This window comes from Leucopleurus acutus, assembly GCF_964270905.1.
Source record: "Leucopleurus acutus genome assembly, chromosome: 1".
Classification (NCBI taxonomy): Eukaryota; Metazoa; Chordata; class Mammalia; order Artiodactyla; family Delphinidae; genus Leucopleurus; species Leucopleurus acutus.
The window spans coordinates 82,428,698-82,500,786 of record NC_139142.1 but is presented as its reverse complement, the minus strand read 5'-3'; positions in this window follow the sequence as shown (position 1 = coordinate 82,500,786).

Sequence of the window (72,089 nt, the reverse complement as noted above, 5' to 3'; positions counted from 1 at the left end):
GGGATTTACATAGGGGTCTATGACCGTTGCTTGAAGATACTGGAGAGAAATTTCCTGCCCTGGGAGGGTGATGGGGTGGTGGTGGAGATTTGAACTACATCACCTTTCTTTTTCCTCCCAACCATGAGAGATTACAACTCTGAGGCCACAGGCTGTGCAGAGATTTCTAAGACAAGGTCAGAAACAGCAAACATTCGAGTCAGGAGAAAAAAGGGAAACACCGTAGTTTGGGTTAATGACAATGGCAGGAGACCACAAAGAGAAAAGGATCTTGAGGTCTTACTTACTGGTTGCTTTATGCAGATTTCTTCTCCTGGCCCTTGGAGAAGAAAGGTTAATTCCTGCATGTCCAGTTCATCTTTTTTTTTTTTTCACCAAAAAAGGAAGGAAAATGCAATGAAGCACATTTTGAAAATAGTTCATTGTATCTGGCCTGATAAATCACTACGTTATCTGTTCATTAATTATATTCCGTCTTTTAAACTCTAGGAGGATTTCTGATCAGTGCCTGACATCTCTGTAAGCCCTTATCAAACACATAGCGCATACCTAAGAAGATGTGTTCTATCAAAACCCACTAGCGTGAAACCAAGGAGGAACAGATCTACTTGCAGGAAGGGTGTTGCAGCTCACTTAAATTTTTCTCAGTGCTTACCAGGCTAGTTAGGCTCCAAAGAGATTGAGATTCCGAGGACAGCTTCCATACTCAAATTAAGCGCCCACATTTATGTGTGGTAATGCTCAATATTTCTCAGGCTTTGAACTTGATTACTCAGTTGACTATGAGCACCAGAGAATCGAGAAGAAGACATTGAAGTTTCCAAGGTATATCTTTTATGCATAAAGTCTTTATCAGATGTGAACCCCAACTTGTACATCAACAATTGTCCCATTGGTTGAATGAAAAAAGGTGTATAAATATTACTTCCCCAAAATCTTAAGCTAGTAATTACAAACTGTCAAAATCATCACAGTAACATTTTATTAAGGATGATGCTATGTGGAATTCTATATGGACTGAGCTAATGAAGAGGATCCCTATCCTTGGGGTTATGTTAGCTCTCAGCTTAGAAGACTTACATAAAAATGTCCATCACCCCAGAGAGAACACCCTGGAGACAGCCACGTTATTATTACAAAGCTCAGAGAAACAGATATTTAGATCACGAGCAAGAAATGAAGGTGGTGAAACAGCGTCTGTTCATGAAAAAACCAAAAAAAAAACCCTAACCTCCACAGTTTATTGATAATAGAGTAAGAGGATCCTGGTTACTCAGGGCTCAGGAAACCATGGATGCATAGGCTTGGATCTTATTATCACATGGGCCTCTGGGTTAGATTGGGATTCACATGAAGCAGGTGATGGGAAGAAGGCAAAAATCAAATGACCCAGTAGACCTAATGGTGTGTCTTATTGTCATATTGTGAAAGTCCTACCAGTTTATTTCTGGTGAATGGGTAGAAGTTTAGAATCTAGTTATGGGGCTCAGTTATTACCCAGGAGGAAAAGATGTTCTTTAAAGCAGGAGCAACATAAATATCTTTGGGTTTATTGAGTCACAGTTTTCCTTGCTAAATGCTGGTTTTAGAACCTCCCACAGAGACATCTGCCCAGGTTGGTTAACCCTTGTGGGGAAGTGCAACTTCATGGGGTCCTTGTTATCACCCCCTTCCCCAGCTTCTAGCACTTTGGGATAGGAAGAGAAGTTACAATAATGACGACAATGATGACTGATGAATATAATAATAATAGCTTCAGTTTTGAGGGCTCACTATGTGTCAAGGGCTGTTAAAGAAAGAACAATTTGTAAAACTTAAGAGTTCTTAACGGTTAACTTTGCGCTCACATCTTATGACTGCAGTGGCTATTGATGGCTCATCTTTCCATTATGAGCTTTGATCATGTTGTTATTTCACACACAATGCTGATAACTTCATACATTTCCATGTTTAAGCTCAAGCAAAACTCCACCATTTGCTTGACCTGAACATTTCCTTGTCCATTTATGTAGTGAACACTTTTGTGAGGAAACAGGACCTGGCCAGTTACTTTATGGTCCTGGTCCCACCGCGTATACACTGCTCAGGCATTAAGGTCCCCAGGCAGTGCCAGCCTTCTGATGGGAAAAGGCAGAGAGACTTCACACTGCTTCCAAGGATGCCTGTGTGTGTGCGCGTGTGCGTGTGTGTGTGTGTGTGTGTGTGTGCGTGTGCTATGGTTGGAGAGCACTGGGCCAGGAACTGCCCAAGCATGGCCAGCTCTTTGTCATCTCATAGGTGTCTTCTCTGCACCCCAACAAGTGTGTCAGCCAGAACAGGCTATGCATAAAGCCTGGGCTTTCTCTTTGATTTTAGCATATAAGTGGGAAGATTCTAGAGTCCACTTTGATGGCTGAAGCATAATGGTTGACAACACTGGCTTTGGAATGAGATTCAGTTGAGTATATAAGCTCTCTAAGGTTCTTCCGTAATAGGGGGATAATGCTTTCTACTTCATGGGTTTGTGGTGTGGGTTAAAGGAGATTAAGTGTACTGTTCATTGCTTGTTTGATTATAGCTGGCTCTCCCAATTCTTGTAGGTCTCTGCTATTATATTGCCTCCTTACAAGGACTTCCTTCCTACTCCTTGTTAAATGTACTCTACTCCTCTCCCCATAACTTTCTGGCACCTTACTCTGCTTTAGTTGGTTTTATAGTATTTATCATTACTCAACATACATGTCTATGTTTGCTTTCTTTTTTTTTCTTTCACTCTTTCTGTCTCCCTCACTAGAACGTAAGTTTTATGAGGGCTGGGACTTTTTAGCTTTGTTCTCTCCTGGAGGAGTCATGGCACGTAGTAGGTGCTCAATAAACGTGTTGAATGAATAAATGGATGGAGGAGATGAATGAATGCAAACTGCTTTGTGCAGTGGCTGGCACATAATGAGTGCTTGACAGATTGAAATTTCTGCTATCAATTACATGTGGATTGGCACTGGGTAGAAAGCTCTTCTCTGGGGAGAGCTGTCATTCTACTTCTGGTTGAGCCAGACAGAATGTGGGTTGGTGATTGATGTATCATCATTGGTGATTGACGCATCATAATTTAGAGAATGTTATTAGGCTTGGGTGGTGTAGGGGTCAATAAACGGGATCTGGAGGAGATTCCTTAACTTTCCACACATGGAAACCGGGCAGTGCTTGCAGGTCACAGTGGGTTACTAGTAACATTCATTTGGGAGGTCACCACGGCCAAGGCAACCTTGGCCTGATCCCTGATACACATCATCTGCTCCCGCTTTCCCTTCTGTTACAGGAATAGGGAATGACCTTTTGCTTTGATGCTTCCCTTCTGGCCTAAACTTGCATAATGGATATTTATTTATTTTTAAACGTTGCCTACAAATGAGGTCACAAATACAGTCAATCCACTTGAACCTCTCTGTAGTGTTCCCTGGCTTCCATACTTAGGATAAGCTCAAGAAATCTTCAGGGTGCTATTTTAATTTATATCAAGGGACAATCTTTGCCCCTTCCACTTGGTTCCTGCAGACTCAATTCAAATATTTCTTCTTATGTTAGTCAGGGTGCTCATGAAGCAGACGCTAAGATAGTATTAAACGATGCAAGAACTTTCTTGGGGGAAATGCTTGTGTGAAAGGACCCGGGGAGGGAAAAGCTGGGGTTAGCAGTCAGCTCACGATGTGGGCCTGACTCAGTGAAGGGGATCGGGAGAGAAGGGTTGGTAGAAGCCGGCTGGACTGCCTGCAGTCTAAGGCAGCATCAGCAAAGCTACTGGGAAGTCCTTGTGCCCGAGTCAGCCAATGAAAGGATCTGCTGTCACCCAGGATGGAGTGAGCTATCATTGGCAGGGAGCAAGCCTTGGACTCATGGTGCAAACACAGCCATAGACTTAAAAGTGTAGCAGTTAGGGCCCTAGGTCGATTCCGTCCCCAGCAGAAGGAGGTCTGTGAGGCACATTCTCATGGTTACTGTGCTCCATGAGGCTAGACGGTGCCATAAGCATCCCCTCAGCTGGTAGCTTTGCAATGTGGTACCAGGCTGCCACGTGGGAGAGCTGGCATCAGGCCTCTCACTCAGGAAAATGCGAGTTAAGTGGATTAACACAGATATGATAATAATAGAGAGCAGAGCCCCTTCTTCTAGCAACTACCCCAGCCGCAGTGGTTCTCCAATATTCCCTGACTCAAGAATGCATCACTCAAAATTGGTCTACGCCCTCTTAGAGTCCCCTGCATCCCTCTTCCCTAGGACACAAGCTTGCGCTCAGTAGGGCTGGGTCAGTACTAGTTCAGATAGTTACGGCCTCAAAGAACCAGCACCATGACCCACTCGCAGAGGTCAGTCTTGGTGTACAGCTCTGCCCACTGGTCCAATCTCTTTCTACCATTACGTTTTCTCTTAAAGGGGATGGTAGCGCTTTCTTGTCCTGGGCCTTGGTTGGAGTCACCCAAGTCCACCCTGATGATTTTCCACTAAGGAGAATCTCAAGGAGCTGGACTTGCAGTCTCTTTCGCCTCGGAAGGACATTTGGGTTTATTCTGAAAATTTCCTCATCCTCTCCCTAGCACTTAACATTTCTAGATCAACAGTTTACTTGTGGGGGAAAATGAGGAACACACGCTTCACTATAGCCGTACTGCACTTGCTAGCTGAGAATGAGAGCAGTTGAAATAACATCTCAGGTAAATATTTTCTATAGTCTGTTGAGAGTCATCAGTAGCTGGAAGGGAAGTTACTTGGTGTTGGGGTCAGCATTCCATTTTTGGAAGCATTTTTGTGGGCTCAACTTTGTGGCCTCATACCTTTTCATTATTTCTCAACCTCTGGTTCAGGTGGCTTCTCAAAACCGGGAAGTCGTCCTCGTGCAGATTTGTGGAGCTGACTTCTGCTAAGTTCCTTTTGTTTTCCTAGAGTTTTTGTATAATGGGACTAGTTCTAACTAAACGAATCAAATGAATGGCTGACTTAGTTCTCTGGGGCCCACTTTTTCCACTGACTGTCTAATTTGTCCGTAGGAAGGCACAGCTGCTCCCAGGCAGCCCGTGTGCCCCAAAGTGAATGAGGAGAAGCCTCCTGCGAACTTGAGAGCACACACTGGAGATGGGTGGGACGGGGACTTTGTTTCTCTTTTGGCTTGTTGAGCTAAAAGAAAAGGAGCAACAGCTCCTTCTTGAGCTTGTGCTCCTCGCAGAATGGCTGTAAATGGAGATGAAGGGATAAGACTTGTGACTAATTTCTCCGGGGAGCCTAAATATCTCCACTCCTGACCCAGCGTGTCGCCTCCCCCGTCTTCCCACTGCAAGATTCATAGCAGCTCTATGACATATGTAAGGCCAGTTCAGGATGGGGATTAACTCAGTCCTCCCAGCGGTGGTATTCTTTCCATGATGGGGCTGACGCTCCGCCAGTGGAATCCCAGTGAGCCAAGGGGACAGGCGGTGTGTGTCAGGTTGATTCAGCTGAGGAAGTCGTGGCGTTGGGTTAGCCTTATAAGGCTGCAGTTCCGGTGGAAGTGAGGCTGTCTCAGCTTGAAAATTCAAAGCTCTGAGCATTCCCAGATGACATCTGTAGTTTTTCCAACACACATTTGGCCTCCGTGGAGCCTTGCAGCCCTTTGATTGTGCAATCACAACTTGGCAGCGTGTTTGTCCCGGGAAGTATGTACATTTTCAGCTCTGACATCTCAGAAATAATCACTGAAGCATTTTTATTAAGGTGGTTTATCGTAAAGTTGGACCACTCCCACCAACATTTCTTGTAACCAGAACTAGGAAAGTGAAGACTTGGGGGGAGGAAGCTATTAGTGGAAGGAGGGCTGGCTGTGGAATTGGATAGACCAAGGTTCAAGTTCTGATTTCCTTATTTTATTTTTTTTTTACTTGTTGAAGGACCTTAGATACTCAGGGGCTCAGCTTAATCTTCTGTAAAATGGAGAAAATAACATCGACCTTGCAGGGCTGTTGTGAGGATTAGATACAATGTAAGCTAAGAGTTAAGTAAATAAATGGACTCAGTAAGTTTTGTATAAATAAATATGTGATATGTGATGTGTGTGTGTGTGGTGATGGTCCTAGTGTAGAGAAGGGAGTCGTTATAAGCTGATTGTATATGTCAGGGAATCTTAGCTCAGTTTTTGGTCCTCAAGAAATCACACACACATACTCACACATGCTTGCAAGCACATACGCATACCATGTGCGCACATGCACACACACATTCCTTGGAGACCTCAACTTCACTCTTGATAAATAATTTGCTTCCGAGGCTGGTCCAAGACTACATGTCTGTGAGTTATTCCTCAAACCTCCATACTGTCTGGGAATGGGTTCCATGCTGATATCCACAGAGGCAATCCTAAGCTTTTCCTTTCAGCCATCAACTTGTAGCAGGTACAATTAAAAGATGACCAATTGCTGGCTTCCCTGGTGGCGCAGTGGTTGAGAATCTGCCTGCCGATGCAGGGGACACGGGTTCGAGCCCTGGTCTGGGAAGATCCCACATGCCCCGGAGCAACTAGGCCTGTGAGCCACAACTACTGAGCCTGTGCGTCTGGAGCCTGTGCTCCGCAACAAGAGAGGCCACGATAGTGAGAGGCCCGCGCAACACGATGAAGAGCGGCCCCCGCTTGCCGCAACTGGAGAAAGCCCTCACACAGAAACGAAGACCCAACACAGCCAAAAATAAATAAATAAATAAATAATAATTTAAAAAATGAAGATCTGCTAAAAAAAAAAAAATGACCAATTGCTTCTAACTCTTTTGCTAATATCTAAGATCTGAAGACAGAGATTCTGAATCCTAGTTTGAGACGTCTGGGAAATATTTTTCTCCAACTCTTGGAATACTTCCCTGTCATTGCAGCATTCATATTGTTTCCAAATAGAGTTTAAGATGAACCTTCTTTGGCGCAGTGAGAAAAGATACAGTCCCTTTCATTATGACGTCTCCATGCCAAATATTGGTCACCAGCTTCTTAGCATATTTAGTAAAAAGCTTGATGCCTCGTAATGATGGAACGGAGCCCTAAGCAATATACTGGAAAGAAAAAGATAACTCCTGCCTGGAAGAAACCTTTCAAATTTGACTTGTCATTTCTTTGAGCTATTAATATGTTAAACTTTAATTATTTAATTAGCGAATTGATTAAGCAAAATATTTATTAATAATCCACTATATTCTAGGCACTGTGGAAGTGCTGGGAATACAGTGATGGATGTGACAAAGAAAATTGTCTTTTATGGAGACTATAGTCCATGAGTTAAGAAACAAGGTGCAAAGGGCTGGAGGAAAGGAGTATAGGGCACTGTGAGAGCCTGAGGTAGGGCACTGTGTCTAGACTTTTGGAAAGAGAAAGTAAAGCATAGCGGGGGATCTAAGACTGATTTAGTGTGGATGGGTCCTGAGCACGAGGGAGAAAGTGGCCATGAGTAAAGCTGTAGAAAGGAGGCGGGGCCCGATCACCAAATCTCCCAGGACCTGAAGCCACTGTGGAGAGTTTGGAGTCTATTCTGAGGTACTGGGGAATGTATGAAGGATTTAGAGTGTTTGTAATGGGGAAGGAAGATCAGCATTTCATTTCAGAAAGATCAGTCTGGTGACAATGTAGAGTATGGTTTGGAAGGGTCTAAGTCTGGGAGCTGGGAGGATATTTGGGATTTGTTGCTGTGATCTGTGCAAGAGGTGATGGTGGCCTTGACTTTGGCAGTGGAAATAGAAAGGAGTAATGGACTGACAAGGTTATTTAGCAGATAGAACCAAGGGGACTTGGTAATTTACTGGATGGACAGACTGAAGAAAGGAAAGAAGATAAAGATGATGCCAACTTTTCTAACTTAAGCAACCAGGTATAGGATGGTACCACTTACTGAGATGGGAGGCATAAGAAGAGCAGGTTTAGGGGAAAGAGCGAATTGCATTTTGGACACATTGAGCCTGAAGCGTCTCTGAAATCAAGGAGAGATGTTACATCAATTTTTTTTTCTTTTTTTTTGGCCATGTGGCCTCTGCGATCTTAGTTCCCTGACCGGGGATCGAACCTGTGTCCCCTGCAGTGGAAGTGTGGAGTCCTAACCACTGGATCGCCAGGGAAGTCCCTCAAGGGGAGATGCTGAGTACTCAGTGGGCTATTCAAATCTGAAACTGTGAAGAAATGTCAAGCCTATAAATATAGATTTGGAAGTTTATCAACAAATAGGTGGTAATTCAAGCCAGGAGGATTCACCTAGTAAGAGGGAGTGGAGTGAGAAGCAGACCAAGGGCAGATCCTGAGGAATGTAACAGATCAGAGATGGGCAAGGGAAGAGAAACAGCCAAAGGAGACAAGAATCAGCACCCAGAGAAGTAGGAGAAGAATGGGGAAGTGGGTGCAGGAGGGTGGGGAAGGGAGGCTTTCCAGGAGGTAGTGGTCCCATGTGTCTAGTGCAAGTTAGAGGTCAAGGGAAAGAGACAGAGATTGAAAGTTTCCTTTAGGTTTTACAAAAGGGGTGTGGTGGTAGTGGTGGTTTACCTCGGCAATAAGTGGAGTAGTGGTGAGGGAAGCCAGATTTCAGTGGGCTGATGGGAGGTGAACAGGTGGACAAATACGTGAGAGTAGTGAGCTAGGGCAGTAGCAAGAAGGGCACAAGGGAGAGAGCAGATTTGCTTCTTTTCTCCTTATCTTTATTCTTCCTATTTATTTTTTCAAGTTAGGGGAGGCTTGAGAGTATCTAGATACTACCTAGAAGGAGCTGCTAGGGAGAAGTTGAGCTATGAGAGAGCTAACTGACAGAGGGGGGCCCTGAGAGGGAGAGGGGAAATCCCAGATCACCTGTAGAGGAATTAGCCCCATAAGGGGCACCTTTTCTACTGTAAAAAAGGAAAAGGAAGGATGTATAGAAGCTGGTATTGGTGGCTGAAAATATAATTTTTCCTGTCCTCACCTCCCCCTACCCCAGATCATGGCCCCTTACTTTCAGCTTTATCTTCATATTTATATATAAGTTTAAAGTACAAGGATTTATTTACCTGGGAATTTCCCCTTGGGTTTTAGGTCATCAGTTTGTGTCTTTAATGACTTAACTCTATGTTCTGGAGGTCTGGGCATCTGTTGGTTAACTTTGTCATGCAAGGGAGTATCTCGTCTCATTCACCTAGTACTCTAACTGGCTGTGCAACTCGGCCACAAACACTAGTCAGCACTTTACGTGGGTTGGTGCTTCATCCTTCATTCTTGAAAAATACTTCAAGAGCTATTTTCAACTCATGAAGGGAAGGGAGTCTAGGTTAGATTGCTGAGGCAGTTTGAAAGCGTGGCGAGTATAAGACTTGTCTTTTGGGGAATGATTTCCTTTAAAGTCATTTGGTTGGCTTGGCTCTAAGTGGCTTTATGTCTTAGGGTAGGACTATTCCAGGGGCAGTGGCACTGGAGCAAATAATTAGGTTCTATCCCCTATATAAATACTGCTTACGTGTGTGAAGTTGGGCAGCAGTGAGTGTGTTAAAGGCAACTCTGAATGGGGAAAAAGATGCCGGTGTGGCCTCTGGTCAGTGTCCTGAGGCTGTTGTGGAAGATAAATGCTAAACCCTCAGGTGTCTTTACATCATCAGCTCTTGATGATGCAGAGCCTCCTTCTCTCCATCCCCCTGTTGTGTAGTTTGGGCTTCACCTAAAGTGTGCGGCCCAGGAGAGGAGCTAGATTATCCAGACCTTGAGGCACTCAGCCCCTGGAAATCTGTAGCCAGGGGAGATTATTTCTGGCTGTTATCTGTGAGAGGACAGCCATGCCTGAGGCTACGCTCAACACGATTGAGCAACCTTCTCAAATCTTGACGAATGCTGGGTCTGGTTCTCACTTGGCTATACATTGGAATCATCTAGGAAGTTAAAAAAAATTACTTGGCTATACATTGGAATCATCTAGGAAGTTAAAAAAAATTACTGATGCCCAGATCCCCACATATTCTGGTTTAATTGATCTGGGCTGTGATCAGGACACTGGGATTTAAAAACAAACTCTCTAAATGATTCTGATATGCAGCTAAGTTTAAGAACCACTGTTCTAAATCCCTGGAGCTTTTGAGAAATTGGTTGGGCTGGAGATCACAAGATGCAAGAGTACCACAGATAACTGATGAGTTCTTAAAAATACATTTTCTTATTGGCAAGACATTGCAACATAATGGATTCCTATACACTTTTCTTTCAGGGCTGCATTCATGCTTATTTCCTGGAAACCCTTTGGGATGAAGGGTTTATTCATTACCATAGTTTATTGCATTTACTATCCCACACTGCAGGCATATTCACCAGTGTGGCACTTGGACAAAATAAAAGGGACTATTTCTAGAGGAAACAGTTTGTTTTCCATGTAAGTAGCTTCTGTGGAGAAGATGGAAACTAAGGAAAGGTACTACTTGGAGGGTCTGAATCTCATTTCCGTGGGTGAATTTAGAAATGGTTTCTTTATAAGATCAGTGTTCCTGAGGAAATGGGAGCAAAAGCAGGACCCCATGTAAACTCAAAACATGCAGAGCTATATGTTCAAATTCTATACTGCCTAATTCTAACCTACCTGTGGAAACGAGCCAAGCCATAGCCCAGGTTTTATTTGTTAGCATGACTCTTAGTCTTAAAATCTGTATAAGCTCTACAGGAAAGAAGATTGTAGTCATTTCTCTTGGAGCCAAATATGATTTATTTTTAGGTGAAATAAATAAAACCAGAACACATCTTCTTACTTAATTCTCAATACTCCAAGAGGTTAACCCAGCAACAGTGTGGTTCCTGGAGAGGGTGTCAGAGAGGACTGAAGGTCTGAGAAGGTCTTGTTCTTTGTGACTTGAACAAGTCTGGTCGTGAGCATGATACCTAACTTCTGTCCCTTTGGCTTCATCCTGCCCCAGCCTTTCCTTAGATCCCTTCAAAGATTTACTAAAATGCTATTAAGAAAGCATCTTAGTCTTCTGTTGGTGAGAACAACTTCAGAACTGGGGGTTCTTCAGAAGAAAGTCTTTACATATGGAAAATAAAACTTTTCCTGGATGGACAACTCCTCTTGTTGCTTTAAGTTTCAGGTCGTTTATGCCATAACTGAGTTATTTATGTTCATTTTCTTCTTTGGCATGTTTATGACGGGTTTCGTCATTTTCTCAGCCTTAATTATTCAGAGTCATATGAGCGCTTCTTAGAAGTTATGAGGTCATTTTACAGCTCTTCACAGCCTTGCCTTCTAGGGATTACATTAATCCGTCGCTCAGATACTCTTTGAGAAGGAAGACGTGGCCATTCATTAGAACCTCTCCTTCATACGACTTCAGCTCCTTTGGGAGCCTTGCACTACACGTGATAAGGACCAGTGCTCTTCGTGAATGTGGTGAACAAAATACATCTTCCTGATGTAATGGAGGTTGAGATTTTACACAGGAAAGTTGGCTGTCATTTCATAATTCAACCCATGCTGCCTCCTGAACTGTCTCCTGGCAGCCAGTCAGCCTTAGAGCTTTCTGTAGAAGAAAACATGACCAGAAACACTAGTCTCTGAATTCATCAAGCTAGAAATATTGGCTGTTAGAAGTTACAGGAGACCTTTTACGTTTTTCATGGCAGGGCTTAGGGGCTGGGGTACAAGGCAAGGTTTTAGTCACAGAAAAACTGTGGGACCAGGCAGCAGTCTACAGGCACACCTCGTTTTATTGTGCTTCCCAGATAATGCATTTTTCACAAGCCGAAGATTTGTGGCCATCCTGCATCCAGCACGTCTATCAGCACCGTTGTTTCAACAGCACTCGCTCGCTTCGTGTCTCTGTGTCATATTTTGGTGATTCTCATAATATTTCAAACTTTTTCATTATTACTTTATTTATTATGGTGATCTGTGGTCCGTGATCTTTGATGTTACTATTGTAATTGTTTTCGGGTGCCACAAAACACATATAAAACCATGAACTTAATTGATAAAACGTGTGTGTTCTGACTGCTCCACCGACTGGCCTCTCCCTCTTCTTGAGCCTCCCTATTTCCTGAGACACAACAGTATTGAAATTAGGCCAATTAACAACCCTAAGTGTTTAAGTGAAAGGAAAAGTTACACATCTCTTACTTTATTTTAATTAATTAATTAACTAATTAATTTTTAACATCTTTTTTGGAGTATAATTGTTTTACAATGGTGTGTTGATTTCTGCTTTATAACAAAGTGAATCAGCTATACGTATACATATATCCCCATCTCTCTTCCCTCTTGCATCTCCCTCCCTCCTACCCTCCCTATCCCACCCCTCTAGGTGGTCACAAAGCACCGAGCTGATCTCCCTGTGCTATGCGGCTGCTTCCCACTAGCTATCTATTTTACATTTGGTAGTGTATATATGTCCATGCCACTCTCTCACTTCGTCTCAGCTTCCCCTTCCCCCTCCCCAAAGAACCTAGGGGCAGGACAGGAATAAAGACATCTCTTACTTTAAATCAAATGTATAGATGATTACGCTTAGTGAGGAAGGCATGTTGAAAGCTGAGATAGGCCGAAAGCTAGACCTCCTGTACCAAACAGTCAGCCAACTTTTGAATGCAAAGAAAATGTTCTTTAAGGAAATCAAAAGTGCTACTCCAGTGAACATATGAATGATAAAGTGAAACAGCCTTATTGCTGATATGGAGAAAGTTTTAGTGGTCTGGATAGAAGATCAAATCAGCCACAACATTCCCTTAAGCCAAAGCCTAATCTAGAGAAGAGCCCTAACTCTCTTCAATTCTTTGAAGGCTGGGAGAGGTAAGGAAGCTGCAGAAGAAAAGTTTGAAGCTAGCAAGGGTTGATTCATGAGGTTTAAGGGAAGAAGTCATCTCCATAACATTCAAGAGCAACGTGAAGTAGCAAGTGCTGATGTAGAAGCTGCAGCAAGTTATCCAGAAGATCTAGCTAAGATAATGAATGAAGGTGGCTGCCCTAAACAACATATTTGTAATGTAGAAAAGACAGCCTTCTGTTGGAAGAAGAAGCCATCTAGGACTTTCACAACTAGAGGGAAGAAGTTGATGTCTGGCTTCAAAAGTTCAAAAGGACAGGCTTTCTCTCTTGTTAGGTCTAATGAAGTTGGTGACTTGAAGCTGAAGCCAGTCCTCATTTACCATTCCCAAAATCCTAAGGCCCTTAAGAATCATGTTAAATCTATTCTGCCTCTGTTCTATAAATAGAACAACAAAGCCTGGGTAGCAGCACATCTGTCTCCAACATGGTTTACTGACCATTTTAAGCCCACTGTGGAGACGCATTGATTCGAAAAAAGATTCCTTTCAAAATATAGCTGCTCATTGACAATGCACCTGGTCACCCAAGAGCCCTGATGAAGATGTACAAGATTAATGTTGTTTTCATGCCTGCTAACACAGCATCCATTCCGCAGCCCATGGATCAGGGAGGGATTTTGACTTTCAAGTCTCGTTATTTTTGAAATCCATTTTGTAAGGCTATAGCTGCTATAGATACTGAGTTCTCTGATGGATCTGTACAAAGTCAATTGAAACCCTTCTGGAAAGAATTAGTTATTCTAGATACCATTAAGAACATTTGTGATTTGTGGGAAGAGGTCAAAATATCCACATTAATATGAGTTTGGAATAAGTTGATTCCAACATTCAAATATCCAATAACCCTGTATAACTGAGGGGTTCAAGACTTCAGTGGAGGTAACTGCGATGTGGTGGAAATAGCAAGAGAACTAGAATTCGACATGGAGCCTGAAGGTGTGACTGAATTGCTGTCACAATGATGAATCTCCTCGTCAAACTTGAACCTATGAGGAGTTACTTCTTATAAATGAGCAATGATATTGGTTTTTTGGGGGTGGAATCTACTCCTGGTGAAGATGCTGTGAAGATTGTTGAAATGACAGCAAAGGATTTGGGGTATGACATACACTTAGTTGATAAAGCAGTGGTAGGGTTTGAGAGGACTGACCCTGATGTTGAAGTTCTACTCTGGGTAAAATGTTATCAAACTGCATTGCATGCTACAGAGACATTGTTCATGAAAGGAAGGGTCAGTCTACGTGGCAAACTTCACTGTTGTCTTATCTTAAGAAATTGCTGCAGCCCCCCCAGCCTTCAGCAACCACCACCCGGATCAGTCAGCAGCCACTGACATGGAGGCAAGACCCTCACCAGCAAAAAGACTGCAAATCACTGAAGGCTCAGATGATGGTTAGCATATTTTAGCAAGGAAGTATTTTTAAATCAAGGCATCACACATTGTTTTCTTTAGACACAATGCTTTTGCACACTTAAAAGGCTACAGTATAGCGTAAATGTAACTCTTATGTGCACTAGGCAACCAAAAATTTTGTGTGACTTGCTTTATTGTGATATTCGCTTTATTGTGTTAGTCTGGAACCAGACCCTTAATATCTCTGAGGTGTGCCTGTAGTTACAGGAAATACATAATTCAAGGCAAAAACACAACTTGCAACAAGATCAGCTTCTGCTGAACCGATGAACTCTTGAACTTCTCATTTTCCCTTTAGAGCATGTTTGAACTGAGGGTCTGTTGTAGGTCTGACCTTACCAGTGGAGATTAAGTGGCCCAGTGGTGAGAGTTGGTGGTAAATAAATCCATGTATTGCTGTAATCAAAGAGTTAAGCTTTTTTATGCTGTGGACCCCTTAGCAGTTGGAGAAGCCTATAGTACACTTCTCAGAAAAATATTTTTTTTAATTGAAAATAAGTATGTAGCCCATCTGTATGTCTTCTTTGGAGAAATATCTATTTAGGTCTTCTGCCCATTTTTTTTTTTTTTAACATCTTCATTGGAGTATAATTGCTTACCATGATGTGTTAGTTTCTGCTGTATAACAAAGTGAATCAACTATACATATACATATATCCCCATTTCTCCTCCCTCTTGCATCTCCCTCCCACCCTCCCTATCCCATCCCTTTAGGTGGTCACAAAGCATCCAGCTGAGGTCCTTGTGCTATGTGGCTGCTTCCCACTAGCTATCTGTTTTACATTTGGTAGTGTATATATGCCCATGCCACTCTTTCACTTTGTCCCAGCTTACCCTTCCCCCTCCCCGTGTTCTCGAGTCCATTCTCTAAGTTTGCGTCTTTATTCCTGTCCTGCCCCTAGGGTCTTCAGAACCTTTTTTTTTTTTTTTTTTAGATTCCATATATATGTGTTAGCATACAGTATTTGTTTTTCTCTTTCTGACTTACTTCACTCTGTATGACAGACTCTAGGTCCATCCACCTCACTACAAATAACTCAATTTTGTTTCTTCTTATGGCTGAGTAATATTCCATTGTATATATGTGCCACATCTTCTTTATCCATTCATCTGTTGATGGACACTTAGGTTGTTTCCAAGTCCTGACTATTGTAAATAGAGCTGCAATGAACATTGTGGTACATGACTCTTTTTGAATTATGTTTTTCTCTGGGTATATGCCCAGCAGTGGGATTGCTGGGTCGTATGGTAGTTCTGTTTTTAGTATTTTAAGGAACCTCCATACTGTTCTCCATAGTGGCTGTATCAATTTACATTCCCTCCAACAGTGCAGGAGGGTTCCCTTTTCTCCACACCCTCTCCAACATTAATTGTTTGTAGATTTTTTGATGATGGCCATTCTGACTGGTGTGAGGTGCTACCTCATTGTAGTTTTGATTTGCATTTCTCTAGTGATTAGTGATGTTGAGCATCCTTTCATGTGTTTGTTGGCCATCTGTATATCTTCTTTGAAGAAATATCTATTTAGGTCTTCTGCCCAGTTTTGGATTGGGTTGTTTGCTTTTTTAATATTGAGCTGCATGAGCTGTTTGTATATTTTGGAGATTAATCCTTTGTCAGGTGCTTCATTTGCAAATATCTTCTCCCATTCTGAGGGTTGTCTTTTCATCCTGTTTATGGTTTTCTTTGCTGTGCAAAAGCTTTTAAGTTTCATTAGGTCCCATTTGTTTATTTTTGTTTTTATTCTCATCACTCTAGGAGGTGGGTCAAAAAAGATCTTGCTGTGATTTATGTTAAAGAGTTGTCTGCCTATGTTTTCCTCTAAGAGTTTTATAGTGTCTGGTCTTATATTTAGGTCTTTAATCCATTTTGAGTTTATTTTTGTGTATGGTATTAGGGAGTGTTCTAATTTCATTCTTTTACATGTAGCTGTCCAGTTTTCCCAGCACCACTTATTGAAGAGACTGCCTTTTCTCCATTGTATGTTCTTGCCTCCTTTGTCATAGATTAGGTGACCAAAGGTGTGTGGGTTTATCTCTGGACTTTCTATTCTGTTCCATTGACTATATTTCTGTTTTTGTGCCAGTACCATACTGTCTTGATTACTGTAGCTTTGTAGTATAGTCTGGAGTCAGGGAGCCTGATTCCTCCAGCTCTGTTTTTCTTTCTCAAGATTGCTTTGGCTATTCAGGGTCTTTTGTGTTTCCATACAAATTGAAAAATTTTTTGTTTTAATTCTGTGAAAAATACCATTGGTAATTTGATAGGGATTGCATTGAATCTGTAGATTGCTTTGGGTAGTATAGTCATTTTCACAGTATTGATTCTTCCATATGTGGAATCTAGAAAAATGGTACAGATGAACTTATTTGCAAAGCAGAAACAGAGACACAGATGTAGAGAACAAACTTAAGGATACCAAGGGGGGAAGGGAGGGGGTGGGATGAATTTGAATTGGGAGATTGGGATTGACATATATACACTACTATATATAAAACAGATAACTTATGAGAACCTACTGTATAGCACAGGAGACTCTACTCAGTGCTCTGTGGTGACCTAAATGGGAAGGAAATCCAAAACAGAAGGGATATATTTATACATATAACTGATTCACTTTGCTGTACAGCAGAAACTAACACAACATTGTAAAGCAACTCTACGCTAATAAAAATTAATAAAACAATAAAATAAGTATGTAGGATTACAAAGAATACTTTTTATTGAAATATAGTTGTTAAAACCCCCAAAAATTTAATATAGCAATATATGTGCCTATTCATTAATGCATTATATAACAGATCTACCAGTGGGTTTAGCAGCTATTGTTAATTTCAAATTAGTGATGCATAAATATGGTATTCCGAGATTTCTGTAGCAACTGTAATATGATGTGTGTGTTTAAAATGTGGGAAAGTTTCATGCACTCACAGAGGGAAGACCGTGTGAAGACAGTGGAGGAAGGTGGCCATATGTAAGCCATCTTTCTTTCTTTAGAAGAAACCAAACCTGCCAACACCTTGATCTTAGACTTCTAGCTTCTAGAATTGTGAGAAATTAATTCCTATTGTTTAAGCCACCTAGTCTTTATTACTTTGCTATGGCAACCCTGGAAAAGCAATACAATTGATAAAACCATTCAAGTGTTTTTTCTCCATGGTTTCACCAGTAACCAATTCTCGGGTTCTTTTCCTCAGCTCAGAAGAGGAGGATGCTGGTAGAAATGACCTCCTTCCTGTGAAAACCATGGATATTTTTGGGCAGTGGTTCTTAACTAAGGTCGTAGATAGACTTCAAGCATTCTTATTATATTATTTCCTCACTTTTCTAGCAGTAGGGTACAGAACTTCCATAAGATTCTCAAAGGTTTATGACTTTCCAAAAGTGTGTAACCACCATTTTGGAATTTGTTGTATATTCTGAGACTCTCTACCTTGGCTCCAACTGCACACAGAGTGTGCCCGAGGTGTTTTGACCATCCCTGCAGCTGAAGTTGTCCATTTACCCGGTCCTTATAAGTGGGGCTGCCCATGTACTCTGAGAGATATATGAAAGCTCAGAGAACAAAGTGAAGGCATTTATTTAGGTGTATGTTAAGAATAAAGCATGGCATTAGGTGTATAAATGTATAAGGCAATATCCCTAATGTCATATGTTGTGAGAGTTTCAGACCTCGACACTTTCGAGTTTTATAACCCATGAGTCCTGGCTTTTTTTTTTTTTTTTTTTTTTTTTTTTTTTTTGGCTGAGGCCATACAGATAGCTCTGCTATTCCTGACCCTGTGAACTGCCATGCACTTGCCAAGCCTATGGCCCACATGTGGGTCCATGGAGCCCCACCCTTTTCACAAGAGTAACTTTGTATAAGCAGTTTCATGACTGGCCCTGCTTTCAGGAGAGAGCTGGGAGAGGAGAGAGAGAGAGAGAGAGAGAGAGAGAGAGAAACAAAAAACAAAAACCTGACAATACCAAGTGCTGGTGAGGATGTGGAGCAACTGGAACTCTCATAATTGCTTATAGAGATGCAAAATGATGCTGCCCCTCAGAAAAAAGTTTGGCATTTGCTTGTAAAATTGAACATACATTTACCATATGGCCATCAATCCCACACTTAGTTGTTTGCACAAGAGAAATGAAAACAGGTTTATATTAAACCCATATGCAAATATTTACAGAGATTTATTCACAACAACCTGGAAATGCAAACCACCCGAACGTTCTTCATTTGGGGAATGGATAAACAAACCATGGGGCGTTCATGCAGTGGAATAGTACTCAGCAATAAAAAGATGAACTTTTCATATAAAAACAGCTTGGCTGAATCTCTGCTGTTTTGTGTTAAGTTAAAGAAGCCAGGCTCAAGGCTCCATAGTGTATGATTCCATTTAGGTGATATCTGGAATAGGTAGAGTTGTAGGGACAGAGAACAGTCAGTATTGCCAGGGTTAAGAGTGAAGGGAATAACACACCATTGTAAAGCAATTATACTCCAATAAAGATGTTGAAAAAGAAAAAAGAGTGAAGGATTTGACTACCAATGGACATAACCAGTGATTTTTTAAGTGTAAAGGAACAGTTCTATATCCTGATTCTGGTGGTTACACGACCCGGTCAAAACTCACTGAACTATAAGCCAAAGAGAACTGATTTTACTGTATTTAAACTTAAAAATAAATTCAGAAAAGCAGAGAAAAAGAAAAAAAAAGAAAAGGAAGTATCTCCTGGCTGGAGCACAGCTAATTTCAGAGCCAAGAGGGAGCTCGAGGTCACAAGGGGACATTCCGCTCACTACTGCATGTTCCACTGGCTCTAGCCAGACCCTTGGTGTGGACAGGCAGTGGGAAGAACATGGCCATTTTCAGGGTGCAGAAGCCATAAAGTTTGACTCAGGAAACTAGAAACACAGATAAACCTTGGGAAACGGCAGTTGTGTATAGGAGGACAAATTGAAGTTAGGAACAGATATCTTGGTGTTCCCTTGTTGAGTAAGAACAACAGATCAGGGCTCATGGTGATTGGCCAAGAGGTCTGAAAAGCTGCCGGGAGGCTTCCAAAGCTTGGACCCTTCTCCGTGTCTGTCTTCTTTGCTAGCAATTCAGTGAGTAAATGCTGTGTCTGTAAAGGGAATCAACTCTTTGGGGAAATCAGGCTTTACGGCAGCAGATTTTAAGCCATTTTGTAAGAGTTGATAGGCTCTGCTTTTACTCTCACATGTCAGGCAGGGGAAGAAGCATGTTATTGTGGAGAGAACAGAGGGTTTCACTTTAAGCTTACTTGGGTTACTACTTACTTGGGTTACTACAGGCTTCATGATCTTGTGCCAGTTCCTTACCTTCTCTGAGCCTCCATTTCCTCCTCTTGGATATAAGGTTGCTGTGGAGATCAGAGATGAGGCAGAATGAACTATTTCCGCGCCCCCGCCCCAACCCCAATCTGAAAGAGCTGGGAGAGCCATCCTTAACCAGTATTCATCAGGAGCAGTTCAGGGTCAGAGCCACGTTCCCAGGAGGGATATCCTTTCGTGATACTGGATGGAAGATAGATGGTGGTGAGGGGTGTCTCCAGAAAAAGACAATGCCCGTCTTAGCATGGCAGCATGCATCTTAGGTAACTGGGGAGAAGTTCACTGTAACTCTTTTCAGTGGGAGGCTGGGCAGGAATGAGGGCCTGCTATCCTCCCGACCCCTGGACCAGGGTTTCCTCTTTTGGGCCTTTGGGTTTGGCAAAACATGGGCAGAAGGAACCCTCCATTTGACTCCTGATCAAGCTTGAGGGCTAGAGTCTGGAAACCTCCATTTTTGGGGGTGGGGCTTGGAGGTTCCTTAGGTGGAGATAGAGGTATGGGGGGTGTTGAATGAGTGGGTTATGAAAGGAAGAGATAGAGAATGTGAGCACAGTGTTGTGCTGTATGGTGCTTTCTGACCCCCCACTTCTGTCTATAAGTCTTCTTTGTGTGGTGAAAGGCAACAAAGTTAGAAATAAATGACCACCTCTGTTCCTTTTATAGTGAACTACTCAGTGTGACGGTCTGAGTGATCCTTCATCTTCATTTGCTTATTTACATTCATGATTCTGTGTGTTGGGTCTGGGAACAATAACTAGGTAGAGGCACTTGGTGACAGGGACCTTACCTGTTGTGTGCTCATTACCATAATCATCTTAGTTAATGTTTACCTAGCACTTACTACATGCCAACCCTGTTTCAAGCCCTTTAATCACTTCAACATATACTTCATCCTCACATGAACCCCAGGTGTGTACTTTAATTTACGGATGAAGAATGAAGATGAGGCATAGATGGGTTAAGTACCCTGGACTTGATCACACAGTGAGAGAAGAATTTAGACCCCGGCCATTTGAATCTAGAGCCCATACTCTTACACACCATCCTATCCACAGAGCCCCCGCCACCTCCACCCCACATGCGAAGAGGCAAGAATGAACTCTCAGAGAGGAACTCCAGGTTTGGTTTTGAGATGATGAGGATGGGTGTAGCAATAATGAACGGCTTGGAAGGGCGCCTACATGCGGCTGATGTTTTTACCATCAGCACCGCCATTGCTGTTAATCGTTCTCTCTGTCTCCCAGGAAAGATGACCCGGCCTTTACTCCTGGTTATTTTTGTGTTCTCTCCATGGCTGTAGCATAATGAATTGCACTTTGGTTAGTTTCTACCTAGATGAACTTGTCCTTAAAAGCAGTTGGTTTAAAAACAACAAATAGAAAAAAATCAGATCTTGCTTGGGATTGATGATCAGCTAATATAACAAATTCCACCCTCAACTGAAATGATAACCAAGAAAGCAGGCAGCCTGTTTAAGATTCTGAGGAGCCTGAAGTGCTCGCTTCTATAGAAAGAAAGGCATTGATTTGTTTCTTAAGGCCGTTTGAGCATCGCATTTCTCATAAAGAAAGGATTCTTGGTGACTGTCTGTTTTCCACCCACCCATTCACTCTGTGCCTGGTGAGTACAGAGCAGCGGGCTTGTGGGGCATAGCCCGTCTCTTCAGGAATATCCTAGAGGAAAACCATCAAGAGTTCAGTATGGACATAAAGCAAAAACAGGATGGGATTTAAAGTGAGTACCCTGGGCATCAGTGCAAGGCCTTCCTGTCTCAGGCCTGAAGTCCCAGTGTTGAGGGCTAGTCACCACTGACCTCAAATTTTCAGAGCTATGAGGACAGGAGTCCTGTTGTGTGGTCTGTGCAAGGCTGTTGTCAGGGCCCTTTGCCTCGGCAGGTTGAAGTTGTGTTCATGTTTGGGTCATCTCCTGATGGGTTAACAGAGATGCAAGTCTTCTGAACTGCCAGCAAGTGTTACACACTAAGAGCTTTTTTTTTTTTTTAACCTATGTCTCAGGTCTACTTTACTAGTAATACATTAATTAAGCTATGGAGGACGACTGGTCTTTCCTATTCAAAACACTATTCTGTAAGAATGCTTGATGCCATGGAATATTTGACATTTTGCAAAGCTCCCACTGGAACTCCCCACAAAGAGCTGTTTTTGGAAAGGTTGCCTTGTTATCGGTGCAATATCAGTGGGGTTTTGAAGTTGTTTTTCATAGTTTTCAACTGCTGCTCTTCTTGTATTAATGACTATATTTAAAAATTTAAGGATGTATGCTTGTTAATTGTTTCACCTTAGGGTAATTATTATATTATTACCATTTTGAGTTTTTCCATGCTTTTCTTTATCTTTTCCCATCACTGAGATCTTTCCCTGTGAGTGGAAACTGGGGGAGTAGATGGGTCACTGGATCTTTTTGGCCCCATCTGTTAAGAACTATTGGATGGAACATGGTGTTAAGGATCTAGTATCAAGTTACTACTGCCTTTGATACATTCTTGCTTTTCTACCAGGTTGTCCTTCTGGGCTTGCTTCTGTGAGCCCAGTGGCTTCGTCTATGAGGGCAGGGCCAGCAGGGCAGGTCAGAAGCACAGCCTCTGACATAAATAACAAACAAAAAACCAAGCCAAACCACCATCAGTACTACTACCACTGACAACAACAGCAATAGCAAGAAACTCCAAAGGACATTTTCTATTGTTGCAGAAAGGTGTCCTTTCAAATAAGAACCAAGGCCTTAATATAACTTCTTCAAAATCTGGAGACATAGGTCCTATACTGTCTATACAGTCAAATCTAGCCTCTATTCCTAAGATGAGGCTTTGAGGCTTTTTATAATATTAGTTGGCTTTGCCCAGCTGTGAATACTGCCACTCGTCCATCATCTCACACTTTGGCTTGGAGAACTGTAAGGGCCACTCCCACACAGGCACCGCCATCTCTATGCCTTCGCTGAGGCTGTAACCTCAGTGTGCAAGTGTCTGTCTTCTCTCCCTCTTCTCCAGATCTCCATGCATCTGCCTGTGCTAGTTCACATGCCAGGACACATCCCCCTTGACTCTCTGATGAGCTCTAACATATCCTTAAAGATCTAGGGCAGCCTTTAGTCATTCTCTTACAGCATTTACATCATAGTACATGTTCAGGTTTAGAAGAGCTGGTTTTTCTCTTAGTTCCATTGTGCAACTGGATCAAGACCCTCGCTTCTCTCTTTTTTTTTCTTTTTTCTGGAAAATGGCAGCAATAATCCCTTTTGTCAGGTGAAGTTTATTAAATATTTGTGGGAATCTTCAGATAAAAGAATTAATTTAATGGAGTGAGTTTTGTGTAATTTGACCAATGAGCCAAATCCTTTCTTTTTTTTTTAATTAATAAACTTTATTTTTTAGACCAGTTTTTTTAAATTGAAGTATAGTTAATTTACAATGTTGTGTTAGTTTCAGGTATACAGCAAAATGTTCAGTTCTCTCTCTCTCTCTCTCCCCATATAATATATATGAATAGATATAAAGAATATATACTTTTTCATATTCTTTTCCATTATAGTTTATTGTAAGATATTGAATATAGTTCCCTGTGCCTTGTTGTTTATCTATTTTATATATAGTAGTTTTATCTGTTAATCCCATACTCCTAATTTATCCCTCCCCCCCAACTTTTCCCCTTTGGTAACTATAAGTTTGTTTTCCATGTCTGTAACTATTTTGTAAATAATTTCATTTGTATCATAGTTTAGAATCCACATATAAGTGATAGCATATGGTATATGTCTTTCTCTGTCTGACTTCACTTAGTATGATCATCTCTAAGTCCATCCATGTTGCAGCAAACGGCAGTATTTCATTCTTTTGTATGAGCCAAATCCTTTCTTGCCTTTGATTCTGATTTATGTCTGTTTATATGTGTGTTTGTGAGAGAAAAGGCCTAATGTGGAATGTATGGATGCTGTTTCCTCCTTGCCCAATGAGCTCAGTCAAATGGCCCCCATGGTATTTCCATTTTATTCCACGCAGAATAGAAAACACTGACTGTTCAGTCAGTGACAAGTTTCCAATGAGCAACAGCTCTGGAAGAGGTACACATTGTTAGGAAATGTACAGGGTTGCACAGTAGGGCTATAAAGTTTGATCAGTCCAATGGAACATTCTGTACTTTGCAAGAGGAGCAAGACATGTTTTTCTGAATTTCATTTAAAAGGAATTTTCCTCAGATTTATACACGGAACCATATGACCCATATGTTTTTTTCATAACACTCTCACCCCATGTGTTACCCATTATAGATTCAGAAGGCTCCAAACACCAAAGCCAATGTGAGTCAGCAGAGGTCACATCCAGATAAGAGGTTGTTTCGAGTTATCTCCTCTCTGTGGCTTCCTTGGCCCATCCTGACCACCACATACAAGATACCCTCCAGAATCTGGAACTGGGTCCTCGTGCTCCTGAATGCAAATGCTAGGACTTCAAACTGGATCGCCTGGGTATTCCTGTAGGCCGTTTCTCTTAGTTAGAATCCCATACTGGAGGCATTCTTTTATTTTCCAGAAAAAGGAAAAAACTTAAAAAGTTTGAGATTTTTCTTTATGCAAGAAACATTTGTGCATCTAATATGGACTAGGCACTGTGCTGGATACAAAGGGTATAAAGATGAACAGGAAGGAATCTTCGTCCTTCACGAGCTCCTGTCTGCCGCCAGGAGACAGAGTATGGTGTGAGGAGAGCCACGACCCAGACCTGGACTGGGCGCCATGGGGACTCACCTGCGTGGTGAGTCCAGGAGAGACACATGGAGGAGGTGGCACTGGAGTTGGGTTCTGAATGATGAGCATGTATTTCACTGGTTTCAATCTTATAGGGAAAAGGTGAGCTGTTTTCATTGGAGGAAAAATAAGTCAACATATCAAAATCGAATTTATATTTGGCAGAGTGTCAAAAATAAGATTTATTAGATAATTCCAATCCAGTTGTCATATACAAGCCACCCAGTAATTATAAGCAAATACTGATAGGACATGATGTTTGGTTTCCTATCCAAGAGTTCACCCCAAATAGGGTAACAAAGATACGAGATTTCAGGACCCACTTATCGGCTTCTAGCAGAATATTTTGCAACACAGACAGTCCTCACTCTGCATAGTTCTGACATGTATGGATTTCAGTTACCATGGTTTACTTAAATTACACTAGTCCCCAACAACACAGTTCACATTTCCGTTACCATGGTATAGTAACTGCGAAGAATTGCTTAAAACTTTGTGGCTACCTCTTCAGTCTACAAATTACTGTGTAAATGACAGAGGCACTTTATGATGGGACCAATCATGTTGGCTCCTTGTCACTTAGTCATCAAGAGACATTTTACAAAAACGGATAATTGAAAGAGGGAGCTGGCCAACAAAGATAAAAATACGGCAAAGAACACAATTGGATAATGCTCGAAGTGAAATTCGAATCAAAGATAAATGGAGTTCAAGAAGAAATTGCTGACTGCAGAGTTGTTGACCATGCCACTAAGGCACTCTAGAAATGCAGCCAGAGGAACTTAGTGAAGCTGAACCTATAAAGGAAGAAAGTGAGAGGAAAAGGATTAAGATGTTCCAGAGGAAGTGACGCCAGCAAAAAAGTATTCACGTTAAAGGAATTCTTGGAGAGATTTCACAACATTGAAAGCACAAAGAAGAAAATGTTGGAAGCTGACCCAAATTTAGAAAAGATGATGACAATTTGCCAAGGCAGAGAAAAGATTCTCATTCTATAGTTATGCTTTGAGAAAAAGAAAGCAAGCCCAGATCAAGTTCTTGTTGATGTATTTTGGTTTTCTTTTATAAAAAAAAATAAAATATCTCAATTCTCAAGATTTCTAATTTTTAAAATATGGTGTACTAAATGAATATTAGTTTTACTATTTTTTTTTAAAATTTCCCTATACATTTTTAACCAACAGGAAGAAAGTTTTTAAAGTTTTGACCAAAATTTTTAAAGGCTACGGGATAATTTAAATTTTTCCCATTGATTATTCAGATCACTGCACAGTTTCAACCTGCATGGTAATTTTTATGGTTTTGTGCACCATGCAAAGCAGGAACTTCCTGTATTTTCAAAAACGTAAGAACATAAAGTGCCAGTAAAAGACTATAGCTGGGAAATATATGAATCTGCTTCTGTTGTCAATTCCATTCTTAAAACAAAGGTTCTAGCGGTTTAAGTATGGTGCTCTGCTGTTACCTTTCAGAACTGTTCTGTTTCACAGGGCAGGGGACACTTCTTGGATGTAACACTAATCTTGAGAAGTTGTATATGAATTTTGCATCATGGACTGTTTTCATCTCTTTGGCTTCCTCAAGATTTTCTCAGTTGCTATTTGGCCCAGTTTTTCAGAGTTCGGCTTTATGGAGGGCAGTTGTGTTCTGTTCTTTGGGTAGAAAAATGTTCATGGTGAGATTCGCTTTTTAACTGTAGGTCAGATACCGGGGGAAGTCACCAGGTCAGTGAAGGCTGTTGTAAGGAATGTTGGTTTTTGCCTGTTCAGGGTTCATTCCCCAGGATGCTGGTAATAGTCCCTTGCTTTAAGATATGCATTTCCCCTTGGACACAGTATTGGTAGGAATCTCTTAAGGGGCCTCACACTTCCTTAGCCTTTCTGCCTGGAATTCAAGTATTGAATAGCATGACCATTGTAGCTGATTCTCCCCAAGCAGACATACCCAACAATTCTGCCCATTAATTCTGCTCCTTATATGACCAGAACTGCCTTAATTCCCATTCTTTCTCAATCTCATGATTTAATTTTTCCTTTAATTTTGTAGGCTAACAAATTTTGTCCTTTCAATAGATTTCCTTTTTTTTTTTTTTTTGTCCAAGTTAGGTAGAATTAGTTTCTTTGCTGGTTTAAGAAATGTAAACGCTTTTGCTCTTAAACTGGGCCTATTTAAAATGTAAAGACACACTTTAAAACCTTCATGTAAAAGAGTAATCATGAGATGTGTTTCCAAATCTTAACAGATCAGAGACTAGGAAATATCAGAAACACTTGGCTCAATTCAGTGGATTTCTCCTTCTTTCTCGAAATAGAGAAAGAATTGTGCTGGGGTGCTAGCCTCAAGCTCACAAAAAAGTGATTAGATCTAAAGGAGGGCAGCATACAAGAGAGTCATTCTTTTGTTCACTCACGGTCCAGTGGAGATGAGAAAGGTACATTCTACCACAAATTTCATTTATTTATTAAATTACTTGTTGAGCACTGACTATGTAGCAGCCACTATTCTAGGCACTTGGGATAAATCAGTTAACAAAACAGACACAAATCTCTGGCACTTTGAGCTCCTGTCCTAGTGGGTGGAGACCTAAATGCAACTCTTCTCGGCCATTGTTATTTAGATCTAGGGTCTATTAGGTATAAGGCATAGATTCAGTAAAACCTTACTCGAGATTTTTGACTTTTTGCCTCAAATAGAAATCAAACCCAAACTAACAGCTTTCAGAAGGTGTTAAATTAGTTTCATATTTCTGGCTTTTGCAGTTATTTTCCCTTTTGCCAGGGATGACCAAAATTGGAAGACAGGCATGCCTAGCCCGGGTGAATTTAGAATATCACCAAGAGATTCAACAGTGTCTGGTGCCTGGAGCTTCTCGTTCAATAAGCATCAAGTGATGGATATTTCTGATCCGAAGCCGATTTCTCAATGGAAGATGGGAGTGATCCTGCCCTGGGAGAAGGAAAGCTCCTTTCCCCTCTCTTCTTTCCCCAACTTCTGGGATGAACGGAAAATTGCTATGAAAATGAATACCCAGAAGGCATTTACTGGCTCAATTTCATAATATTAAAGGCAAAGGGAGGGGTCCTTTGGCAATCAATGTGAATTCTAACGTCTCTAACTGCACTTGGCCAGTTAGCTGTAGCTATTTAAGGGAAAATTGAATACAAACAACTTTATTTTTCTGAAGCTGCCAATCAAAGTCCACTATGAATCCCTAAAGAAATATGTTTTGAAAGCAACTCATTGCTCTGCTTATGGAATCATGTTATTTGGAAACTGTTCAGTAGAAACTGTGATGTCTAATGTACAAGGCTTAAAATGAGGAGTCAGTGAGCACAGTGACCGGTGGGAAATAGGAGACAGAAGGAAATCAGCAGATAAACACTCTATTTGTTCTCCCAATGAACAGTTCAGTGTCGCTTTTCTTTTTATGTAGTGTGTTTATGGACATCCTGCATGGATGTGTGATGGGCTGTGTCTCTTCATGAAGCAGTAGAAGCTCAGGACCCCATCACCTTGTGTTGGCTTCCCACCCTTCCTTATATCACTTCTTCCCCCCTACTCTTTCACTCTTGCAATTGCGTGTTCCCGAAAACATTAGCACACAAGCCTCGCTTCAGATAGTGTTTCGGGAATACCTAGGTTATGGGAGGTGCTGATCTGTTTTATCCTAAAAGGACAGTCCTTTGTTTTCAAACTGCTGAATAATGACTCCTTCCTCCATGTATATCTGGAACTGTTTCTGGACTCTGCTCTGTTCCATTGATTTATTTGTCTTTTTCTACAGTGTGATCAACTTTTAATTTCTATCTGGTAGGTTCTAAATAATTCTTAAATTCACTATCAGCTTTTTTCCTTCCCTCATGTTCTGCTGTCACCTCTGTGTCACTTTTGTTTTTCTGTTTCAACCTCACTCTCTTTCTCAGCATGGAATCTCTCATGACTCATCTGATTTAGTGCCAGCAGTTCAGCCAGACTCATCTCTTGATCTGAAATTCCTTGTGATTTGAATATTATAATAATAATTGGCAATACAGGGCTTCCCTGGTGGCACAGTGGTTGAGAGTCCGCCTGCCGATGCAGGGGACACGGGTTCGTGTCCCGGTCTGGGAAGATCCCACATGCCGTGGAGCGGCTGGGCCCGTGAGCCATGGCCGCTGAGCCTGCGCGTCCGGAGCCTGTGCTCCGCAACGGGAGAGGCCACAACAGTGAGAGGCCCGCATACCGCAAAAAAAAAAAAAAAAAAAAAAATTGGCAATGCAAAAGGGATTACTGGTGATCTCCTTTTCCCATGGTGATAGAACCTCTAACTTTTGCCTGTATATACAGTCTTCAGAATAGCAATCTCACTCCCTCGCATCTAGGGCACAGGTTCAGTAGTTGTGGCACACGGGCTTAGTTGCTGCACGGCATGTGGGATCTTCCCGGACCAGGGATTGAACCCGTGTACCCTGCATTGGCAGGCAGATTCTTAACCACTGCGCCACCAGGGAAGTCCCACCATCATGCTATTGAATTACTTCTGTTTCACAGAAGTCAAACACTGTTTGTTTTTTTAAAACATGGTTTCTTGATAGAGGGGAGTGAAAAGACAGAAGTTTTCTGGTTAAGCTCTGCTGGGTGAGACTGGTTGTGGAGTGCTTTATGTACTTCTGTTGTTGAAGGACATGCACTTCTGGTTATAGAAAAATAGAAAACACCCTAGTGAGGATTATCTCATTATTGTAAATTCAGGAATCTTTTTTTCTTTTTGTCTCTGTATGTTGTCATCTCAAAAATGAGCACTCTCTACACCAGAAACTAACACAACATTGTAAATCAATTATACTTTAATTTTTTTTAAATGAGTACTTTCTTCCAGCTGCAGTGCTTGTCTAATTAATGAGTCAGCATATGCTGACAGAAGCCTTCCTCTGGAAGGTTCAGGAAACCTACTCTGACAGACATGATGGTTTTTGTCAAGTGAAGGGAAGAGAACCCTGGCTCCAGGGTTGAAGGACAGGGAAGTTTATAGCTCTTCTCTGGAGCATATGTTTATGTGGACTCACCCAAGGGCCTTGATCTCCCATATGCCTGCAGATCTGGTTCCACAGAGGATTCCGGGAAACCAGAGCTAAATATTTTCCTATTGTCATGATGACCATCAAAGTGAAAGTATCAGAGACATGGGAGAAAAAAGGGCAAAACTCCGCTGCTCGGAACTCTAGAGAGTTCGTTTAAAGATCAGAGTCATTCAAGTTGTGGCTGGTGTAGGAAAAATGACGAGGGTCAGGAACAATGGATAAAATGAGTACCAGTGCGAAATAAAACCACCAAAAGTAAAACCAAGTGATGGCATGTTTGTTTTGATGGTTATTGTGCTCAACTTTTATTAAAAGACTGCTGGGGATAAGAAGGAAGAAATCACAATAAAAATAGGACAGGCTCTGCAGTCACTGTGTGGAGGTGGTGGGCAAGACGGAAGGGTTCACCATTCCTGATGTAGTTTCCCCACCACCATGCTTCTGCTCAGGCCCCACTCCCCTGGGGGCCTTTAGGTTAAGCTATTGCTTCTTTTTCTCTTTTTTTCCAGATTTTTTGATGCAGACCATTCTTAAAGTCTTTATTGAATTTGTTACAATATTGTTTCTGTTTTATGTTTTGGTTTTTTGGCTTCAAGGCATGTGGGGTCTTAGCTCCCCGACCAGGGATTGAACCCGCACCGCCTGCATTGGAAAGTGAAGTCTCAACCACTGGACCACCAGGGAAGTCCCAAGCTATTGCTTCTAAAACACTCTCTTTAGAGGTAACTGTGAAACCTGAGGGAGTTAGTTCATCATTCCACCCTCACAGTGAGAGATTAAGTGGCTAGTTTAGGAGTTCAGGGTCTGTGGGAGTTGGACCCAAGACAGATATATCTTGAAAGGTGTTTATGGGCAGGAAATTTGGAGACCAAGCCACTGCTGTGTAAGAACAGAGGGAGGCTAGGGCAGTGCCCATCCAACCGGCAGAGAGTCAAGGGCAGGGTGAATAGTAAGATGCAAAAAGGTGAGATGGGGAAGATCAAAGGCAACATAGTTTGGTATCAAGGATGCTTTAGATTTAACACTTCATTGCAAAAGAATATTTCAAATCCTCAACCTTTCATTCACACCTTTAAGATGATGGCTTTGGGGATAATGAATGTCACGGATCTCTATTTTTTTTCTCACATGTGGAGTTCAGATTCAGAGCTTTAGAAATCATATGAGAAGCAGATAAAAGTTTACTTTTATCTTAGTATGTGGAGAGGTTCCAGCTTGATCTCAGGCTCTTCTTGGAGATGTGCTAGGACTCCTGGTCGGGCAGAACCTGCAAAACATGTACTTGTGTAAATGCTTGAAGAGCCTCCCAAGAGAAAACTCATCCTACAGAAGGAGAGAGTCAGGTAGATGAACTTGATCTGGTGAAAGAGATTTAGTCCATTGGCCATCAGAGAGGAGAAGGAGACTTATAAGTGACTTATACTATATATTATGTGGATTTTTTCTGGTCCAGCCTTTCATGGAGTACTGTCTGTGTCCTAGGAGAATGGGACAGAGGGTGAAAATTGAGTCTTTCATGAAACTCTCTGTAAGACATCCTTGCACAGCAGGATTGTGTTGGTATCCAGCTGGGCAAGGATAATCCGCAAAAGAGATATGGGTCCCACTTGGGTGTGGTGCCGGTATACTGAGGACCCCAGAGAACATGCTTTGGAAACTTCAAGGATATCAACTTATTGGTCCCAACAACCCTTAGAGGGAGGAAGTGGTCCTCCAGGGAGGTGGCTGCAGTGCTCAACAGAAACGAGCCCAGTGGACACAGAAGAACCTCACAGATCGGGGGGCTGCATAGAAGAGAAGTGGAAGGAAAATAGGAGATGCCATGTAGTACAAGACCTGATTTGATTGTGAGCAGAAAAAGATCTCCTGGGGCCTCTGGTCCTTCTTAAGAGGGAGGGTGTCAGAGATACTGGAGTGATACAAAAGTCAGTGAAACAGAATGTGTGTGCGCGTGTGTGTGTGTGCGTGCGTGTGTGTTAGGAAAGAAGAGAGCAATTTTATTGTCAGTTTTCTTTAGAGTGTGATAATATATGTATCTCCATTCCGATACACTCTCATCAGTGACAGTTGTTCACAGTGACAGTAACTGTCAAGTGTTACCCAATGGGGAGTGATGGAAGAATTCCTCCTTAGACAAGAAGAGTGTTGTGTAGCTGACTCTCCAGTGGGGTGAGTGGTTTGGAAGAGCCTCTCCAATATTTCTGTTAAACTTCCTACTTCCTGGTGTGTGTGTGTGTGTGTGTGTGTGATGTCTCATTGATGAAGTCACTAATCACTAAAAGTATTTGGGATCCTTCTTATCTCTGGAAGACTTCCAGAGCTGTAGTGTTAAGGACCCATCTCCAGAGCCACAGATCCTAGGTAACTATTGCTCACAGTATCTGCTCGCCTGCTGCTTGATGGCAAGAGGTGCTAAATGAGGCCAAGGTCACAGACTGTACCAATCCCTGTACTGTCCTCTTTAACCCTCTTATCCACGAGTATTGTCATGGCAGGGGGACTCAGTGAAGAAAATGTGTTTGTGAGTGGGGAGTAGGTATACCCAATTAATCATCCTACTTTTAGTACTGCAGGTCTGTGAGTGTCCACTTGACACATGTATCTTCATATATAAAGTGGCATGCTACCACAAATAACATCATGCAATTAGTTGAGCGCTTATTATGTGAGTACTTTACAGAGATTGTGTCACTTACTCCTTCCAGTAGCCCTATTAAGTAGCCACTAATACTATCTTTATTCTACAGATGAGAAAACGGTAGCTTAAAGAGTTTTAAATAATTCGCTCCAAAATGCTCAGCTAGTAAGTAGCATAATTTAGAATCCATAATTCTGAAGCCCGTGTTCATAATCATCATGTTATACTAGCTCTTTGATGAACAGTGATTTTTTTAATTAAAAATATTCTTTTTTATTAAGAAAAGCACTAGTAAGTCTATATAAATATAAACATATGGACAAACAGAAGGAGGGCAACATTTTAAAAAATCCTCTGTTCTATCCTTTTCTCTCTTGCTCTGATTCTCCATCTGTGTGAAAGAGTGTGTGTGTTCTAATGGGCTTTGGTAAGATATTTCATGATTCACTTTGGTTGACAGCTGGACAAACCAAGCACAGTGAGGACATGAAGGGCTATAACTAGGTCACCCTTGGAGGTGAGGCAAGGACAGGGTCAGCTCACAGGGTCTCTCGGTTGGTTATCCAGCTACTGAGGAAATTGGATAGGACAGGTCACATTCTGCCAGGAAGCTGAGTTTGGGGCTGTTTCTACCACAGCAAAGAGCAGAAGGCAGCAGGAATGTGAATCACTCACATCCCTCTGAGGTCCCTCCCGTCAAGGCCGCATTTTTCCAATTTGCTGAGGAGTGTGTAAGGGACCCCAACGTAGGGACTTTTCAGTCCACACGGGAGCTGTTTACAGGCCATGCCGCTTCCCCCTGGTCCCTGCTTGTCGGAACCCACGCTTTGGCACCACCACTGAGAATTGTTGTTCCTGGGTTCTTTCTGCCAGATCTTTCTTGCCCCCATTAGGTTAGGGCTCTGAAATGTGGGCCATTCCAAGCAGAAAGCTCTCCGCGCAGCCCTCTAATTCTCGAGAGAGAGTGTGAGAGAAACCACAAATCTCAATAAGGAAGCACACAAGCTTCCCAGTTCCTGGAGAGTCTCAGCAGCAGGGCCTGTCTTCATGGAGTTTGACTGCTCCTGCCACAACACACGTCCAAAGCCGAGAACCAGGGTTCTGCTCTTGGCACACCATTCACTGGGAAAGCAGTCAATGCCCTCTCCCCCGAGACCCAAAATGTCAACAAAAATGGGCAGACTGGGGTTAAGCTGAGCTCCTGGCAACTGGTAGCAACAGAACAAAATAACTTCGCTAAATAAAAAGAGATAAGAGGACGAAATTGGTACCCTTTCCCCAGCTGTCACTGATGGCTTTGGAAGAAATATCTCAAACATTCCTGGCGGTTACCTCTTCAGCTATTTTCTTGATGTTGGAATCTGTCTTCCTCAAGAAGGATACTTTAGGATGCAACGGGGCTTCTGAGAGCTGACTTGCCCACCTGTTGCCCCTTTAGGCCAGTGGAGATGTATTGTGTAGGGAGTGACACTTGGAGGGTTTTTCAGAATGTGGTCTATAGACTATTTGTACCATCTGATCTAGTTTCTCTAAAGGAAGATTCTTGGGCCTCTTACTGTGCCTAATGAATCAGAGTATTTGTGTTTGACACTTAGGAATCTGCATTTCAACAAGCTGTAGGTGATTCTTGTATCCACTAGAATTTAAAAACATTGATATATATTTCAAGCAGTTACCAGATACCAGACATAAAACTGCTTCACATGGATGTTCTCATTTGATCTTTGAAAAACAATCATACGCAGTAGGTGTTCTCATTTTATAAGGAGGAAACCGAGGCACTGAGCAGTTAAGAAGCTTATTCTAGATTACACACTAGTAAGTGGTAGAGGCAGAATTTGGACCCAGATGTCTCTCTTTCTGCCTATCTAGGTAGCACTGCATCAAGAAGAAATGTTGAAGAGCATGTAGTGATAACGGGGGGAGAGTCAAGATGAGTCCAAATATGGAGAGTCTGAGGGGGAAGAGTAAAAAATGCGCACAGGTGTGACTTGTGATGACTTTATGAAATGGTTTTCAAAAATGGAAGGACATTATCCCATCCGTTTTTCCTTAATGTATCAATTGTACTCAAATCACCCTAGTTGGATCATGTGTATGGCTGGCCAAGTGCGGAAGAATAACTGATTATTTCTGGCCTGGAGAGCACTGAGCAAGAGAATGAGGGAAAATGAGGACTCCCACTAGGTACAATGGAATAAATAGAGCCTAAGTTGAGTTTGATCTTATCCTTCATTTCCCCATGTTGCTGAATATTATTGACTTCGACCTCCACAATCTCAGAACACCTTGTACACTATGTTTTTAAGCTTTAAATCCTTATGGACACTTAGCTGTCATGACATTATAGATCCAGACTCCCAGCCATGGGGATCCAAGGGATGTTTGATGTTTCATGTTTTTTCTAGACCCAGGTTGGTGCTAACCACACATCCTCATAGTGGAATTATTCATCAGCTCACTGAGATGAAAGTCTGAGCCTGGAGGATTGAATATAGGTCTGGGTCCAAGATCACGTTGGGATCACTGTCCTTGTATCTTTTGACTCTGTTTATTAGTTGCCATCACCATCATTTTGGGAAATGTTTAGTTCTTAAATATTAAGGGAGAGAAGTCAAAAGAGACAGACTGTTTTCCCCTCTCTTCTTCTTTCTTTCCCTTCCTTACTCACTTCTTTTTTTCCTCTGTCCTTCCAAAACAATGATATTAACTCTTATTTCCCTGTAGTTTCATGTCACAATCTTGGGTTTAGACAAGGAAACTGGATGTCATGTTTATCAGCAAAGAAATAATTTCTTTTCAGGGCAATATTCCTGACTCATCTGATAGAAAGTTAAAAACAAGTGAAAAGATACAGTCTTCTCAAAATTGGGAAATTTCCCTTAGGTCCTGCATACCTTGTATGAAGTGGAATACTGGATACAGTAGATTTTGGAGATCCCAGCTCCTCTATCATTTGTGGGTATAGGTTGGAGAGCCAGTCTGTTGGATTTCTCAAGCACTTCTCTAATGACATCAGGAATCTCAACGGTGCACAGGATGTGCGTGTGTGCACACACCCAGCCACACACCCTTTTACTCGAATAACCCAGGCTTCCTGGAAGAGGGAAGCGAAAAGCGGATTTAGAGATTCAGATCCATTTGCCCATGCGCTCTATGAACAAAGACAGATAAATTCCTCACATCACTTTGAAGAATCCTGTTTTGTTCATCCCGCTGTGTAATATGAGGGTTCTGTTGAATAGGATCTCCGAGTGTCTTCATGCTAAACTTCTCTGTACTCTTTCCTAGTTGTCCTCTTTATAGAGAGGGTTCAACCAACTCAAATATTTACGAGGATTATTTTACAGTGAGAGGTGGTCAGGGTCTGTCTTATCAGGTCCATGGGTAGTTGTTGCCTCCTGGCTATGACCTACCTTAGACAGCCTGCCATCATTTAGAGGTTCCATCTGACCCTGTGATGTGAGGCAGAGGGCACTGAGCTGGGAGCTGGAGACCCATGGCTCTGCCAGTAGCCTGTGGTGCCAGCGACTGTGTTCTCCTCACGGAGACTTAGTTTCTTCTACTGTTTGCAGTGTCTTTCCCTTCCAATCCATCCCCGTCCAACTGCCAGAGTAATTTTCCTGAAACATAGCCAGAATCACGTCACCTCTTTGTTTTAGTAGCTACCTATAGCCTAAAAGAAGGTGGCTTTAAATCCTGGTTGTGACCCTGAATCAAATCGCAACTTCTGAGCGTGGAACCTGGGAATCTAAATTTACTTAAAAACATCTTTTAACCTCCTGAACTCCTGCCTCCCAAAGATACTCAAATCCCTTAACAATCTGGCTACAGATTCCCATTCTAGCTGCATAGCTTTCAGAGTCCTACTGAGCTTTTTTTTTTTAAAGCAACCTGTTCTTGGACCCCTCCGTGTGCTTGTCTGAGCCCTGACACCCTTCACCATGAATATACCCCAAACATTGACCAGCTGATGCTTCTGCAGGGCTTCCCAGCCTCCCAGACGGAGAGTAGGAAATCTCTTCCTGCATCACTAGAGCACTTTGTATTCACAATCTTATTATAAATGGTATTGTACTTTAACAGACTTATTCGTTTTTTATGTCTAGTTCCCTTAAAAGAATGAGATGTACTCGAGAGTAAAAACAATATCTTAAACAATTTTGTGCACCTTGCACCCTGCCCCAACATTGTCACTAGTTGCATACTAATTGTTTTATTTATTTATTTATTTATTTATTTCTGTACGCGGGTCTCTCACTGTTGTGGCCTCTCCCGTTGCGGAGCACAGGCTCCGGACGCGCAGGCTCAGCGGCCATGGCTCACGGGCCCAGCAGCTCCGTGGCATGTGGGATCTTCCCAGACCGGGGCACGAACCCGTGTCCCCTGCATCGGCAGGCGGACTCTCAACCACTGCGCCACCAGGGAAGCCCCATACTAATTGTTTTAATATTACAATTGCAGGCTTCACCATGTGTAAGTCCTCCCTCATTACTCTTCTTTTGAATAATTTTTTTAGTTACCACATATTTTTTTCAAATGAACTTCATATTCATTTTAAAAATTTAGTAATAATAACAACAGCAGCAGCAGCAGCAAAGAACATTTCAAAGCAATAACAACCAGAAGAATAAGAAAAACTTGGTGGGGTTTGGATGGAATTGTGTAATATTTACAGATCAGCTTATAAATAATTGGCATTATTTGACATTTTTTTTCCATCTATGAATATTGCATGCTTATGCATGTATTCAACACTCCTTTTATTTCCTTCAATGATTTACAGTTTCTTTTAAGTATAGATACTTTAAATTTCTTGACGCATTTATTCTTAATTTATTACTAGTTTTTCGTGCATTTTTCTCTTTTATGCTGGGGTGCTTTGCAGTTGTTCTATCTTGCAGTTGGTCACCTTCGGGAAATCTTATGGTCTCTAACGGTCTCTCAGTTGAGTCTCGTGAATTTTACAAATGAATAATCACATCTTTTGCTAAGAATGTTTTATCTCCTTCTTTCTAATATTAATATCTCATTTTACAGTAGTTTTTTTTGGTCTAGTTATATAGAACACAGCATCTGTAATGATGTAAAATGATGGCAGTGGTGGCAGGCATCACTGTCTTATTCCTGACCTTGAGGGGAGTGCCTCAACTATTTGAGCCCCATGTATGAAGCTGATTATTGGTTATCAGTAGATATCATTGTTATTTTAGTGCAATGTTTTTTCCAACTTCACTATGACTTTTTAAAATGAAGGAATGAAGTTACATTTTGTCAAATGTCCTTCAGACATCTCTTGAGATGGCCGTCTGTTTTCCTTTGGTCTCTTAGTGAATTATACTAATACAATTCCTAATACTGTATGATTTTTGTACTCTTGCAATAAAACTTACTTGGCCATTTTGGATTATTCCTTTAACACTTAGCTGGATCATATTGACACACATAGTATTTACGACCTCTGTGTATCATACAGGATACTAATATGTGTATAGTCTATGTGTAGTGTGTGTGTGTGTGTGTGTGTGTGTGTGTGTGTGTGTGTGTGTGTTGACTTTGTCAGGTTTTGGATATCAGGCTTCTACCAACTTCTTGAAATTAATTAGAAAGTTTTCCAGCTTCTTAAATTCTCTGAAATGATCCAGAAACCCTGGAATTATATACATCTAGGGCTGGTGATTTTTTAAATGGTATTCTTTTTATCTTTTTCTCTTTCTAATTTCAATTAGCATATTAATTGAATATGTCTGATGAGTCCATTTTTTCCATTTAAGTGTTCTAGAAAATTTTCTATTACATTGACACTTACATGTATTAGCATCAAGTTATATGAGTATTCCCTTATAATATTAGTATCTTTCTTAGCTATACTTGTATTCCTTTTCTCTTTCCTAAAGTTGTTTATTAACATTTTCTCCCATTTTCTGCTCAGCTTATTTATTTTCAGTCTTTCTTGTTTAATATTTAAGGCATTTCTAAAACCACAGTTTTTCTTTGAATAAACTTTGGCTGCACACTATGCATTTTAATATGTAGTTTTGTCAATATCATTATTTTTTTCCTAAAAACTCTACAACTGCAAATTTGATTTCCTCTTTGACCCAAGAGTTTTTCAGAGAAGTGTCTTATCAGCTCCTTTCTAACACTGACCCTTTTCCTGCAGTAAAATGCAAGGCGCGGGGAGTGCATTTTAGCAGCAGGAGAGATAGAGGGAAGTCTAGACTGAGACAGTGCTGGTGCAGACAGTGCGGGTGAAGTGCTTGATAAGCAGTTTGGGGATTCCTCAGAGAAGGATGCAGGAAAATAGGGCAGTGGATGCTAAAAGGGAACTTGGGTGAGAATTAAAAGCAAACTTTAAGATTTAATCAACGGCTGGCCGTGGTTCTGGCTTCTGTGCCGTTGGGATTGATGGATGTAGTCTATCTCTTGTTGGACCATCTTTTCTCTGGGCTCAGCGGTTGATGATGAGTGCTGCTGGGGATATCAAGAATTGTACAACAAACCTCCCCATCTCTGAGTGTATAGCAGCTGCTTGGGAGGCCAGCATGACAAGGCAAGGTGCATATGCCACCTGGGAAATAGGGGCCTTAACTGTACCTTCCTTCTTTCCCCACCTGCAGGGACTTGCTCTCAGGAACTATGAAAGGGGGCTCCTCCCTACAATTAGCAAAAGGTGGAAAATCTGGATAATAAATTTTTCTCTCTCTTTTTTTGAATCCATATTACCTTTATTTAAAGTTATATTCTTTTTTCCCAGTTTTATTGAGATTTATTTGACCTAACGTGTTAATTGAAGGTGCACAACATAATGACTTGCTAATATATATATACACATATTGTGAAATGATCGCCACAGGACGTTTAGTAAACATCCGTCACCTCACATAGTTACAAATGTTCTTTCTTGTGATGAGAACTTTTAAGATTTCCTCTCTTAAGCAGCTATCAAATATACAGTATCGTTAACTCTAGTCACCATGCTGTACATTACATCCCCAGGATTTATTTATCTTATAACTGGAAGTGTGTACCTTTTGACCACTTTCACTCATTTCCACCATCCAACATACCTTGTTCTCTGTTTCTGTGAGTCTTGTTTTTTTAGATTCCACCTATAAGTGAGATCATACAGTGTCTGTCTTTCTCTGTCTGACTTTTTCACTTAGCATAACACTCTCAAAGTCCATCTGTATTGTCACAAATGGCAGGACTTCCTTCCTTTTTATGGCTGAATAATATTTCATTATATATACATATATAATTATACATAATATATATGTATATAATTCTCTATCCATTCATCCATCAGTAGACACTTAGATTGCTTCCATGTCTTGGCTATTGTAAATAATGCTGCAATGAACATAGAGATGCAGATATCTTTTCGATTTAGTGTTTTTATTTCCTTCTAATAAATACCCGGGAGTGGAATTGCTGGATCGTGTGGTAGTTCTATTTTAAATTTTTTGAGCAACCTCCATTCTGTTTTCCACAGTGGCCGCACCAATTTACATTCCCACCAACAGTGCACAAGGGCTCCCTTTTCTCCACATCCTTGCCAACACTTGCTATCTCTTGTCTTTTTGATAATACCCATTCTAACAGGTGTAAGATGATAGCTTCCTGTGGTTTTGATTTGCATTTTCCTGATGATTGGTGATGTTGAGCACATTTTCATGTACCTGTTGGCCATCTGTATGTCTTCTTTGGAGAAATGTGTATTCAGTTCCTCTGCCCATTTTTAAATCGGATTGTTTTCTTTCTCTTTTCTGCTTGGACGGCAACAGCAGCACCAGTACCTTTTGCCACAAATGACAGAGCAACTCCCTTTGGCAAAGATGGACTTCAGTTTTTGGATTGTTTTCATGTTTTTTCTTTCTGGTGTGGCTTACGCACTGCCTGTGTATGTCTTGACAAGTAAACCTTCACAATGACAAGCAGTGGCTTGGAGGAGGCCTGAAATAAATGGAACGTGGTGCTAACCTGTGCCCCTTTCTTCATCACGGGTGTCAGCATTCATTTTTTCCTTTCTCTCATCTGGGGCAGGCTTGCTGAGTACTGGGTGTGGGGGTCATGCCTGCCCACCTCTTTCCTGTTGTTTTCCATTTACTGGGTGGATGGGCTCTCAAAGAGTTCTGGCTGAGTAGCCACGCTCTTACCCTGCATGATGGCTTTGGAAGTGAGCGTCCTGGTTGTTGTGCCTGGCGTTGGCACTTCTGTATTACAGACTCACAGCAGGATGCCACATGAAGGCTGGCAGCCCTCGCCAGACCCGGCCTGGATTTTAGCTATCAGGTCATGTCCTCTGGTATGAAACCAGCCTAAGAACTATATGAATTTTTTCTTTTTTCTTTTGCGGTACGCGGGCCTCTCACTGTTGTGGCCTCTCCCGTTGCGGAGCACAGGCTCCAGACGCGCAGGCTCAGCGGCCACGGCTCATGGGCCCAGCCGCTCCGCGGCATGTGGGATCCTCCCAGACCGGGGCACGAACCCGTGTCCCCTGCATCGGCAGGCGGACTCGCAACCACTGCGCCACCAGGGAAGCCCAGAACTATATGAATTTTGAGACAAACTCTATGGGGGTAGAAGTGTGGGGAAGATCATTCTCTTTGTAAGGTATTTTCTCCAAATATGATGGTGCCTCCTTTCTTCCCTTAGAGAATTTGTTATTGCCTCTCTAAGTTCACAACTGCCCTCAAGAAATGACTTGTTTAGACTCACCCATCCTGAGGCAATGTTTCTTCAACTAGCAGAAAATGCTAGTTGTCTCTTGATTCTAGTCCTTCAATCACTAGATTGCTTGAATTTTATCTGGGGCCCTGACTGCCCAAAAGCAAAAACTACATTTGTCTGGCCTCAGCTATCTCTTCTCCTCTCCCACCCTCCATCCCACAGAACTGAATGCAGATGTACTGGGTGCCATGTTGGGTCTTATAAAGGAGGACAACTGAGTAGGGATGACAGAGCAACAAGACAGAAGGAGCCTGGGTCTCAGCTGTCCTTTAAAACTATGTTCTGTATATTGACTTTAGAATTGGTAATTATCTCTTTACTTGAGTATAAAAATCAAATGTCTGTCTCTATAAAAAGCAGCTGTAATTTTAAGTACTTCCCTGGCATGAGATATATCAGGTTTTGAAAAGTAACCAGAGACCACCTTTTGAAAATAAGTTGTGTGAAACAGTTTTGGGCCTAGGTTGGCAAACTATTACTGAAAGGGCCAGATAGTAAATGTTTGAGGCTATGCGGGGCCCATAGGGGCTCTGTTGAAACCACTCAACTCTGTTGTGGCAGAGTGAAAACAGCCACAGACAATACATGAATGAATGGTCGGGGCTTTGTGCCGGCAAAACTTTATTTACAAACACATGTGGCAGACTGGATGAGGCCTTGTGGACTGTAGTTTGCATGACCTCTGACTTAGGGGCTTTTAAAACTGTTCCCTTTTAATGATTTTACTGTTAAATGAGGAGGGGTGTCTACCAACAGGCAAACTCCCCATAAAGGCCCTATGCTATAAATGCTCGCTGATACCAACAAGGGAAGGGCCAAAGCTTGTGCTAGGAGTCTTGGCTCCTAGGTGTTGTGGAAATATTTTGGAGGAAAGTAGGTTTATTTAAGACAACACAACCTCAAATTATAAGTTTCTTTCTTTCTTACAGAACTCCATTTAAAATTTTTAAATCTTACTTCCAGCAGCTCTGTGGAAGATACTGAGCCTGGGAGAGGGTTCAAAGATGTGTGCATCTTCTTTGCATTCATAGTCACAATTTTAGGATATGCCTTCCAAAGTAGGAACTCAAGGATTATTTTCTTGGCCCTTTTCCCAACAAGGGAAGAACCAGAGGTGATTGGGCATTTTTCTGCTTTCATTTTTATTTAGCAAATCTTGACAGGAACGAGGCACACCCATTGAGAATTTAGCAAAGCCGGAAAACCGTGCCATAACATTGGGGGATTTATGGACGTGCTTTCTGAGGTACTTTTGTAGTAAAGCGTCCCTGTGGTTTTGGAATGAGGAATGAGATGTTTATTTTCCTCTTGGAAATGTGTGCCCATGCTTTGATTTCCGTTCCTTTAAATTCAACAAGTCTTCATTGAATACTTTCTATGTGTTCATTCCCTGTAGGTTGAAAGGGGGAAAAAAATGGGACATGGATCCAGGTGTTTCCTCAGGGAAAGGAGGCTCATGGGTTTTGGTTTGATGTCTTATTCCCACTGTTTGCATAGACCAGCATCCTGATGTCGAATACTGTCATGGGTGTTTCACCCTGTTGTTTTACTTCCACATGAGATAATTTGTACCTTTTGTCTCCTCAATGCATCCAAATAGTTGGGACTCTTCTGGGCATCCCTCTTCTTTCAGATATGTCTTGGGAGCGTGTGGTTTCTTAAAACTTAATTTTGTCACAGGCTCCGTCAGAGAAGCATTACTCTGTGCGCTACTGAAGGGATCCAGGATCACCTCATCAAACTTCTGCTTCAGACCCAGAGAAAACAGAGTATGTGGACACAAGATAACCCCCTCTGCAAACAGGGTGCCCTTTGAAAGTGAACATAGCAAATATTCGAGGTGCTTTCCTTCCCACCTTTCCTTTCCCAAGCCATATATGGTAGAGGAGCTTTGCTACTTTCAGTAAAAGGAATTCTTTGATGTAGGAGACTGAACTGGGCTGCTTTTGGCCTGTGGTAAGAGGGGGTTGGAGAAAGGGCAATGAAAGTTCATGGAGGAAGCTGTAGTCTTTAGGTCAAGCTGAGATGTGACCCTCAGAGCTTGCCAAGTCCATGAGGGAACACAAGTTGCCTTTAGACAGCTTCTCAACGATCCCTCTGTGGCCTTGAGTCCCAGGCCTTAGTGAGACGCTCTCTGATGTGAACTGAGCGGGTCACCTCCCACAGCAGGGACCTGCCCTATCCACATAGGAGGCTAACCAGTGGCATCTTCCAAGTAGAGACTTGGGGAATGGAAACATACACACAGAACTCTTAGCTCAATGCCCTGGCTACCTAGATCTGATAATTGGCTTTTTTCCCTCCAATAAAGAGGAATGCTGACTTATTTTTTAAGTTTCCACTCCTACGGAATCCACTGGGGCAAGGTAAACTATCTTTTCCTACCTAATTTGCAAGCTTCCAGCCCTCCCTGAGTCCTGCTAAAATATCTCAAAATGTGTCCGGCTGATTCTGAAACTCTGAAAATAACCATTGCTTTCTCTGACCCACACTCTTGTTTATTTAATCCTCTTAAAAGTCAGAATGGTTGCCAAACCATAGTTTTGGTTTGATTTTATGTTTTTGTATTCTCCCAGGGACACTAGCAACGTCAGTTTTAAAAGGGGCCATGTTTATGGTTATTGTCTAGTCGGCTTACTTTTCTAGTTCTCAGGCAATGACCTAAGACTGTTGTGTTTGAGTTCCCAACACTACTGAGAATGTTGACATTTTAAAGTCCCTCTCAATATTCTCTCTCTCTCTCTCTCTCTCTCTGTCTCTCTGGTCTCACATACACGCACAAACACCCCCCCCCCCCACACACACACACCCCATTCTGAAGAAAAAGACTTTGCTTTTGAAAAAGAGATTTAGTTTTTATTTTGCCTTTTTATCACTAGCGTATTTTTAAGGCGATTTTCTCTTTGGACTTTAAAATTAGTTTCTGAAGCCTAGATTTGTGGTGACATGTTGGTGGCCAGTCAGGATGCTTGGGAGAAGTTTTGGGTCAACAACCAGCATGCTTTTTCCCAGGCCTCTTGAGTTTGCAACACAGGTTAAAAAAGTCTTCTGAGTCCTGGTTTCATTTTCTCAGGAAAGTTTCAGGCGGAGAAACAAAGACTTTGATATCGGAAGGCCTCAGGCTAAAATTCCCACATTCTCTCTTGTAAACTTGGAAAAGTGACTTGATTTCTCTAAATCTCAATTTCCTCATCTGCAAAATGCAGATAAAATCCACTTGAGATCCTTCCGTAGATTGCATGTGCGCATGTCTATAAAGTGGCCAGCCCAGTGTGTGATGTTTATGTGCATGAGAGTCGTTCACTTGCTCTTCCCTGCCTCCTTCCATCCCTGTCTCCTAGCTCCCCTACTTGTCGCTATGAGGACTATGGCCAAGCTAGCCCATCACTCTGTAGTGGCTCCTGTGAATGAAGGGAAGATGTTGAGACTTGGCATGTGAGGTTACATGGTCAACCAAGGTAGGGAGAGAGAATTCTTCCTGGACATGCTGAAGGCAAGAAAGGCAAATTCACTGTTACTGAGCTCTCTTATACACCAGGCACCCTTAGGCCTTTCATCTGTATATTCATTCATCCCAGGAATCAACTGGGAGACACTACCACATGGGCTGGTTTAGCGGGATGGGGCATGGCTGCTGAACACAGAACAAGAATGAAGGGCAACACCCGTTCCTGCTGGTGTGGTGAGCACTATGGGATGTACATAGCAGGTCACCTATCTGAGGGGCCACCTGTTCTCTGTTGACACTCCTTACTGGAACGGCAGGAGAAATGACAACACACACAATGTTCTCTGGAGGCAGGAGGCCCGATTATACTAACTTGAGTAATTCCCTCTGAACAGTCAGTGCGGTGTGAACATACTTGAGGGCAGACCCAGTGGGTGAGTATAGTACTGGGTGGTTTTTTAAAAATAGTGCTGAACACATGGTTGGCATTAAAAAGAGTTATGTTGAATAAAGAAAAGAAGGCTCCTCTCCCCCAGTGCTGGTAGCCTCTTCTACCAAAGACCTTTAACACAATGCATGCTTTCTTTTCATATTTGTTTTCACTCTTCAAAGGCAGGAAGGTATCAGCTAGTAGGCCATCAGCCACTGTGCTGAGAAGTATTCTGAGAGGAGTTTATACAGAAGATCTGTCCCATATTTGCCCAACTAGATGGTTTTTCGCTAAGGTCCCCTTCATTACTTCTTGACATTTGAACTATAACTTCAATGATTGTGGATATTGGCCTAAATTGTCTCAGCTTGCTTATTTATATGGAAGCATAATCAACAGCCCAACACACCACAGGCCCCACCTTAAAATCAGTGGAGCCATTCAAGAGAAAGTAAGCTGGAATCAAGCGAAGACTTGCTGAAAACTGAAGGATGTCACCACAGCACCAGCAGCGTATGAGTGAAGGTCACCAGTGCTCAAGGCTCTTGGCTACCTCATTGCTTTGATATTGATGTGTAGGCTAAGAATGTTGATTAAACTAACAGACTCAAAACAAAGAATCTTATAATGCAGGATCCTATTAAATACTTCAACAGAGCTTGTGAAAGATCCCCACAGTGCTGATTCTATCTATTCATGGAAAGGTACACATGAAATGACTTGCTTTTTTGTGTAGATGATTACCCAAGAAGATGTTGGACATGGGGGACTCTATGTGACCAGGAAACCATAGTCCTCTGAGGGGACTCTGGCAGAGGGCACTGTGGAGAGGAGGAGCTGTTCCTCGGACACCCCTTTGAAGAGCCAGAAGGGAGAGGGAGGTTTGAGGAGGGCTGAGCGGGAGAGAGCAGGGCGGAGGAGCTGGTACACATCATGGGAAGAAGGCAAGGAGAAACCAGGCTGCAGTGAGGTGAGCCCTTGAAAGCCATTTTTTCAGGCTTTTCCCCAAGGAAGGACTCGTGCCCTGCGAGGTAGACTAAGGGGAGATGCTTTAGGTTTAATGGAGGACATTTCAAGGACCTCTTGACTTGCTTGCTGTATCCATCTTGTCAGTGATTATTCTGTGCCCAAGGCACCATGATAGATACTGGAGTTATGAAAGGTATGCGTGAGACTGCCCCCACCTTTGTAGAGACAATGACATCTCCGAGGGGACCAGACCTACACAGAGAAGTGCACACTCTTATTTGCTGAATAATGGAACTTTGTGGAAAGATAGTTCATGCAGCATACACTACGGGGAAGGTGAAACGAGTGCCAAAACCAGAGTCTGATTCACAGCTTGACAATCTTCTTCTCTAATGATGAGCTGTTTTTCAAATATAAATACATTTCACATTCTTTGAAATGACCAAAGACCACTTTTGTCTTCAAAAGGGAAATGTACAGCACAGCCAGGGAGCTGGGTTCTGGGTTTCTTTTTTCCTCTGGTCATAAAGGCAACAGTAGAATAAGACCGAAGAGGGCTCTGTGCTTAGAGATGCCACATGACGTAGGCAGCGGGAGCCACATCAAACTCTTGGGCAGCTTATGGAGACGCCCAGACATCTCTTGCCTGGGCTGAACTGGTGTGAATTATTCTCTGGGTGCTTTTCCCCTTGAACTTTCCCTCTTGTTAACATAGCCTTTTATGGACAATCTCATGTATTTACTCATTTATTTATTCAGCACATATTTTGACCTCCAACTGTGTGTGAGGCACAGCATAAGGTACTGGGTATCCAAGGGTATCCAGGCCCAAACAGCCCTGCCCTCAAGGAACCTAAAATCTAGTGAGGGAGACATTATTAGTTTAATAATAATTGCACACATTGCTTTTTTTGGTGTAATATTGCTGCCTAAAAATTACAATTTGGCCGATTGTAAGATAATTTACAAAGTTTACAACTATTGACTATGGTGTGGTCATTTTCCAAAAGCCACACACACATCATAATTTAATTACAGTGCCAATGAGAGCTAGGTGGGCAAAGTACAGGGTGTGATGAGAACGTATAAGGGTCACCTCCCCTGGCCTGTGAGGGCTGGGGAAAGCTTTCCTGAGGACGTGGCTTTTACTGTAAGACCTGAAGAATGAATAAAGTTGGCCAAGGGAAGAGGAAGTAGAGATGAAGATTAGAAAGTGGTCCAGGCAGAGGGAACAGGATGAACAAAGGCCCTGGGGTCTCTGAAACTAGTCCTGGTCTGGATTTGTAAAGCCTTCCAGGGGTCCTCCAAACTGGTCCCCTTATCCTTTTCAAATAGAGAGAGTTCAAAGTGCCTTCAGTTGCTTACTTTATGTGTCATCAACCCATTCCCAGCTCCCTACCCCTTCCCTGTCTCCCCTACTCTCAGCCCTCTGCCCGTAAGGTACAGTCATCCAAGAGAACCTGCGTGCTGTACTGCCTCTCCCTTGACCCTGGCCAGCAAGTTTTGGTAGGAGACATGTGTCTAGACAAATGATTGGCCTTTGTGAAAGGAAGTGTTTCAGGTCTGAGTCAACCTGACCCGAAGCCAAGAAAGAGATGATAAGGCTGATGGAAAAGATCTCCTTAATGAACGTAAAAAACAGCCCAGAGGTGAAGACATGCAACAGCTTCGGGGTTTCCTGAGACTGCTGTCCCCAGACAGGCTCTCCAAAGCACTCAGGGATAAGAGGTAGGAAGGCTACGTCATTTCCTCTCTGCTACTTGTATTTTAACATTTTCCTGCCTCTCTCACTAATTGCTATTTCCCACACCAACTCTCCAAGCAGTCACCTTTTAGCTTTTGGGGGTACATATTATTCCTCTTAAGTGGGATAAATGTCTAGGTGACATTTACAGGACCAGAGATTATTCAGTCAGCTTTCCTGGTGGTACCCTTTTTTAATCCTTTCAACCTCAGTGTGTTCATTTATAAAATGGTTGGAAAGATGAGCCTATGATGTCACCGTGAGGATTGAGAGTTTAAACAATGGATTATTAATGTTACAGAATGTTGGATATTAAAGAGGAAAATTCCCTTATTTCCTAGTAACCCCAGGTGGCCATTACCCACAGTGGAGGAGTTGTCATCTTATGTGCAGATAAGGGACCTCACTTCAGGCGACCACCAATGCAATAGTAATCTTGCAGGTTTTTTTCTTCTCAGAAATAAGAGAGATAAACAAGGTTTAATTAGTAGCCAAGAGACATAACTTTGTTCTCAATTTGAATGAGAAAAGATTTAAAAATAAATCCACATCTAACCTTTTTAAAATACACTATGATGTACGAAGCCCTTTCAGTATATAAGCATACCTCAGAGATACTCCGAGTTTAAGTTCCAGACCACTGCAATAAAGTGAATATCGCAATAAAGCAAGTCACATGAATTTTCTGGGTTCCCAGTGCAGGTAAAAATTGTATTTATACTATACTGTAGTCTATTAAGTGTGCAATAGCATTATATCTAAAAAAACAATGTACATACCTTAATTTAAAAAAATGTGCTCGGGACTTCCCTGGCGGTCCAGTGGCTGAGACTTTGCCTTCCAATGCAGGGAGTGTGGGTTTGATCCCTGGTCGAGGACCTAAGATCCCACATGCCTCGTGGCCCCAAAACCAAAACATAAAACAGAAGCAGTATTGTAACAAATTCAATAAAGACTTAAAAATAAAAATGGTCCACATCAAAAAATCTTAAAGAAAAAAAATAACGTGCTTGGAAAAATGGTCCCGATAGACTTGCTTGATTCAGGGTTGTCGCAAACCTCCAGTTTATAAGAACCACAGTATTAGTGAAGTGCAGTGAAACACAGAGTTAGTGCTCAAATGTCATTGGTACCCACATCCTGCACGCAGGATGGACTCTTGTTTTGGGGTTATTTGCTTATTTTACTCTATGATTACTTATTATTTATCATCTGTGTCCCCACTCACCCCCCACATTAGAATGTAAGCACCAGATGGGCAGTTACATCATCTCTGTTGCCTACAACAGTGCCTGGAACATGGTAGTGCCTGGAACAAAGAAATATTTGTTTAATAAATAGCTTTAATAACTGTGTTGCTGCTAAAGCAGAGAGATGGAAGCACTCAGAAAGCTAAAAGAAAATTTAGCCTCTTAAAATATGGGACATGTCAAAACCATGAGTGGCCCAGGGTCACCATAGTGGTCTCAGTACTCTGTGTTCCGGCATCCTCTCTTGAAGCCCAGCCTCTCCACGTCTCCAGGGCTGATCTTGGAGTGGGGGCACAGGGAGCTGGGCTGACCACAGAGCAAAGGAAAAGCAGCTCCTGATCCAGCATACAGAGGATCCATCTTTTCTCCCCCTGGGTCTCGAGGATCACAGTATCCCGAGCTGGATAAACTTATGTTTTGACAATGAAGATGGGTAGCTGTGCTAAGGCTCCCCTCAGCATGTGGTTGTGGATGTTCTTTGCCCCAAAGCAGGAATTGGTCAGAATCCTCGGTTTAGAATAGAGACAGAAAAGGTAGATTTTTCCTGTGTCTGTTTGCATATGAGAAAACCCACCTCTGTGTGAGCTTCCAAAATGCCTTCTACTCTGACACAATTCTGTTTGGAGGATAAGCATCAATGGGGCAGCATGCATGGACAGCATTTCCCAGAAAACACACTGCAGGTTCACTGTCTTTGTCAAAGGTGGCGGCGCGTGTGAAGACCGTGACGACACATGTGGCAGGCTTTGGCAGATGCTTAAAAATAGCTGAGGGTTTGGTTAACCGCAGGAAAGCCAGGGTGGGGGGCGGTCCCTCCCCTCTCATGTTCCCTCCCAGATGATTCAGGGTGGTCCTGAACTCGTCAGAAAGCCAGATCTCTGCAGGCCACCTGTTGCCAAGTAACAAGAATCATTTGACACAAGTCACGCGAGTCAAGGACAGTGACTCGAGAAGGCAGGGCAGGGACGTGGAGCCTGGAGGACTCAAGGAAGCTGCTGCAGCCTCATGTGCACAGCCTGATGCTAGAGCTTTGTCCCTGGTGATCCAAAGAGGCATATGGTTGACAGATGCTATTTACAGCCAGGACCAAACCAACTCAAAGAAGCAGAATTCCGTGTAGTACAGTGAGAAAGAAAACATTGGAAAACACCAGCAATTACCAGGCTCACGCCATTTACACATTTGTGTTTGGGGTTCACTTCTGAAATTCACTTTTCCCCGCGCGCTGGTGAGTGTGAGAAATGGAAGCGAGCTTGGGTCGCTTTGACCTCGTCTGCCGCAACGTGAGCAACTTTGAAAGCATGATTTGTAGTGCGGTTAATAGAGAGAAGGTCTCTGCCCCACCCCATACCCTTGAAATGCAAGCTCCTGGAGGGCACCAGCTTGATGAGTCTCTTTTAGGTCTCACCCACCCAGCTCCTCCCCGCATCCCTCCCCGGACCCCGTCCACACACGCTTGGCCCAGCACAACACTGGGTATTTTTGGTGTTTGGTGAATGTTTGCTGAACTGAAAAGCCTTTTTTGCTTGTTTGTTTGTTACCATTTTTACTTGTCTTCTGCTGTTGCTGCTCTGTATCTTGTGTTTTTATAGGGGAGTTTTTCTCCCCTTCTCCTCCTATGTGTGCACGTGGCACATGGAGCTGGCCTTCTGCTTAGGGTGTTCCCAAGCTTGGCATTAGGAGGTACTTTCGTGAGAGGAGTTACTGGCACTAGCCATGGAGAGGGACGAGAACAAAGACAGAGGGGCTGGGGTCCTGATCCCAAGAGTGTGGACGCTGCTCTCCGGGTTGTGGTCCTTCAAGCAGACGTTCCCCACAGTCCTTCCTCTGACTCCACCGGCATCTCTGGTGGCCCGGTCAGCCTGCAGGAGTGGAAAGAACAGGACCAGAATCGGGATCTCCAGGGCCTCGCTGGGGCTCTGCTCTGCGACTGTGCAAGCTCCATCCCATCTTTGGGTTTCGATTTCTTCAACTATGAAAGGAAGGCACGTTGATGACCATGGGGTCATCGAAGGGGTTGATGACCATGATGGTACTGGGTAGCTCAGTACCGAGTCTACCATCCCCTATCCAGTACTATGCTTCCTCCTTGGATGAGTGTCTGCCTGCCCGAAGCCCTCTGGCACAATGACCTCCTGTAACAACTGTGGTGACTTTTAGAATTGTCTAGCACATAACATGATTCTCTTCCTCTTGTGTCTCTCAGGCAAGATCCAGGTTTACAAATGTAGGGGCTTGGGGTTGGGAGAGGATCTAGGGGGTGGGAAGAGAGGCTTACGCAGCATGATGTGCCCTTCCGGTGGGAAGAGGTGTCACCCAGCAGAACGGCTTCCAGAATTCTCAGGGCTGGCCTGTTTCAGCTTCAGAATCTGGATGTACAGAACCTGACTGGGGCCTGTGGTGCTGGCGTGAATCAGACTGATGGACGAGATGGCAATTCATAGGAACAACAAGGTAGAGACTTTGAATCCACACGACTATTTCCTCTTGTTAGGCTTAGAAACGTAAGTCCAATAAAATATATATAATAATATATATATAAAATAATACAGCCTTACAAACGCAGACCTAATAATTCTGTGCGTGACCATGATTTGTCATTTTATTTCAATGTGTCCGTCAGGGTCTTCTGCAGTTGGGATTTCCCCAGGGACTGGTCAGTCCACCGCATGCTCTCCTCCTTCATAACTGCCCTATCTTCCTCCATCTGACACATGAAAATGCAGTTGAGGGTGAAGACCCAGAGACTGGTAGCTTTCCTTTTCCCTGGACCTCACCCTATTCACCTGGGGAGCGGGGTGGGGGTGGGGGTAAATAAAATTCCTTCCCTCCAAGACTCTTGTTGTGAGTAGTTTACTCAAAGCCTGCAAGGCAGTTGGCTGTGACCCAGGGCTTTAATCTGCCCATTTTGACTAGTAAGGACCATTGCCAAGAAGCACCCGTGGGCTTCCCTGGTGGCGCAGTGGTTGAGAGTCCGCCTGCCGATGCAGGGGACGCAGGTTCGTGCCCCGGTCCGGGAGCATCCCACATGCCGCGGAGCGGCTGGGCCCGTGAGCCATGGCCGCTGAGCCTGCGCGTCCGGAGCCTGCGTTCTGCAACGGGAGAGGCCACAACAGTGAGAGGCCCGCGTACCGCAAAAAAAAAAAAAGAAAGAAAGAAAAAAGAAGCACCCATGATTTGAGATATTTCACTGCCAATGCAGAATGGCTTATCAGAGAACCCATGTGGATGGCTGGATCAGGTCCACGTGTGCAGAAAGGCTTAATGCTCATTCTCCTTCTCCAGCAGCATTCCTGGCTCACCAAGAGAGGAAATGTGCATTGTCATTGAATTGTGAGTGAGGGGATGAATGTGCAGTGGCGTGGTGGGGAGGGTGGGGTTCCTGTCCAAGGTAGGAGTCATTCTAGGTACTGCTTTCCAAATTAAGTACCATGAAGCTTGGCATTTGATTCCATAATTCTCTTTGCTCCATTAGGACAGCTGGCAGGGATGTAGTGAATGATCGTCTTATTTGGAGTTGATTAATTCCATAAGCCTCAGTTTACAAATGTTTGCAATAAAGAACAAGCAGATAAAAGTGAGAATTGACAGATGGAGCATCAATCCTTTGATGTCAAGGACAAAACAGTCAAGTTCTTGTGAGTGACTTTCCAAATTAGCCCTGCCATGCCTGGTGGAGCTGGGCACTGGGCCTTTAGAGAGGACCACTGGCCTGTTTTGCAGGTCCCCACCCAGGCCTGACTCATATCCAATCTCTGGAGACCTATTGGAAAGTTCAAACTTGGCAATCACTTAGACATAAGGTTGGGGTCTGGTTTAGACTCTTCTGGAAGTCAAGGTGGGTTTCTTGGTTTATAAAATATTGACTTTTTAGAGAAATGAGAAGTTATGCAACTTTAACATACACACACACACACACACACACACACACACACACAATCTGGAAACTATATCTAGGTTGGCAGAAGAAACTTGCTGTCTCATCTTTGAGGTGTGGTCTGTCTCTACATCTGGAGGTTTTTAATTTCTTGCAAGGAATTCTTGTTAGGTGCTTGAAAAAGCCATCTGTTCATTTTGTTTGTGCCTCATCTTCCCATCTAGACAAGAGCCTTCTTGAAGCACAGTGATTTTATCAGATGTTAATTTGCATGCTCCATTGTACTGAGCGCAGCGCTTGCCAGAACTGGTGCTCCGTGATGTTTGCATTGATGCACAATAGACCTGCTGTTTCTCAGCATCCCTGTGGGTCCAGGCAGATGCACGAAATGGATGACTAGAAGACATCTCTGACACTCTGTGTGAGTTGAATTCCCTGGGAAGCAGATGCTGAGATAGAGTTAGAAGTGCAGGAGGTCTAGGGAGTGGAGGGATAATGCCTGTAAAAGACATAAGCGGGGAGGAACAGGATTGGGCAGGGAAAGCGTTCTGAGACCAGTGCAGATCTCACATCTGTGAAAGGAAACGTGGGGGAGGCAGGATGCAGCAAGGGGAGTCTCAAACTACAACACAGATCTGACAGAGTCTTGGAAAACCCTAAAGGGAGTTCCCTAGAAAGAGATGGCCATTGCAGGAGTCCCGTATTGGGCAGGAAGGAGCAGACCCTGGTGTCCCCGCCGTGTGCCATCGTGGCTGAGGGCTGCCTGCGAACATTGGGGGCTTCAGCACAGAAGTGGAAGCGCAGGCCCTGAAGGTGCCAACAGTTGGAGGCTGTCAGCTTCCTGCACTTCTTACAGCTGAATCCTTCCTTGAAGGGAGGTCCAGGCAGATTGACCTCCACAGGTGCACACGTTCTGTCCCTTGACAGAATGGAATGGTTATGAATTTGGTCTGGATGGGTAGAATGGCACACCTTGTCCCATCCTACCCATCCAGACCAAATTCGTAACCAACTGCCGTTAAGTTTATCTCGAAGATATTTTAAAGGTTGGTTTACTTATGCATGACTCCTCAACTAGCCCAGGTAGCGTCCTCTCTCTTAATCTCGTGGCCAGTTTCATGAGCGTGTGACCAGTCACACAGGGTCCGACACTCTAAAGAACCCTTCACTTGGGGTTTACTGCTGCGCATTAGCTGTCTTGAAGTTCTTAGCGATAATTTTGTATTTGAATTTGTATTTTGTAAGTGAAGTCCAATGGGAGAGTAGAGCAGGCGCTGGGGGCTTGGAGTCTTGGCTAACATGTGATCCCATCTCCTGCTGCCTCCCGCCTCCTCAGATAATTATTGGCTACTAAATCCCTGGTCCCTGGCACCCCAGGCTCTACCTAGTCTCTTCACCACCTTCTGCCTCTGATGGGGACCTGGGCACGTGTGGGGAGGTTTGGGGTTGAGTGTGGGATCTTGGGACAGGGAATGGAGATGCCCATTCCTGTCCAGGACTGGCAGTGCCAAGGTGCAGTTGGCAGGTGACTCGGTGAGGGTGAGCCTACCCACCCCCAGTGCGGGTACCTAGCATGTCCTGGCACAGAGGCTGCAATATTTTTGAAGGTCACCCTTTGCTATGGGTTGGGAGGCAGGCCTATGAAAAGGGGCGATACCTAGCTCACTTCCCCACTCCTAGCTGAGGTATAGCACTTTAGTCTGGAAGATGGCAGGACAGGACCCCCAGGCGCCTGTGAGGGCCGCCCCATGCTATCCCCACGACCAAGGGAGCACGACACTGAACAGGAAATAAAAACCACCAGCACAGATTGAGAGAGAGAGAGAGAGACTGAAGAAGAAAGGAAACAGCTTTGTACCTTTAAAAGCACTTTAAATACATATCTTTAGAAGGACTTTTATCCTGCTTTGTGAACAAGGGGCCTCACAGTGTCATTTTGCACTGATTCCTACAAATTAAGTAGCCGGTCCTGCCTGGACCACTGCGGTAACTTCCTAGCTGTCTCATGACATCCACCTAGGGTGCCTCTAACCTGTTCTCCACATCACAGAGAGTCAGTGCTCCAAACCCAAATCTGATTAGCTTACCGCCTCCCCCAGTGAGGGCCCCTGACTAGCTCCCCAGGGTCACAGGGTGGAGTCCTGTGGGGCCTGAAGCAGATGCTGGCCCTGCTCTGCCTGTTTACTACACCTGGGGTGGTTCCTCTCCCTGCAAACAGCGCCCTGCTCTCTCTTTCTCGGGAGGCACTGCCAGGTCCCCAGGAGCACCCTGAACCAGTGGGGATCAGGGTCAGGGATCAATGGATCGGTTCACCTTTCTTCCCCCACAGAGGGGCAAATCTGAGGTATGTTCTGTACGGTCTCTCAGGGGTCCTGGTTGAACTGGGCTCGCAGCAGAAAGCCTCTCATTACTGCCCCATTATTGCTTTCCTCCCTTCTCTCTCTCTCTCTTTCTTCCTCCCTCACTGAGTGCTCTGGAATCATCTCCTAATTAAACAACCTGAACCCAATCCTTGCCTCCAAATCTGGTTCTCTGGAACCCAAACTAGACCAGCCCCATCTACCTTCATCCTGCCCTGCTTTCCCTCTACCCCTTTAAGTTTGCTGACTGTGCCATGCTCCTTCCCTTCATGGCCTCCGTACTCACTGTTCTTTTTGAAATGCTTCCCACCCATTCTCCATCCCAATTCCCCAATCCTAATTAACTCCTATCCATCCTTCAGACCTCAGCTGAAAAAGCTTCCACAGGGAAGACTTTCCTGACTCAGAGTCCTAGGTAGATTCTTTAAATATATATTCTCAGACCCTCTGTTTCTTTTGCATCTGACAACTTAGCTTGGTTTGTTAATTTGTGTCAATTATAACGATAATTTCATTAATACCTATCTTTTTCTGTAGTGTATAAGCTTCCCGAGAGGAATGATCGCATCCCTTATTGCTTTCCATTTTTTTAATCCAAGGCCTGGCTCATTGTTGGTACCCAACAAATATTTACTAAAAGCCAAATGAGTTTAAAGATATCTTAAAATTGTTACAGAGGCCACTCACACTGACAAGAATGCTGAGTCATTTAAGATGTGAGAACTTGGGCCAGTTTCTCAAACTCTCTGAGCCTCAATTTCCTAATGTGAAAATGTGGGTATTAATAGCCCATATGTTTGGGGATTTTTGTAAGAAGTAGATAAGATAATGTAGGTAAAGTGCTTAGGAGGGTGTCTGACATACAATAAGTGCTAATTAAAATGTTAGATTTGTTTCTATCCATATAATTTGTGAGGAATAGGGATTACGTGGAAGAATGATTACGAGGAGGAAAATAGAACCTATGAGAAAAGGTAAAAATGATGGAATCAGTGTGTCTGGAACAAGAAAGATGAAGGATTATGAAATGCCACATCGAGAATAGAGGGAGTCTGCGGGACATTACAAGGGGCTATAGATTTCCATCTTCACTCAATATGGGATGTGAGAAAATTTTGATAAATATCAACATGTTAGATATGTCAGCTGTTAGGGACCCAAGTTTAATGCTGTCTCCCTCTCATTTCTTAACTACTGTCATGATGATTTGGTCACAGTTACTCTACTTGTTGGTATCTCTGTGTTGCAAGAGGTTTATAACACGTCACTAAAAACTGAAATCAGTGTTTCAGGGCAACGTAGTGGTTTCTATTCAGGCACAGGCAGCCAACGGCACATCCCGTCTTTGCGTGTTTTCTGTTTCATGTGTTCTCCAGATGAGCAATTAACATTTCAATGTGCATTTCAGTGCTTTTTAAAGAGGAGGAAGTGTAAGACATTGGAACAGACTTGTGACATGAATTCTCTGATATAATTAAAAGTTGAGATGGGTGAACTCTTGCCTAGGACTTAGATTTCTGCAGCCTGAAACTTATTTCATTTTTGCCCATTTATTTCAGTTATGTATTTAGTTAATATATACTGTATTTATTTTTTTGCATTTAAGCATTTAATATTTCTATCCAAATATGTGTGTACTTGTTAATTATTCAGACATTTAGTGAATATTTATTAAGCATCTTCCAGGTGGAAGGGGTAATGCAAGGATTCAGGGAAGAACTGGAGGTGTTCATTCTGATCGGAGAGCGAAAAATCTAGAGCACAGATAATTCCTCCTTTGATTAAGTGTTACTTAGCATTTGCTCTATTCCAGGCACTGTTCTAGGCACTGGTGATATGGCCTTCAAAAAACACGGTCTTTTCTTGGAGCCTACAGTATATAATTCCAGATTATATGTGGTAAATTTCATAAAAGAGGACTACCAAAGCACTCTTCAAATTTAGAAAAGTAAGAGCACATCCATCCAGGAATCTTTCAAGGAGGAGGTGGGCCTTAGAGAAAAGATAGGCATCTGCCAGCAGACTAAAAGGCCTGGGGCTCTCCAGGTGGAGAGAGGACATAGAGGGGATAAGACTCTGATTCTCAATTCCACCAAGAAATTCTCTGATGCTAGCTGAGTATCCTACAGTTCAACTCAATTCTGACACTGTCGACCTGGAGGTAACATCAGACCCCACAGGTTAAGGGCTCAATCTCGCGAGACTGCCCCCACTTCAGATGCCAATAGCAAGTCCGGGTTGTTACCTGTGCTTCTCACCAACCAGCTATAAATCCCCTGAGCCCTTCCTTGGGTTTGATTAATTTGCTAGAATGGCTCACCGAACTCAGGACACCCCTTTACTCACTAGATTACCAAGGATATTGGTAATCCTTGGTATTTATTACAAAGGATATTAAAGGATACGGAGCAACAGCCAGATGAAAGAATACATAGGGTGAGGTGTGAAGCAAATGAACTTCTGTCCTGTGAGGTTTGGGCCCAGTATGGTGGCACATGGAGGTGTTCTGTTTCCCCAGCCTGGAAGCTGTCTGAACCCTGTCCTTTTTCGGTTTTTATGGAGGCTTCATTACACAGTCATGACTAAGTCATTGGCCATTGGCTATTGATTTAACCTACAGCTACCTCCCCCCGCCCCACCCCCAGAAGTCACTGGGGAGGGACTGAAAATTCTAACCTTCTAATCACAAGGTTGGGTCCCCTGGCAACCAAACCCCATCCTTAGGTGTTTTCCAAGAGTCACCTCATTAACATAACAAAAGACAGCTTTATAGTTCTTTTCACTTGGAAAATTCCAAGAGTTTTTAGAGCCCTGTGCCAGGAGTGAGATGGAAGACCGTGTGTGTGTGTGTGTGTGTGTGTGTGTGTGTGTGTGTGTGTGTGTGTGTGTGTGTGTGTGTATGTATATATATAATTATATATCACAGGAAGCTGGAGGGTTTGAACACATATTGCAAATCATCTATTAAAGAGTTGACTGGAAAAATAAAAAAAAAAAAATGGAGAGAAAGCTACAGAGCAGGATCTCTCATCCTCTGTACTACTGACATGGGCTGGATAAATTTTTGTTGTAGTGGGCTGTCTTGGGCATCACAGAATGTTTAGCAGCAGATGCCAGTAAACTGCCTCTGCCAGTTGTGACAAACAGAAATGTCTGCAGACATGGCCAAATCTGCCCCCCACCATTGAGGACCACCATAGTCCAGTGACATCAGGTTGTGGGGGAACTTAACTACCGCAGTAGGAAGGACTGATTTCAAGTGGATATCAAGGGCCCAACAATATCAACTAAAGAATTAAGTTGTTGGATTTATGTATCAGATTGAAATCAGGAGATATTGAAAGGGTGTGTGATGGGGAGGTTATTGAAGAAGAGCTGGTAATAAGGGATTAACAAAGTCATGAAAGGAAGAGAAAAAAAAGGAAAGAAGATGGTAGAAAGTATGTTAGTTGTCTACATTTCCTCAGTTGTTTCCAAGTCTTTTACATCTGTTGTTTGTTTGATTTATTCTTGTTTTTTTTTTTTTACATCTTTATTGGAGTATAATTGCCTTACAATGGTGTGTTAGTTTCTGCTTTATAACAAAGTGAATCAGTTATACATATACATATGTTCCCATATCTCTTCCCTCTTGCGTCTCCCTCCCTCCCACCCTCCCTATCCCACCCCTCCAGGCGGTCACAAAGCACCGAGATGATCTCCCTGTGCTATGCGGCTGCTTCCCACTAGCCATCTACCTTACATTTGGTACTGTATATATGTCCATGCCTCTCTCTCGCTCTGTCACAGCTTACCCTTGCCCCTCCCCATATCCTCAACTCCATTCTCTAGTAGGTCTGTGTCTTTATTCCTGTCTAACCCCTAGGTTCTCCATGACATTTTTTTTCCCTTAAATTCCATATATATGTGTTAGCATATGGTATTTGTCTTTCTCTTTCTGTCTTACTTCACTCTGTATGACAGACTCTAGGTCTATCCACCTCACTACAAATAGCTCAATTTCGTTTCTTTTTATGGCTGAGTAATATTCCATTGTGTATATGTGCCACGTCTTCTTTATCCATTCATCCGATGATGGACACTTAGGTTGTTTCCATCTCCGGGCTATTGAAAATAGAGCTGCGATGAACATTTCGGTACATGATTCTTTTTGAATTATGGTTTCTCAGGGTATACGCCCAGTAGTGGGATTGTTGGGTCAAATGGTACTTCTATTTGTAGTTTTTTAAGGAACCTCCATACTGTTCTCACAGTGGCTTTATCAATTTACATTCCCACCAACAGTGCAAGAGGGTTCCCTTTTCTCCACACCCTCTCCAGCATTTATTGTTTCTAGATTTTTTGATGATGGCCATTCTGACTGGTGTGAGATGATATCTCATTGTAGTTTTGATTTGTATTTCTCTAATGATTAATGATGTTGAGAATTCTTTCATGTGTTTGTTGGCAGTCTGTATACCTTCTTTGGAGAAATGTCTATTTAGGTCTTCTGCCCATTTTGGGATTGGGTTGTTTGTTTCTTTGTTATTGAGGTTCATGAGCTGCTTATAAATTTTGGAGATTAATCCTTTGTCAGTTGCTTCACTTGCAAATATTTTCTCCCATTCTGAGGGTTGTCTTTTGGTTTTCTTTATGGTTTCCTTTGCTGCGCAAAAGCTTTGAAGTTTCATTAGGTCCCATTTGTTTTTATTTCCATTTCTCTAGGAGGTGGATCAAAAAGGATCTTCCTGTGATTTATGTCATAGAGTGTTCTGCCTATGTTTTCCTCTAAGAGTTTGATAGTTTCTGGCCTTACATTTAGGTCTTTAATCCATTTTGAGCTTATTTTTGTGTATGGTGTTAGGGACTGATCTAATCTCATACTTTTACATGTATTTGTCCAGTTTTCCCAGCACCACTTATTGAAGAGGCTGTTCTTTCTCCACTGTACATTCCTGCCTCCTTTATCAAAGATAAGGTGACCATATGTGTGTGGGTTTATCTCTGGGCTTTCTATCCTGTTCCATTGATCTATATTTCTGTTTCTGTGCCAGTACCATACTGTCTTGATTACTGTAGCTTTGTAATACAGTCTGAAGTCAGGGAGCCTGATTCCTCCAGCTCCATTTTTCGTTCTCAAGATTGCTTTGGCTATTCGGGGTCTTTTGTGTTTCCATACAAATTGTGAAATTTTTTGCTCTAGTTCTGTGAAACATGCCAGTGGTAGTTTGATAGGGATTGCATTGAATCTGTAGATTGCTTTGGGTAGTAGAGTCATTTTCGCAATGTTGATTCTCCCAATCCAAGAACATGGTATATCTCTCCATCTATTTGTATCATCTTTAATTTCTTTCATCAGTGTCTTATAATTTTCTGCATACAGGTCTTTTGTCTCCTTAGGTAGGTTTATTCCTAGATATTTTATTCTTTTTGTTGCAGTGGTAAATGGGAGTGTTTTCTTGATTTCACTTTCAGATTTTTCATCATTAGTGTATAGGAATGCCAGAGATTTCTGTGCATTAATTTTGTATCCTGCTACTTTACCAAATTCATTGATTAGCTCTAGTAGTTTTCTGGTAGCATCTTTAGGATTCTCTATGTATAGTATCATGTCATCTGCAAACAGTGACAGCTTTACTACTTCTTTTCTGATTTGGATTCCTTTCATTTTCCTTTCTTCTCGGATTGCTGTGGCTAAAACTTCCAAAACTATGTTGAATAAGAGTGGTGAGAGTGGGCAACCTTGTCTTGTTGCTGATCTTAGTGAAAATACTTTCAGTTTTTCACCATTGAGGATGATGTTGGCTGTGGGTTTGTCATATATGACCTTTATTATGTTGAGGAAAGTTCCCTCTATGCCTACTTTCTGCAGGGTTTTTATCATAAATCGGTGTTGAATTTTGTCGAAAGCTTTCTCTGCATCTATTGAGATGATCATATGGTTTTTCTCCTTCAATTTGTTAATATGGTATATCACATTGATTGATTTGCGTATATTTAAGAATCCTTGCATTCCTGGAATAAATCCCACTTGATCATGGTGTATGATCCATTTAATGTGCTGTTGGATTCTGTTTGCTGGTATCTTGTTGAGGATTTTTGCATCTATGTTCATCAGTGATATTCGCCTGTAGTTTTCTTTCTTTGTGACATTCTTGTCTGGTTTTGGTATCAGGGTGACGGTGTCCTCGTAGAATGAGTTTGGGAGTGTTCCTCCCTCTGCTATAATTTGGAAGAGTTTGAGAAGGATAGGCGTTAGCTCTTCTCTAAATGTTTGATCGAATTCGCCTGTGAAGCCATCTGGTCCTGGGCTTTTGTTCGTTGGAAGATTTTTAATCACAGTTTCAATTTCAGTGCTTGTGATTGGCCTGTTCATATTTTCTATTTCTTCCTGATTCAATCTTGGCTGGTTGTGCATTTTTAAGAATTTGTCCATTTCTTCCAGGTTGTCCATTTTATTGGCATAGAGTTGCTTGTAGTAATCGCTCATGATCTTTTGTATTTCTGCAGTGTCAGTTGTTACTTCTCCTTTTTCATTTCTAATTCTATTGATTTGAGTCTTCTCCCTTTTTTTCTTGATGAGTCTGGCTAATGGTTTATCAATTTTGTTTATCCTTTCAAAGAACCAGCTTTTAGTTTTATTGATCTTTGCTATTGTTTCCTTCATTTCTTTTTCATTTATTTCTGATCTGATTTTTATGATTTCTTTCCTTCTGCTAACTTTGGGGTTTTTTTGTTCTTCTTTCTCTAATTGCTTTAGGTGCAAGGTTAGGTTGTTTATTCGAGATGTTTCCTGTTTCTTAAGGTAGGATTGTATTGCTATAAACTTCCCTCTTAGAACTGCTTTTGCTGCACCCCATAGGTTTTGGGTCGTTCTGTCTCCATTGTCATTTGTTTCTAGGTATTTTTTTATTTCCTCTTTGATTTCTTCAGTGATCACTTCGTTATTAAGTAGTATATTGTTTAGCCTCCATATGTTTGTAGTTTTTACAGATCTTTTCCTGTAATTGATATCTAGTCTCATAGCATTGTGGTCGGAAAATATACTTGATACAATTTCAATTTTCTTAAATTTGCCAAGGCTTGATTTGTGACCAAAGATATGATCTATCCTGGAGAATGTACCATGAGCACTTGAGAAAAATGTGTATTCTGTTGTTTTTGGATGGAATGTTCTATTAATAGCAATTAAGTCTATCTTGTTTAATATATCATTTAAAGCTTGTGTTTCCTTATTTATTTTCATTTTGGATGATCTGTCCATTGGTGAAAGTGAGGTGTTACAGTCCCCTACTATGAATGTGTTACTGTTGATTTCCCCTTTTATGGCTGTTAGTATTTGCCTTATGTATTCAGGTGCTCCTATGTTGGGTGCATAAATATTTACAATTGTTATATCTTCTTCTTGGATCGATCCCTTGATCATTATGTAGTGTCCTTCTTTGTCTCTTCTAATAGTCTTTATTTTAAAGTCTGTTTTGTCTGATATGAGAATTGCTACTCCAGCTTTCTCTTTGTTTCCATTTGCATGAAATATCTTTTTCCATCCACTTACTTTCAGTCTGTATGTGTCTCTAGGTCTGAAGTGGGTCTCCTGTAGACAGCAAATATATGGGTCTTGTTTTTGTATCCATTCAGCCAATCTGTGTCTTTTGGTGGGAGCATTTAGTCCATTTACATTTAAGGTAATTATTGATATGTATGTTCCTATTCCCATTTTCTTAATTGTTTTGGGTTCGTTATTGTAGGTCTTTTCCTTCTCTTGTGTTTCCTGCCTAGAGAAGTTCCTTTAGCAGTTGTTGTAAAGCTGGTTTGGTGGTGCTGAACTCTCTCAGCTTTTGCTTGTCTGTAAAGGTTTTAATTTCTCCATCAAATCTGAATGAGATCCTTGCTGGGTAGAGTAATCTTGCTTGCAGGTTTGTATCCTTCATCAGTTTAAATATGTCCTGCCAGTCCCTTCTTGCTTGCAGAGTTTCTGCTGAAAGATCAGCTGTTAACCTTATGGGGATTCCCTTGTGTGTTATTTTTTTTTCCCTTTCTGCTTTTAATATGCTTTCTTTGTATTTAATTTTTGACAGTTTGATTAATATGTGTCTTGGCGTATTTCTCCTTGGATTTATCCTGTATGTGACTCTATGTGCTTCCTGGAACTGATTAACTATTTCCTTTCCCATATTAGGGAAGTTTTCAACTATAATCTGTTCAAATATTTTCTCAGTCCCTTTCTTTTTCTCTTCTTCTTCTGGAACCCCTATAATTTGAATGTTGGTGTGTTTAATGTTGTCCCAGAGGTCTCTGAGCCTGTCCTCAGTTCTTTTCATTCTTTTTTCTTTATTCTGCTCTGCAGTAGTTATTTCCACTATTTTATCTTCCAGGTCACTTATCCATTCTTCTGCCTCAGTTATTCTGCTATTGATCCCATCTAGAGTATTTTTCATTTCATTTATTGTGTTGTTCATCATTGTTTGTTTCATCTTTAGTTCTTCTAGGTCCTTGTTAAATGTTTCTTGCATTTTGTCTATTCTATTTCCAAGATTTTGGATCATCTTTACTATCATTATTCTGAGTTCTTTTTCAGGTAGACTGCCTATTTCCTTTTCATTTGTTAGGTCTGGTGGGTTTTTATCTTGCTCCTTCATCTGCTGTGTGTTTTTCTGTCGTCTCATTTTGCTTATCTTACTGTGTTTGGGGTCTCCTTTTTGCAGGCTGCAGGTTCGTAGTTCCCGTTGTTTTTGGTGTCTGCCCCCAGTGGCTAAGGTTGGTTCAGTGCTTTGTGTAGGCTTCCTGGTGGAGGGGACTAGTGCCTGTGTTCTGGTGGATGAGGCTGGATCTTGTCTTTCTGGTGGGCAGGTCCACTTCTGGTGGTGTGTTTTGGGGTGTCTGTGGACTTATTATGATTTTAGGCAGCCTCTCTGCTAATGGGTGGGGTTGTGTTCCTGTCTTGCTAGTTGTTTGGCATAGGATGTTCAGCACTGTAGCTTGCTGGTCGTTGAGTGAAGCTGGGTGCTGGTGTTGAGATGGAGATCTCTGGGAGATTTTCGCCATTTGATATTATGTGGAGCTGGGAGGTCTCTTGTGGACTAGTGTCTTGAAGTTGGCTCTCCCACCTCAGAGGCACAGCACTGACTCCTGGCTGCAGCACCAAGAGCCTTTCGTCCACACGGCTCAGAATAAAAGGGAGAAAATGTAGAAAGAAAGGTTTAGTAGAAGTAGAAAGAAAGAAAGAAAGGAGGGAGGGAGGGAGGGAGGAAGGAAGGAGGGAAGGAGGAAAGGAAGGAAAAAGAGAAAGAAAGAAGATAAAGTAAAATAACATAAGATAAAATATAATAAAGTTATTAAAATAAAAATATAATTATTGAGAAAAAAATTAAAAAAAAAAACGTACGGATAGAACCCTCGAACAAATGGTGGAAGCAAAGCTATACAGACAAAAATCTCACACAGAAGCATACACATACACACTCACAAAAAGAGGAAAAGGGGAAAAAATCATAAATCTTGCTCTCAAAGTCCACCTCCTTTATTTGGGATGACTCTGTCTATTCAGGTATTCCACAGATGCAGGGTACATCAAGTTGATTGTGGAGCTTTAATCCACTGCTTCTGAGGCTGTTGGGAGAGAGTTCCCTTTCTCTTCTTTGTTCTCACAGCTCCCAGGGGCTCAGCTTTGGATTTGGCCCCACCTCTGCGTGCAGGTCGCTGGAGGCGTCTGTTCTTCGCTCAGACAGGATGGGGTTAAAGGAGCCGCTGATTCGGGGGCTGTGGCTCACTCAGGCCGGGGGGGAGGGTGGGGCACGGAGTGCGGGGCGGGCCTGCGGCGGCAGAGGCCGGCGTGACGTCGCAGCAGCCTGAGGCGCGCCGTGCGGTCATCCGGGTTAGCTATCCCTGGATCCCGGGACTCTGGCAGTGGCGGGCTGCAGAGGCTCCCTGGAAGAGGGGTGTGGAGAGTGACCTGTGCTCGCACACAGGCTTCTTGGCGGCGGCAGCAGCGGCTTTAGCGTCTCATGCCCGTCTCTGGGGTCCGCGCTTTGAGCCGCGGCTCGCGCCCGTCTCTGGAGCTCCTTTAAGCAGCGCTCTTAATCCCCTCTCCTCGCTCACCAGGAAACAAAGAGGGAAGAAAAAGTCTCTTGCCTCTTCGGCACCTCCAGACTTTCCCCCGGACTCCCTCCCGGCTAGGCTAGCCGTGGCGCACTAGCCCCCTTCAGGCTGTGTTCACGCCGCCAACCCCTGCGCTCTGACCGAAGGCCAAGCCTCAGCTCCCAGCCCCGCCTGCCCCGGCAGGTGAGCAGACAAGCCTCTCGGACTGGTGAGTGCCGGTCGGCCCCGATCCTCTGTGCGGGAATCTCTCTGCTTTACCCTCCGCACCCCTGTTGCTGTGCACTCCTCCGTGGCTCCGACCCTCCCCCCCTCCGCCACCCGCAGTCTCCGCCCTTGAAGGGGCTTCTAGGGTGTGGAAACGTTTCCTCCTTCCCAGCTCCCTCCCACTGGTGCGGGCCCCATCCCTATCCTTTTGTCTCTGTTTATTCTTTTTTCTTTTGCCCTACCCAGGTACATGGGGGGTTTCTTGCCTTTTGGGAGGTCTGAGGTCTTCTGCCAGCGTTCAGTAGGTGTTCTGTAGGAGTTGTTCCACGTGTAGATGTATTTCTGGTGTATCTGTGGGGAGGAAGGTGATGTCCGCGTCTTACTCTTCCGCCATCTTCCCGGAAGCTCTCCACCACTCCTGACTTATTCTTCCGATTGTTGAAGGCTGAATGCTAAAATTTGCTCTTTTTGTAAAAAATTATTTATTTATTTATTTTTGGCTGCGTTGGGTCTTCTTTGCTGGGCACGGGCTTTTCTCTAGTTGCGGTGAGTGGGGGCTAGTCTTCGTTGCAGTGCATGGGCTTCCCACTGCGGTGTCTTCTCTTGTTGTGGAGCACGGGCTCTAGGTGTGTGGGCTTCAGTAGTTGTGGCTCGGGGGCTTAGCAGTTGTGGCTTGTGGGCTGTAGAGCGCAGGCTCAGTAGTTGTGGCGCACTGGCTTAGTTGCTCTGCGGCATGTGGGATCTTCCCAGGTAAGGGATCTAGTCTGTGTCCCCTGCACTGGCAGGCAGATTCTTTATCACTGTGCCACCAGGGAAGTCCCTAAAATTTGCTCTTGGAGGAGAGATACTACACAATGTTGTAAAGGTAACCTGAAATCATTTTTTTATTGTAGGTGAAGCAGGTTTCTTAAGGGACACTTCTGCCTTGGAGAAGTGAAGGACAGAAAATTGTATAACCATCCGGGTTGTCTTGAGATTATAGGAAATTGAAGAGCAAGTGATTCAGTCCCTTCCGGGCACTCTGGTGGTGGTTCCAGACTGGCAAGAGCTGAAAAGATGTGTTTATCTTTCCAACCGTAAATTCAGCCATCTTTATAGAAAACTTGGGAAGGGCAACTCTACATCCATTCCATAGTATGTGGGGTCAGTGTGTATGCATGCGTGCGTGTGTGCGTGTGTGTGTGTGTGCGTGTGTGCATGTGTGTGTGTGTGCGTGTGTGTTTCCTTCCTCCAGCCTTACACCAGTAGGGCTCGAACTTACTGTGTGTGCCCCTTGCAGGGTTCTCTGTTTCAGAGTGGTCGCAAGCAGGAAATATGGAAGTACGTTTCCAAGACCCGTACTTCTGCTGATATATTGTAGGATGTTGGGCCAACCACTTAACCTCTCTGTGCCCTTGCTTTAGGTCACTGAGAATGAGGAAGCATGATTGATTCCATGAAACATTTAACTTTCAAAATTGGTTGTGTTCAAAGAGATTGAGTGTCCTGGCTACTTGGCTCTCGCTTAGTTAATCTCACATTTCTAAGTCATGATCAAACTTTGGATTGTGGTGGAGTCAACAGACAATTAGTGCCTCTCTGAATTTACCACAAATCTGGTCTTGAACCTGGACACGAAGGTCCAAATCTTAGCCTTTAATATGCTTTCTCAAGTCCTTCTCGAGGCTCTGTTAGTGTGGGACAAAGTGCAAGATGCTAGGAAAAAAAGAGAACACCTGAACAATCTGGAGGGTAGGACCAGTATTGAGAAATAAGACAATGGATCTCTGGACGTAAGAGCAACTTGATTTGTCTTATACTTTTTGAGGGGTTTAACTCAACATATACTGATTAAGTGCTTCCTAACTGCCAAGACGTGGGCAATCAGCAGAAAACAAAAAGCACATGAAGTTCCTATTGTCATGGATATTACTTCTAGTGGGAGGAGACAGAAAATAAACATTTGTGGGGGGTTTGGTTGGGATAGGTGATAAAAATAAATTATGGTAGAGGAGAAAGGATGGGGAGATTTAATATTTTAGATAGGGTGGTTAGAGGATGCATTTCTGATAAGGTGATATTTGAGCAGCAACTGGAAGGCAGTGGGAGAAGGAAGCTCACAGCCGTGGAGGAAGGGCACCCCAGGCAGAGGGGAACAGCCATACGAAGGTTTTGAGGAGGAGGGAGCTTGGTGTATTTGCAGACCACAGGAGAGCCTTTGCTTGAGGCTCAGACTATGACCTTGAACAGGCTGAGGAACATCCTGTGATTCTGGGTTACAAGCAAAGGGGCCCAGCTATTCTGCTGTCCCTTTCTGCTTTTTCCATTCCCTGCTTGGAAATGTGCAAAAACACCAGTTGCCCTATAGCCCACTGGAGAAAGCCGGGTTGTGGTTCTAGGTAGGTCATCCAATTTGAAATGAGAAATTCATGGAGAATGATGTAGCTTTGTACCTACTGGAATGGGAGCCAGTTCAAATGGATTGGGGGTGAAGAACTGGTGACTGAAAGAAATTTGAGACTTATGGATACCATCTGTGAATATCAGCACCAAGACCCTGTGAGGCTTTGGAGCGTCCATGGACTCCAGAGAAAGTTGACAGTAAATAACACGTGTCTCCAAGTCCATGATGTTTAATTTCCTCTTAGACCAGGGGGACCATATCTTCACTTACTAGCACCTCTCACTGCATAGAGCACAGTACTAGGTAAATCATCAGCACATATTCAATGATTATTGAATGAATGTGTTGTAACTGCATCACATACCCAGGAATCTTGGGAAGCTGGGAGAATCTTAGGGGAGCTTCAGGTTCTGGCTTTTGCTTGTTAAAGTATGACTTTGCTTTAAGGCCAATATGAAACATATCTTCTAAACTCATGTCCGGAGGAACTCGGTAAGCATAAACCAAACATTTACTATAAACTAAGATTCTGTCCTGAAGGAGATTTCTTACCAGAGCTGTAGTAGTCACAGGATTCTGGCCTCATATTAACAGGGACTTTTTGATGACCACATCCATGAAACATCTGTATACTTGCCAAAATTGAGAAACACATTAGAGAACATGGTTTACTCCTATGCTTGTATAGCCTGTAAGATCTCACTCTCTGGTGGAATATTCCAGCTGCCTTTCTTGGGAGATGAATATATTTTACATTTATCTGTCTCTTTTGGAAGATCTCAAGTGAAGGGAGTTCCACAAAAACACTTGGAAAAAGTCTAAGAAATTACTAGCTCTTCTTTATTTTCCTTAATTCTTGTTGCTGTCATTACACTACCATCATCATCATTATCATCATCATCACTACTGCTACTTTGATTTTTTAATTGTTTATAGTGACCTTTAGTTCTTTTTCTTCCAGATATGTTACTGAATATCCTTTGCCATAGGGTAAGTTAATGGATTGCTAGTTTTGTTTCAAGGAAGATTAATGACTCACATTTTTGTTTATAGGAGTAATAGTCCATACAGTCATACAGAACTGATACTACAATTCTCTACCGTTCTGCAAAAGTAACATTGCATTTGTTTGCCATTGTCTGAAATCTCTTATATGTTTTGTGACCTTGGGCATGCTACTTAGCCTTTCTGAACCTCATTTTTGGTTCAGTCATGTAAAATGGGGAAAATAATAGTAACCATGTCAGAGTTGTTCTTAAAATTGCCTACGATGATACTTGCATACCTCCAAGTCCTGTGCCTGGCACAATTTGAGGTTCAGTAATCAAGATCTGGAATCGTTAGCTATGATAATAAATAGAACTGGAAAAAAAAAGAGAAACTGTAAGATACAGTACACCAATATTAATTACACTGCTTAAACGTGCATGAATTCAAAGAGCTCCTAAGTAGATAAGGTCTGCAGAAATAAGGTTGATCTCCACATGTTTGGATGAGTGCAGGCTAAATAGCTTTAAAAGAAATTTTTTTTAAGCCTTCTAAACACTCCTCACATCTGATATCCTGGTTACTCATTTAGCCTTCCCTTAGCATTATCACCCAGGTTTTGGTTTTTAAACTCTACATAAGGAGGAATGATCTCTGCAAGTATAATTAGAAGGTTGTACTGGATAATTTAAAGGCCTCACTTAACTCTGAGATTCCATGACCCTCAACCCTCATGTGGTACTATTGGTTGGTATATTGAATCATCCCTATCACTGTACCCATTTTATAGACGAGCACACTGATATGTAGAGGTAAAACAGTCTCTCAGTTTAAGTTCACACACTTCATAGGTGGTATTCACACTCAGATTTACGTGACAACAATGTTGGTTTCCTTAAATACTACGTTATACTGCCCATAACAGAAAAAATTGTAACCCCTCAAAATTTCACAAGTTTTATTTTAAAATATCAATATAGTATCAAGTCATAAAATAATGGAGATTTAAAATAAAGCAATAAGTATCTTATATAATATCTGGGGATATGGGTGCAAGGTTGGATAGTAGACAAATCAAATAATATCAAGGTTTCTTAACTACTGTGGTCTTTTATTACTTTAGATACAATCTGACAACCATGAGTCACAAGCTAAGAAGACTGAGAAGTTCAGCTTAGCATTGCTACACAGTAAAAGCTACAATAAATTTGACCACATTAAGATATACATAATTTCTATTGTATTTGCTCCATAATTGGCTATACATTCATGGATATATGGTTACATTTAGTATTCCAGTGATTACATTTAGTATTGCCTTTACAGGAAAAGTGTAACTTTTCTTCTGCCATTGCTTAGTTCATCGGTACTAAGAATTGGTCTCATCATGAATAGTTTTTCCTGGTGCTGTGGTTTGTTTTTGTGTTTTTTTTTTTCCCCACTGTTACCATCATTGCCATGCATATAATCATACTCAGATCCTAGATCATACTCTCTGGTAAGGGTCTCTTGTTCTGGGCAGTGCTGGGCTTTTCTGTACACCAACCTAATGCTTCAAGCTGCCTGTGCTTCTGTCCTGTTGGAGCATCTCCAATGTTATGATGCAGGTCAAATTTCAAGTATTTGTTCTTTTTTTTTTTTCCCCCAGATTATGGGTCAGTCCATGGATCTTGTTCAGAAAAATAGAGTTACTATATAAGGCTGGGGTTAGTCTTAAAGAACTGGGTGATCAGGAACTCTAGAAACTGAGGTTGCCGGGGCGGGGGGCAAGGTTGGGAGGAAAATAGCCCGTGACTCTTTTTGAGGGAATTGAGGCTATCCTGTATTGTACTGGCCTCAGGAAGGGGAGAGGGCTCAGTCAGAGGGATCCCTGGACCCTGACCCTGGACATGTGTGGCAGGAAGATGGGAATAGGTCAGACACCCTCCCTATTCCTTTTGGGTAAGTGTTCTGCCACCTTCCACTCCACCTCAACCCCCAGACCACCAGGCAACCAAAAAGTTCCCATAGGAAGTTTAGGTTTAAGATCAGTTTTAGGTGTAGTGGAGCGTGAGAGGTATGCAGATCTCCCTGTCTTCCACTGAACCCTCCTGCCAAAGATCTCCCCATCTGTTTTCCATTGCCCAAAATTCCTTTAACATATGTCTTTAATTGCACAATAAGAGACTAAAGGCTTAAACTTGCAATTACGATAAATAATGAGTCCTTTGCCGAATTCAGGGAAGGGGTTAGAAAGGGACTTTGGAAATACAGAAAAAAATGCCTGACCTTCAGAATTTTCTTGTGCCAGCCCTGTCTATTTTTATCTTTGTAAGAACCTCTGTGTAACAGGTTTTTTTTTTTCTTGCAATGGTTCTTCACGTTCTGAACCTAATCACAAGTCATCACTGGCTATCTCAACGGTCTTTTCAGTGACTTACATTGTCATCAGCGAATAAGTCTGATGCATTGGATTATTCACAGATTTTTTTCCTAAAAGTTCTTGTTGGAGGATTTACGTTACCTCTGGTAGGTGACTATGCTATTCAATACACCAGCTAAGTAAATCTAGTAAGGGGGCTATTTAGGGTCTCATCTAGGAAACTGAGATAAAAATGAAAGGGATTTTAGTGTTCGAGGGAAAAGAGGGGTGTTTTGCCGTGAATTATATGAACCAGCTGCATATTTTGGATTGAATTCAGCATTGTATTTGAGTGTTCATACATTTTAAAAAAATACCCGTTCGACACCTGTTATGTTCTAGAAACGTACTCGGTGCTGGAGCTAAAGTGGTGAACAAAAAAGATGTGGTTCCTCTTTGCACAGAGCCATCATCTAGCGGCTTGAAGTGGAGCCAAAGGAGACCCTGAGATCATCTGGTCTAAACCTCATTTTTCAGATTAGAAAATGGAAGCACCAAGAGGTGAAGGAAATTGCTCTTTGTCCCAGCTGGTTACTAACTTGACTCTGGCAACTTCCAGCTCGATTTTCTGGTTAAACTAACCGAGTGAGTTAGGACAGGCCCACAGTCTTGTGGCAACAATCTGCTCCCACTTCCCTGTGGCCTGAAAGGGTCCCTGCCCTTCCCCAAGTCTCATGGATGCCCAGAAAGTGACTTGACTATTGGGGTGAACTTTGTTCATGACATTAGCGCATACTGGGTTGTGATGAAGAAGCTGAGCCACGGAGTGTTGTTCACTGTGGGGGGGAAGTCATTTCCCCGCCCCCTGCCTCCCCCACCCCCACCGCCGCCTCCCCCAGGGCATTTCTGGGCCTGCCTGAGCAGAGGAGTTTGGTGAACTACTGGATTGTTATTAAAATGATAATTAAAGAGGTAACAGGAAGGGAGGCGTTCCAATACCGTACAGAAGAGTCAACACTTTCACTGGATAATGAATTCTTTACACCTCAGGTTATTACTCAACTGAAGGGAACCTGCGATGCCGTTGTGTCTGGAATCAATAAAAATATGTTGCGGGAAGGGGGATCCCTTCCAAGGTCTGAGAGGGGGCTCTTGTCTGACACTCGGAAATGAATTGTCCGAGGAGACACACATACTGACAAAGCACAAGACTTTATTGGGAAGGGGCGTCCGGGTGGAGAGCAGCAGGGTAAGGGAACCCAGGAGAACTGCTCTGCCA